The sequence below is a fragment of the Chenopodium album genome, chromosome 4, assembly GCF_948465745.1.
Source record: "Chenopodium album chromosome 4, dcCheAlbu1.1, whole genome shotgun sequence".
Classification (NCBI taxonomy): domain Eukaryota; kingdom Viridiplantae; phylum Streptophyta; class Magnoliopsida; order Caryophyllales; family Amaranthaceae; genus Chenopodium; species Chenopodium album.
The window spans coordinates 67116812-67188156 of record NC_137837.1 but is presented as its reverse complement, the minus strand read 5'-3'; the positions used below and the strand labels follow the sequence as shown (position 1 = coordinate 67188156).

At 34.6% G+C, this 71345-nt stretch overlaps 7 protein-coding genes across 9 annotated transcripts; 5 read left to right on the top strand and 2 right to left on the bottom strand.

Annotated features, from left to right (window-relative positions):
• Positions 1 to 5163: 5163 nt before the first annotated feature.
• LOC145628055 (uncharacterized) lies at positions 5164 to 6293 on the top strand. The gene is made up of 5 exons (XM_081680381.1): positions 5164 to 5178; positions 5377 to 5601; positions 5701 to 5913; positions 6032 to 6124; positions 6222 to 6293. The coding sequence occupies exons 1-5, from the start codon at positions 5164 to 5166 to the stop codon at positions 6291 to 6293; spliced, it is 618 nt and encodes a 205-aa protein (XP_081536507.1).
• A 14129-nt stretch (positions 6294 to 20422) lies between these two features.
• LOC145628054 (uncharacterized) lies at positions 20423 to 22399 on the top strand. The gene is made up of 5 exons (XM_081680380.1): positions 20423 to 20664; positions 20788 to 21079; positions 21166 to 21517; positions 21597 to 22021; positions 22160 to 22399. Exons 1-5 carry the CDS (start codon positions 20423 to 20425, stop codon positions 22397 to 22399), a joined length of 1551 nt encoding a protein of 516 aa, XP_081536506.1.
• Positions 22400 to 27902: 5503 nt separating this feature from the next.
• LOC145627124 (uncharacterized) lies at positions 27903 to 32838 on the top strand. Of its 3 annotated transcripts, none has more exons than XM_081679520.1 (7): positions 27903 to 28129; positions 28233 to 28315; positions 29280 to 29466; positions 31868 to 32051; positions 32151 to 32251; positions 32320 to 32390; positions 32475 to 32838. In XM_081679520.1, the coding sequence occupies exons 1-7, from the start codon at positions 28043 to 28045 to the stop codon at positions 32485 to 32487; spliced, it is 726 nt and encodes a 241-aa protein (XP_081535646.1). In that variant the 5' UTR covers positions 27903 to 28042; the 3' UTR covers positions 32488 to 32838. The 3 variants fall into 3 exon arrangements, with proteins under 3 accessions (XP_081535646.1, XP_081535647.1, XP_081535645.1); XM_081679521.1 differs by having other exon boundaries at positions 27904 to 28129; positions 32160 to 32251; XM_081679519.1 differs by having other exon boundaries at positions 27905 to 28129; positions 31868 to 32251.
• A 3163-nt stretch (positions 32839 to 36001) lies between these two features.
• LOC145628052 (uncharacterized) lies at positions 36002 to 36328 on the bottom strand. The gene has a single exon (XM_081680379.1). It carries the CDS (start codon positions 36326 to 36328, stop codon positions 36002 to 36004), a length of 327 nt encoding a protein of 108 aa, XP_081536505.1.
• A 1009-nt stretch (positions 36329 to 37337) lies between these two features.
• LOC145629218 (phosphoenolpyruvate carboxylase 2-like) lies at positions 37338 to 46016 on the top strand. The gene is made up of 11 exons (XM_081681763.1): positions 37338 to 37486; positions 37683 to 37890; positions 38453 to 38847; positions 39122 to 39206; positions 41187 to 41409; positions 41587 to 41690; positions 41800 to 41887; positions 42375 to 42529; positions 42618 to 43616; positions 43953 to 44339; positions 45242 to 46016. Exons 2-11 carry the CDS (start codon positions 37726 to 37728, stop codon positions 45539 to 45541), a joined length of 2901 nt encoding a protein of 966 aa, XP_081537889.1. The 5' UTR covers positions 37338 to 37486; positions 37683 to 37725; the 3' UTR covers positions 45542 to 46016.
• Positions 46017 to 51570: 5554 nt separating this feature from the next.
• LOC145629216 (alpha-1,2-mannosyltransferase ALG9-like) lies at positions 51571 to 62715 on the top strand. Its single transcript, XM_081681761.1, has 11 exons — positions 51571 to 51972; positions 53016 to 53100; positions 53195 to 53354; positions 54184 to 54401; positions 54543 to 54844; positions 57605 to 57719; positions 57815 to 57953; positions 58714 to 58910; positions 59353 to 59442; positions 59526 to 59709; positions 62216 to 62715. The coding sequence occupies exons 1-10, from the start codon at positions 51695 to 51697 to the stop codon at positions 59655 to 59657; spliced, it is 1716 nt and encodes a 571-aa protein (XP_081537887.1). The 5' UTR covers positions 51571 to 51694; the 3' UTR covers positions 59658 to 59709; positions 62216 to 62715.
• Positions 60803 to 62383, bottom strand: LOC145629217 (uncharacterized). The gene is made up of 2 exons (XM_081681762.1): positions 62242 to 62383; positions 60803 to 61722 (listed from the first exon to the last, which is right to left on the bottom strand). The coding sequence occupies exons 1-2, from the start codon at positions 62381 to 62383 to the stop codon at positions 60965 to 60967; spliced, it is 900 nt and encodes a 299-aa protein (XP_081537888.1). The 3' UTR covers positions 60803 to 60964.
• Positions 62716 to 71345: the final 8630 nt, after the last annotated feature.

Sequence of the window (71345 nt, the reverse complement as noted above, 5' to 3'; positions counted from 1 at the left end):
CATTGGTCACATTACTTGAGGCCTAGACCATTTGTACTACACTCCGATCATGAATCTCTCAAGTACATCAATGGTTCTCATAAACTCAATGCAAGGCATGCCAAATGGGTTGAATTCCTCCAATCATTCAATTTCTCTTCTAAGTACAAGGAAGGGAAGAGCAATGTTGTTGCTGATGCTCTTTCTAGGAGACATTGTATGATCACTATTCTTGATGCGAAGTTTTTAGGGTTTGAGTTGCTTAAAGAGTTGTATCACGATGATGAGGATTTTGGTGGGTTGATGAAGAAGTGTGACGAAGGGGTCGATGGCTCTTTCATGGTGCAAGAGGGTTTCCTTTTCAAGGGAAACAAGCTTTGTGTTCCGAAATGCTCTCATCGACGGTTGCTTGTTAAAGAAGCTCATCAAGGAGGGCTAGCCGGACACTTTGGGGTTGCGAAAACATATGACATTCTTCGAGAGCATTTTTGTTTGCCCAAGATGTTTGGTGATGTGCAAGATGTGATAGCTCGTTGTGGGGCTTGTCACGAGGCTAAGAGTCAATTCCGTGAAGGACTCTACTCTCCTCTTCCGGTCCCTAGTCACTCTTGGGATGATCTTAGCATGGATTTTGTGGTTTCTCTCCCTCGCACTCAAAGGCAAAATGATTCCGTGTTTGTTGTGGTTGATCGTTTTAGCAAGATGGCTCACTTCATTCCTTGCCATAAGACCGATGACGCTTCTCATGTGGCTACCTTGTTCTTTAGAGAAGTGGTGAAGCTTCATGGCATTCCAAAAAGTATTGTGTCGGACCGTGATCCTAAGTTCTTGAGCTACTTTTGGAAGAATTTGTGGAAGTTAGTGGGAACCAAGCTCTTGTTTAGTACCTCTAGTCACCCTCAAACCGATGGCCAAACCGAGGTGACTAATCGTACCATGTCCACCGTTCTCCGAGCTATCATTAGCAAACACATGAAAGATTGGGATCTTAAGCTACCTCAAGTTAAATTTGCTTACAACCGCTCTCATTGCATAGCTACCGGGAAAACACCATTTAAAGTAGTGTATGGTTTTAATCCCCGCCTACCACTTGACTTGTTGCCTAGTATCCCTCAAGAGGAGTTGAGCTTTGAGGCAAAAGATAGAGTTGAAACGATGAAAAGGCTTCATGAAGATGTCAAGAAGAGAATTGAGAAGACAAATGAGAGTTACAAGGCAAGGGCAAACAAATTCAAAAAGCCAAGGGAATTCAATGTAGGTGATCTTGTGTGGCTCCATCTTCGGAAGGAAAGATTCCCGGCTAAGAGAAAGAACAAGCTCATGCCAAGATCCGAAGGCCCCTTTGAAGTTGTGGAAAGAGTTGGACCTAATGCTTATAAGCTGAAACTACCGGGAGACTTTGGTGTTCATGCTACCTTTAATGTTGGTAATCTTGCTCCTTTTCTCTTTGAAGATAATATTGGTGATGATGATCCGGAATTGAGGGCAATTCCTTTTGAAGAGGAGGGGTTTGACGCGGGTGCATGGAACTTAGTGAAAGAAGTGGAAGACATGCCACGTGTCATGACACGAAGTAGGGCCAAGCTCCTTGGAGGTCACCTTTCGGGGCTAACCATCATCACACTTGAAGAAAAGAAGCTTATCAATATATGATGCAGCTACTTCATTCAGCCATATCTCCTTCGTTACAAGGAATTTTTAGGTGATTCAAGTTGGAGGTGAAAGTAGAGTTCAAGAGCTTTCCAACAACTGGTCACATGCCAAATTTGAGCGAGAAACAAAGAAGTTATGAACGTTTGAAGTTGAGCTGTCCAGGAGCAGGGCAGTTCGGCCGAACCTACACTGTGGTTCGCCCGAACTCCCAGGCAGTTTCAGAATTGATTTTTGCATCTTTGCAGGAGTGGCCGAATTCAAAAAGTTCGACCGAACCTACCCACAAGTTCGACCGAACTTACCCAAACTTACCCAGAGTTCGGCCGAACCTTTTCCCGTTTTTCTGCCAGTTTGTGCGAACTATTTAAGTTGTTTTAAGACGTTTTTGCATATTAATTTTTGTTGAACTTTGTAATCAAGAGACTTTCACTCTCTACCATAATATTTGTGATTATCTTGCTTTCTTTGTGATTGCATCCCTTGTAATCTTTGTGGTTACACCTTAATCTTAGCTTTACTTGGTGTTGGCTTTGATTAAGACCCCTATTTCATCTATCTTTGTGAATTTGAGATAGGTTATCTTGGTTTGTTGGTTTGAACTTGTTGTTACTTGATTTCTCCTCCCTTTTACTTGTCTTTCCTTGGATATTTCATATCAATTTCGATATTTCCCTTTGATCCCAAGGTTAAAAAGACTTTTTATGTCTTCTAAGACAGCAGAAGATATGATATGGCATGAGAAGGATCGCGATAAACAGGAAGGTATATTGAGGCATCCTGCAGATGCTTCAGCATGGAAAGATTTTGATGATAAATATCGTGATTTTTCTTCTGATCCCCGAAGTGTGAGACTAGGGCTTGCTAGTGATGGTTTTAATCCTTATTGCTTAATGAATACCACGCATAGTACATGGCCAGTGGTGTTAATGATTTATAATCTCCTACCATGGTTATGTATGAAACGTTCTTCATTTATTCTTTCCTCTATAGTTCCTGGAAAATCAAGTCCCGGAATTGACATTGATATCTATTTGGAACCTTTAGTGGATGAGTTGAAGTTATTATGGGAGGGAGTAGATGCATTTGATGCTTACAAAAAACAATATTTTAAACTGCGTGCTGCTCTAATGTGGACAATCAACGATTTTCCAGCTTATGCAATGTTATCAGGGTGGAGTACGAAAGGCTATCATGCATGCCCTTCTTGTGCCCATGAAAATCCTGCTGTAAAGTTGGCAGGTAAAATGTGTTACAAAGGGTTTCGAAAGTGGCTGCCCATTGATCACCCGTATCGATCGCAAGCCCATTTGTTTGATGGGACACAAGAGTATGGTCTTGCTCCAAGCCATCAATCAGGGACTGATGTTCAAACTCAACAAGAAGGGGTTTCATATACATATGGAACAGGGAAAAAACCTTCCAAAAAAAAGAGAGCAAGACAAGATGATGATGATGACGACGAAGAAAATGATGATTCTGATGTTTTGTGGACTAAAAAGAGCAAATTTTTTGATTTGTCTTATTGGGAGCATAATCCTCTTCGTCATAATTTAGATGTTATGCACATTGAAAAAAATGTGTGTGACAATTTCTTAGTCACTTTACTAGATGTAGATAAGAAATCCAGGGATAATGAAAAAGTTAGAAAGGCAATGAAAGAAAAAGGAATAAAGCCACATCTTTGGATTAATACTAGTCCAAACGGGCAATCAATTATGCCTCCTGCTTCATATTCTATGTCAAAAGAGGATAAACTACGATTCTTAAGGGTATTCCAGAAATTAAGAGTTCCGGATGGATATTGTTCTAACCTCTCAAGATGCGTGAATATGAAACAAAAAAAAATTTCAGAATCTTAAGAGCCATGACAACCATGTCATTATGAAAGACCTTTTGCCTGTAGCTCTACAAGCTTCAAGAACTACAGAAATTGTGGATTTGGTGTTAGAGTTGTCATCCTTTTTCAAAATCGTGTGCTCTACCACCCTTGATGTGAAAATGTTGGATGAGATACAAACCAAAATTGTTTTAACTCTTTGTAAGATGGAGATAGAGTTTGTATCGACATTTTTTACAATCATGGTTCATTTAGTCATTCATTTAGTGGAGGAAGCCAAACTTGGTGGACCAGTCCATTATAGGTGGATGTATCCTATAGAAAGGTTAGCATTTAAAATTAAATATTTAATCTATCGAATATTTTGATGTATTAAATATTTATATTTCTTTTCTTTAAGCTGTATTTGGTAGGTACTTGGCCCATTTAAAATCATTTGTGAGTAACAAAGTGCAACCAGAAGGGTCAATTGCAGAAGGATACCATTTAGAAGAGACGATTAACTTTTGTTCAAGATACTTAGAAGAAATTGAGACCTTATTTTCTAGGCTGAAGAGAAATGACAATCATATTCTGGATACAAGTGCTTATTTATTTAATTCTGGTGGTCGATTCATTGGGGCAAAGAAAATTGCTCGTTTAGATGCTAAAAGTCTAGATCAAGCACATCGCTACGTTTTACTTCATTCTGATGAGATGGCTGAATTTCGTGAGTAAGTATTAAGTTAAGTTTCTTAATATATTTTTCTGTCTTTTATTGTATGGTTGTTGTTTCTATAATTCAAGTGTTTTGATATTTTACAGTGAGTTCTTACGCCAGAAGCGACGTGAGAATCAATTTAGAGGAGTACGAAGTGACACAATAATAGAGTATGATTGGATTATAAAAGATTTCTCTGATTGGCTTAGAGCCCAGGTTGTTATATATAGACTTCTGTTAAAATGAGACATTATTCAATAATTTTTTTTGCTTACTTTATTAGTTATTTTGTCATTTCAGGTACATAACATAGATAGCAGTAATGAGCAAGGGAAGCTAAGGAAAGCTTTAACAAGTGGTTTATATGATCGTACTACAGAGTATAAAGGCTTTGTAATCAATGGCTACAAGTTTCTTACTGTAGACCATGAACGCTACCGCAGGACACAAAATTCAGGAGTTCTGGTTGAGGCAGATGGCCAGTTTTACTATGGAAAAGTCAGGAAAAATATATGAATTAAGTTATTATGGGACTTATAAGGTTGTGGTGTTTCGGTGTGATTGGGCAGACATTAGTAAGGGATTGAAGAAATATAAGAATGGGGGTATTTCTGTCAACTTTTCAAAGTTGATGCATAGTGGACGATTAATGAAAGATGATCCTTTTATTTTTTTTCATCTCAAGCGAAACAGGTTTTGTATGTTGAAGATGAGATAGAAAAAGGGTGGTTACATGTTATAGAATCTAAGCCTAGGGAGTTTTTTGAAATGGGTGATGAATAATTGATGTGTAACTTCTGTTTCCATTTTGAATGTTGGTATTACATGCATGAAATGAAATTTCAGATTTAATTTACCATTTTATTTTGAGTTTTGTTTATTATTAGACAAGTTTATTTGCTATGTGTAGCTTGAAACTTTTTTTTTCATGAAAATTAACAAGTTTATGTGTAGCAGCTGAATATGTTTCGTAGCAAAAGAATCAGGAGCAATTATGGTAATGATCAAGGTCAGAGAGTATATTTGGCTATTCTGAACTGTGGTGGTGTTTGTGTTGTATATTTGGCTGAAATATGAGTTAAGCTAACAACCATGGCATTAAGACCAACTTTATTATAGTAGTTTATAAATACTTTATTCAAACAACTTATTTATATATGTATTATTCTTATATGCTTGAGTTGTAAATTCTGAAGGAAATGTGCAGTTATGGAGTGGTTCTATACAGCCACATGATGTGTGGTTTCTTGAAAAAGGAGTCAGATTTGAAGTTACATTCAACGGATTTTGCCAACCAATTAGAAAGGGTGGATCAATTCTTGTGAAATTCATTTCAAGTATCGCAAAGAAAGATGATATTTGTCCTATAAGAGATGTAAATTGGCGAAATGTGAATAAAACAATACTAGGTGATATTGTTAATTTGATTCGTGTAAGTGGTTTTAATTATATTTTTCATTTAGTTGATTCCTTGACGTATACATATATTTTATAATATCATTATATCCAAAAAATATATGAATTTTTGTAGGAAAAATTCATCATTCCAGATGGTAAATTCTATGATGATGCAATGCTTAAGCACGTGGGTAAGCATCGTAGGTTGTGGAAGTTTGAGCTCAAAGCTAAATATTTCAATCCCACAGTACGAACCAGAACACAAATTGAAAATGATAGGCCAGAAGGAATTGTTCGTGAGAATTGGCTTCCGCTGGTCGAATATTGGTTTTCAAATAAGAGCAAGGTACTCTGTTATAATCTCTGTTTTACATTTTTCTTTCCGATTTAAAGTCATTTTGTTAATTTGATGGAATGGTTGTTGATTTAATGAAATGAACTTACTTTTTTTATGATAATGTTAGAATTATTCTGAAATCGGAAGAGAAGCACGTGCTTCTTTGGGACATCTACATACTAATGGTGCTACGAGCTTTGCTAATTCAAGAGACGAATTTGTATGACCGATGCATTTGCTGACACTATATTCATAAATATTTATCTGTTTTTGTGATTTTAAAATATATTAATTGAATGATGAATTCTCTTATGAAGGAGATTGAGCATGGAAGAGAGCCCGGTGATTATGAGTTTTATTATAAAACTCATCAACCAAAGAATGGATGATATCCTAACAACACAAATACTGGAGAATTCATTGTATTATTTCCTAACTTATTTCATATTTCATTTTAATTACCTGCCAACCTTGTAATTATACACTTTACATGTGTGTGACTATATACTTCCATGCAGGACATGGAAAAAAAAAAGGATTGATTCAAATGCTGCAAATTCATTAACTCCGAAGCCTCAAGAAGTGATAGAGAACGAAGTCTTCAATGATTTGATGTACGATAAGGATAAAAAAACCAAAGACCATTGGGTTATGGATTTGGGGTGAATCATAATGACGTATTTGGAGTTCATGCATTATTGCGAAAAAAAGGGGCACTTCTTATAATGGTAGCAATGACCAGATTATGAAAGCTGATTTTGCAAGGTATAAGAGGCATACCACAGACCTCTTATTGAGACTGACAACACAGATGACTAACGTGTTGGATGCAGTGCGAAGCGGTAATGTCTCTAATGAAATGTTAGATGCTACTTCAACAACATTACGCTCCATACATGCTCAGGTCAGCATCCCTTTTTGTAAAAATATGTGTAGACACCCATTTGTGTCTCCCCAAAACCAAACCCAGTGATAAGTACCTTTCACGTCGAATCATAATCGAATAAAGCGAAAGTGTGAAAAGTCTAGTGTTGCGGAAGTTTTAATTTCTTTTCTCTTCTCTCTGTTTTTGAAAACTTATTTTAAGAAAAGAGACAATCCAGTTTGGTTGGTCCATGATATGGGTCCAATAGTAGTGTAGTTGGATGGGGTTGCAAAGACCTTTCCAACGATATATTATAAGCCCAATTCCGATGAATATTGAGGAAGTTATTGCCAATTTACTAAACTGGGCCCGGTTTGAGCTTTATATACGGCCCGATGATCTTGGGGAGGGCCTAATATGATTTATCATTCCTAATGCAATTAGGAATGGTTTTAGTCTTCTAGATTCTTCTAGAAGGTTCTTTTCAGTCCTAATTCAATTAGCATTGATAAATTGACTTTTGTTGACTTTTCAGAGTTTTAATCAAAATCAAATAGCATTTTCGAGGAAATTATATGATTTTATCCCCCAGTACGGTAAACTTATCGGATTTTCGAAAACGCGTTAAATTTAAGCTTGGCGTCTGACCCCAGGCCTTGGCGCCTGGAACCAAGCCTTGCGCCTGGCGCTAGCCATTGGCGCTAGTGTTGGTGCCTGGCGCCAGCTAGCCAAGGTTGGCGCCAGCTCTGTTTTCTGAGCGTCAGACTCTGTTTTGTTTAATTTATCTTTTTGGCTGATTTCTCTATAAATATCGTATTAAAAACTCCGTTTTCATTCACCAATTGTTTTCATTCATCTATTCATTCATTCATCACCAATTCTCCTCATTTGCAAGTTTTCATCTACAATCATTAATTCTTTAGCATTCTTTAATTCATTCATCTCTCTCTTTCTTTTTCTCAAACTTTGCTTTTTCATACAAAATTCCGCATTCACAAGATCTAGAAACACCTAGCCATATTCGAAGTTGCCTTCGCCCTAGACGTGAAAGGTTTAATTTCTGAGGGTTTGGTCCCAAATCTCTCTTTCAATTATTTAATTTAATTGTTTGATTATTATTTTCCTTGAAGTTACTAACGTGTGTATTTTGTTATTAGAAAGAGGTACGAGGCATCAGAGTAAGTGCTTTAATGGTTTTTATTGATATTATGATGTAGAAATCATGTTTAAATTGTTATTATGATATTCCTAGTATCATGTCTAGGGTAATTTTAATATTGAATATGATTGTTACGATGCTTCCTACGTTCTTCCTAATATTTATGATTGTTAGTATCATGTTAGGGTTAAAGCTTTGATTTTTATTGCTTAGTGACATGCTAGGGTTTGTTATTAATCTTGTTAGTATCATGCCTAGGATCTTGCTATTATTATTATGCTTTAATATTAACATGAACATGATGATAATTATTACTTATGACGATTATTATTATGAATATTATTATTATGATTATTTTGATGATTATAATTTTATTATTGTTATAATTTTATTGTCGTGATTATTATGAATATTATGTTGCTTGATGCTATTTATTTTCATTGCTTGATCACACATTTTATGCATGTTTAAAGGGAATCTATACTTGTAATCACGCTTAATAAGATATTTAATAATCTTGTTAGGTTTAATATGATTATAATTCAAGTGATCGCCAATAATAGATTTGTTTGTGCATTTAAATTCAACCAACATAGATAAACAGGTTTAGGGTTAATCCTATTGATTGTATGTTAATCAAAAAGCGCACATGAATACGATCAGAATAAAGTAGAGGCCTATTATTAGGGCAGGTTCAATCTCTTTTAGGTTGGATTTTGTAGACACCCATTTGTGCCCCAAAACCAAACCCAATGATGAGTACCTTTCACGTCGAATCATAATCGAATGAAACGAAAGTGTGGAAAGGTCTAGTGTTGCGGAAAGTTTTATTTCTTTTCTTTTCTCTTCTCTCTGTTTTTGAAAACTTTATTTTAAGAAAACAGCCAATCCAGTTTGGTTGGTCCATGATATGGGTCCAATAGTGGTGTAGTTGGATGGGGTTTGCAAAGACTTTTCCAACGATATATTATAAGCCCAATTCCGATGAATATTGAGGAATTTATGGCCAATTTACTGAACTGGGTCCGGTTTGAGTTTTAAGTACGGCCAAATGATCTAGGGGAAGGCCTAATATGATTTATCATTCCTAATGTGATTAGGAATGGTTTTGGTCTTCTAGAACATTCTAGAAGGTCTTATCATTCTTAATTCAATTAGGATTCTTCAGAGTTTTAATTAGATCAAATAGCATTTTCGACTGAAATTATATTATTTTATCTTCCAGTACGGTAAGTTTATCAGTTTTTCGAAAACGCGTTGAAATCCAAATTGGCGTCCAACCCCAGGCCTTGGCGCCTGGCGCTAGCCATTGGTCCTGGCGCCAATGAGCCAGGGCTGGCGCCAAGGTGTTTTTGTGGTCTTCAGACTCTGTTTTGATAAATTATCTTTTTTGGATGATTTTCTCTATAAATATCGATCAAAACTCCGGTTTCAGGGAGGAAGATTCACGGATTGTCAATTATCATTCAATTTTCAATAACATTCATGCATTCTTTCTTCTTTGATTTTTAATACAAAATTCCGCATTCACAAGATCTAGAAACACCTAGCCATATTCGAAGTTGCCTTCGCCCTAGACGTGAAAGGTTTTAATTTCTGAGGGTTTGGTCCCAAATCTCTCTTTCAATTATTTAATTTAATTGCTTTGTTTATTATTTTCATTGAAGTTACTAACGTGTGTATTTTGTAATTAGAAAGAGGTACGAGGCATCCAAGTAAGTACTTTAATTGATTTTAATTTATTTATGATGTAGAAATCATGCTTAGATTGTTATTTTGATTCCTAGTATCATGTCTAGGGTATCTTTAATATCAAGTATGATTAAAAGTACGATGCTTCCTATTTTCTTCCTAATATTAATTCATGTTAGTATCATGTTAGGGCTAAAGATTTGATTTTTAATGCTTAGTGACATGCTAGGGTTTGTTATTAATCTTGTTAGTATCATGCCTAGGATCTTGCTATGCTTTAACATGATTATGATTATTATGATTATGACTGATATTATTATAATTATTATTCATGATATTGATTATTATTATGTTGCTTGATGCTTATTATTGTTATTGCTTGATCACCTTTATTGCATGTTTAAAGGGAATTGGTATTTGCAATCGCGCTTAATAAGATAATTAATAATCTTGTTAGGGTTAATTGTGATTATAATTCAAGTGATCGCCAATAATAGATTTATTTGTGCATTAATGTTCAACCAACATAGATTAAACAGGTTTAGGGTTAATCCTATTGATTGTATGTTAGTCAAAAAGCGCACATGAATACGAGCAGAATAAAGTAGAGGCCTATTATTAGGGCAGGTTCAATCTCTTTTAGGTTGGATTTGTACCTTCATCCCCGGACCCTTATTTGGTTCATGACCTTATGGAGTTGACGATCTCTTGGATCGTTAAGGGGTGTAACCTTCACCTCGTGAACGGTTTACAAGTTCCTTAAAAACTTGTTGGCGACTCTTTTGCTCTATCTTCTTCCCTTTTGGACGCCACCGTACTTTAGTGTATGATCACAGTGGGGTTCGAGCTAGTGGGATTTTTAAGGCTTGAAACTATTCCCCACAGATTTGTACCTTCATCCCCGAACCCTTATTTGGTTCATGACCTTATGGAGTTGACGATCTCTTGGATCGTTAAGGGGTGTAACCTTCACCTCGTGAACGGTTTACAAGTTCCTAAAAAACTTGTTGGCGACTCTTTTGCTCTATCTTCTTCCCTTTTGGACGCCACCGTACTTTAGTGTATGATCACAGTGGGGTTCGAGCTAGTGGGATTTTAAGGATTGAAATTATTCCCTACAATATGTAACATTTTTTTGTTTATAGATTATATATATACAGTGGTAAGGTGTACATGGATTAAAGTGCACCTTTAAAATAGTAAACTGTAGGTTTTTTTGTTATGGAATAGGAATCTCATATTTACTTTTTGTATTATATGGCTCATATAAATTGCACAACATAATAATTGACAGAATATGGAAGAATCAAATGCAGATTATGATGAAGATGAAGACGAGGATGAAGATGACTTGGATCTTTCTACTTGATTGGGCATGGAAAAATACCACATATATTTTGCTCATTGAATATGGGAAACAATACAACATACATTATGGAATAGGAATCCGTTTTTTTTGGTTGACCATTGTTACAAATGGAGATCGACAGTGAACTTAATTTCTTGTTTAGAATTTTAGCATTGTCGGCAATTATGATTATGTTATTTTGATGATGAATGAATTTTAAGTTTATGTATGGATTGTCGGAGATTGTGGTTTTGTTATTTATAGAATGAGATATGTAGTACTACTTTTCTTATTGTTTAACTGTTACTTATTTATTATATTATGTGAGTGCAAATAGAATTTATTTTTGACAACTAGTAGGATACATATGGTCCTATAGATTATTTCATATAAGGCGACGCTTGAAAGAGTTGAAATAGATATAAGATATGAGAAAATCTCGACACCTTGATGTGTCCATTAATTCCTGTAATAAATCACCAAAATTAATCTCGACGCTTTTTAGTGTCTAAATATTTCCCGCTTTTTTTAAAAAACAGGTATTTCCGACACTTTAGAATGTCAAAAATGTAATGCGGGAAAAAAAAATTATTCCTCTAAAAAATAATGACACTTTAAAGTGTCAGAATGTGAAGTATAGATGCTTTAAAACGTCGATATTAATGACACAACAAAGTGTCGGGAATTTCCGACATGCGAAATTCTGACACTTTACAAAGTGTCGGTAGTTACTTTACCGACGCTTTGAAGCGTTGAGAAAACACGGAAAATGTGTAGAAAAGGATAGGGTATTCTAGTAGTGATTGTTTTAATGAATTATGATGTGGTGAGTTAATTGTGTTATTGAAATATTAAGTAAGGATATTTTTGTAATTTTGTATAAAAACTTACTAAAATAGGAAAAAAATGAAAAGTTGCAACTAATGTGTAGCACCCCGAAATGGCAAAAGTTGCAACTAATATGTAACGGAGGTAGTAGAAATTGTGGCTGGCCACACAGTGTGGCCAGTCACATACAAAAATTTGTTTATTGCGGAGTATTCAACAATCTACTAAGCAAATTATTAATAAAAACATATTTGACAAATTTAATAAATGTGTATTGATCTGAGGTAATGTTCTCTTCATCTTAATTTCATCAATAATATTTTATCCTGTTGGTTATTATTTTTTTTTTTAACCATATCTTAAGAGTCTTGAGCTTGTCTTATCAATCCTTATTTTTATATTATTCTGAATTCGGATTTTATATTATACTATGTTATTTGTTTGGACCTTATGTAAAGTTGTTACCCCCTTTATATTTTATTAGTTCTCTATTTCTTCCTGACACACATGTCGATGCAAGTCTTTGCTCAATAATATATTTGATTATCAATAAGTATAAATTGTAACAATTGAAAATTAATAATCTACTCATTAAGATGATTCCAAGTTTCCAACAAGATCCACAAGACTCTATTTTAAATTTTATGTAAAAATCACAAATCTATACTAATATTTAGTAACAGGAAAATTTAAAGGCCATATAGAGTGCCACGTATGTTTTTTTTTTTTTGGGGGGGGGGGGGTAGTTTTTCTACTTCCGATAATGCTTTCATATCATTTAATTTCCCAAATGGCACTAACAATGCTTTCGATCGTTATTATTTCCCAAATGACACTATTCGTTCTCCTAAAGTTTCTCTATTTAATATTTACAAATAAATTAATTTTCAATTATTCAATGTCACTTGATCAATCATCTTTGTTTCTCTTACTTATAATCTCTATACATTTTTAAAGGTTAGTCACAAGTGTTCTTCCCCTTATATTAATTTCATATATTATGTCAATTTTTACAATGTTAATTTCTATAAACTTTTCCATTCCTTTATGTGTTTTGTAAATTCTAAATGATATGGGGTTGGTGGATGAGTCAATTTTTGTTTTTATGTAATAGTCTATTGAATATATTAATTTTGTAATTTTTGAGACAGCTTTCATGAATTTATCAAATAATTTTTTTTGACATACATTACCAAATAAATTACAAAGAAACATCTATAAAAAAAAATAAAAATAAAAAAAATTATAGAGCAACATACCTTTAATTTCATGAAATCTATCACAAAAGGGCAAAATTAATATTTTGTAAATTTAATTTTGATGAATTTATTGATTTTATTTATTTTTTGTTTAAATTATGTTGTAATTACCTAATGCATTTTGTGATGATATGTACACCTATTAATGCAAATAATAATTTATTAAATGTATGTTATGTTTTTCTTTTAAATAAATTTTTTGTTTTTGATGAATTAAATAATGTAAGTTTTGTTTGTATGAAAAAACATTTTACCAACAAATTTAACCCGCACATTGTACGAAATAAATACTAGTATTAATAAAAAAAACTGGTCAAATGAATAGTGTAAAAAGTGCAACTAGACTTCTTAGAATTTACTCCCTCTAGCCTTTGTTCCACTGTAAAGTGTTTCCATTTCTAATGGATTCTCCCAAAATTAAGTGCCTATTTTTTTATGGAATGTTTTTTCAAACCATTTTACCCTACATCCCAATTTAATTCTCCAACTAGTGAGTTTCTTGGGCGATACCCAAGTAATTAGTGGCCGATCTTCGCAAAATTTTCTTTTGGGAGCCAACTTAAATACAAGTATTCATTTCACGAAATCATAAAGTCTTGTTATTGAGCCCATAACATATGTGCAAAAAAAAAATACTTCGTATTAAAACTTTCACAACTAATCCTAATATATTGTTAATCCAAAGACTAAATTAGTGATAATTCTTTATTTTTATAGAGGACCTTAGTGAGAATTTAAGTTCCCACTGGAAATTGGAGGGTTATTTTTATTAAGGAAGATCAAGGCAGAGCATAGTTCTATTATAATGCGAACTCGAGTTTGCCATTGCAGAGGAAGAACAAAGGGGATATCTGTCAAGGTTGATATTTGATATTTTTCTTCTTACATGTTTCATTCATTCTCTATTTTTCTATTTCTAACCTGTTATATTCTATTGTTCATCACTGTTATAGCAAACTAATCAATTAGATTCTCATGTGGCCAGTGACATGCATGCTGCAGTGAACTTGGATGATGGATTATTGGATATGATTTTGTTGAAACGGCTATCACTTTGAGTCAGATTATCCCAAACAGAACCATATTCGGCTATCCCAATTGATCTCGACAATAGTTACATGATAATTAGCATTTAACACTATGAATTGTATTCTTTGGTGTCATTGATTTAAGGTTATTAACCTGACAGACAAGCTGCTTCGTCTGAAGTAGAAATTCATGGAGGAGGGTCAATCTGAATGACTAAACCACCCAACAGATTTATGCAGTGAGCGAGGATCACCTTGCCTAGCATGAACACGAATCTGGTCTGAGTGTGAGGATCACCTAGCATTAGTCTTTGGATGCACACACACAAGATGATCTGACCTTTTTCAAGAACAATGTTAGCCATCCTCCCCTTAGCGAGCTCTGTCTAGGCATGACTTCTCTATCTTGGTAATTAGTTAATAATATACTCAAGTTGGACGAATTATCTTTCGCCTTTGCTAAAACATTTACTTGATTGATCTCTTGATTTGAATGAGATATTAGTTTTTTATATTTAGCTACATTGGAACCTTAGGTGCATTGTTCTGAATATAGGTTCTGATTATCTGTTTTATCTCTGGTGGTCAATTAATATTATAGAGTTCTCATCTAAGTGACTATTAAGACTTAAGAATATGAGCATGTGATAGTGTGATACTACAAATTTCCTTTATCTTCTACCATTGAACGTGGTTTTTAGATTATCCCAAATAAGTGAAAATGATTTATTTCGTATATTTTCAGGTTTGGCTACTATTTGATCAGTTGAAATCAAATATTCTCCTGATAATCAGTCACTCATCTGTGCACTTTTTATATTTCCTCTTTAAAATTGTAAATATTTTGTTCAATTATAGTTGTATTGTATACAATCAGATCGAATACATGCTTTACATGCCATCAGCAATAAGGACGACTCTCCCTCTCTACTCCTTTGATCGACAATCCACTATTGCTCACCTTCATATTAACATGTTTTATTTGATTGTTTTTAATTTTATTTTAATGTTGTTACAATGTTCACTCAATTATAATAGTTGTACTTGCGATTATTGTTATTAAATTTTAAAAAAATTAATCATTGAGGAGGTTGAGGAATTTTGAAGCTTGGGTTGTAATGATCATTATTGGATTTGTTTGAAATTTTGATAATTAAGCTGTATTTTTGTTAACTCTTTTTCTTTTTTTTTTTTTTTTTTTTTTTTTTTTTGTAGTTTTCTTAAAATTAGGGTATTTGTAATGTGATTTTGTGAATAGAATGATGGATTTCATGGATTGGCCCTATAATGAATTATGGTTGACTATTAAAGTGTGACATCTACAAAGTTAGTGTTGACCATGTTTATAGTGATTATTCTTGCCTTTTCGTTCTTTTAGTAATGAAAGTATTATTTAATTTATTAAATTATTGTACTAAGTTTATTTGAATTAGTCTGCTCAACAATATGGAGGTATCGAATGTGCTTATTATGTAATGAGATATATGTAGATGGTATCTTTCCATAGCGATTTCAAGGGTAATTTGAAAGAGGTTATTGATGAATTTACCTCTTCTTTGCAAGATAAAGTGCTTTATACGATTTTTAGTTGATGTTTTATTTTTATAAAGTATAGTAAACACGTGTGTGTGTATATATATATATATATATATATATATATATATATATATATGCGGGTTTATTTGGCAAGACTTGCAACCTATAACTATGTAGAATTGGATGAGATTTGAGAACAGTGGGCTAAGTTTTTTAGACTTTATTTTTTGTTGAAAGACTACTTATTTTATTAATCGATGTTATGATCAATCGCATTATGCTTAATAAAACAATATAACACATTTTTATATATCTACTTTTATTTAGCCTATTGGTTATTGTTATTACATTTCTAAATTATAAATCAATGATTTTTTTTAATTCAAGTTTTAATTGTTTTTTTGGAATTATAGTTAATTTTGTTGTAGTGTATTTGTTGTGAATGAATTCAAGTTGTGAGGAATTATTTGGAGTGTTTGTATTGTATGTTGTGGGTGAATTAAAGTTACATGGAAGTATTCGGAGTACGTGTTTTGTTGTGGATAAATTTAAGTTACAAGTATGCATGGCAAATTAGATTTTTTATAAATTTGTATTTTAAGCAACTCATTTAATTAGAAATATAGGTAAAAGAATAAATTAAAATTGAAAAAAAAGGGAAATTCTCAACGGTAACCCCCAATTTATGCTACGAACCAATGGTAACCCCATTTTTTTTGGATTATACAAAATGACACTATTAATCTTTTCTCTCCTAATGATGACATCAATGATGGTTTTTTAACATATATTTAAACCATGGTTAAGGAAAACTGGAAATGACAAAATTGCCCCCTTTTATTTCACCCAACCAACCGAATTTAATTCCCTCCATTTATCTCTCTCTCTCCTTCTTTCTCCCTCTTCATTACTCTTCGTGTTCCGTCTTCTCAAAGCTTTCCCATCAAACTGTTCATCGAGACGCAAAACACAGAGAGCATTGAATTTGACCCCAATATTTCCATCATAAGGAGACTGTGATTGTCATTTTTCTTCTGGGTTGAAGTGAGGTGTTATTCAAAATAGTTGATTTCAAAACTTGCGACTAGGGTATTTAAGTTTGGGCTAAGAATCAAGGGTACCTAGTGAAAGATAGGATCTTTCTGCACCATCTTGATAAAAACAAGTTCAGGTATGCACCAAAACCCTAATTTATATATAAATTTTGAGTTTTGCATGTTATGCACTCTGTTTTGTCATGATCGTATGTATGCTTGTTTGATGGGGTTGTTTTGTTGCTTTGATTATTGATTATGTGTTATGAACTTTTTTGTCTGTGTTTGTGCTTGGAATATGTTATGGTGGTAGAATGAGTGTTGCGGTGGTATTGAAGTTTCAGTATAAGGGTGTAGATGTTGATGTTGTAGTTGATGATATTGACACAGTCAATCTAGTTGACCTAGTGATAGAGTATTGGGATAAGGCTGTTGAGAGTAAGAAACCTATTCCAAAACATGCTTCTTTTGCTTATATTCACAAAATGAAACATGTGTACTTGAATAATGATAGGGACTTGATGCAAATGTTTACTAATTTAAGTGGAAAAGGCCTTATATATATATGGGTGGGTGAGGCTAATTCACCAAATGAATTACTGAAGGTTGCTAGGACTTTGAGGGCAAGTAGGGTAGCTGCTGAGTTGAAGAATAGTGTGGGACAATTGGGTCAGACAGAATGTGATGTGATCCTGAAAAGGGAATCCCAAGGAGAAGTCTAAGGAACCTAGAGAGTATTTCAAGTAAACCTGAGATTGATAAAGTAGAACTTAAGAAGTTAACCCCTAGGAGAAACTGTAACACCCCGATTTACTAGCTATTAATAAACAATAAATAAAAGGAAAAATAGACAACCTTTAAATAAAAGTGCGGAAGCATACACCTAAATTGGAGGTATTATCGCCACACTCAACAACCTGTCAAGTGTTAAGACTTACAAAAATCCCAATAATTACAACCCAATAAACTAGGTGAGCTATTTATACAACTTTATAAACTTATGACATCACACTAATCGAAACACTTGAGCTCCTTTAGCTACAACCACTTGATCAACCTGCTTAGAAAATCTTGACTGCTCACCATTAAGGACAAATTCCAAAATAGATCGTCGCAGGGCCACCATAAGAAAAAGACATGGTCGCAAACACAAGTAGCAAAACAAAATAACACACACGTCAGCAAAAGCTGAGTAATCACCACATATTAGAATATAGAGTATAATATAATAATTAACATTACTAGATCAATTAAACAATGTAGTTCGAAACTAAATTACACATTGTACTCTGAAAATAACCTTTAACAACTCAACCTCGAATAATAATACGAACCTTTACTCATTATATCCCATAAGTGTGTCATGCTCATTGTTCTATACCTAGCCTTGGACATGGGTAATTCGAATAAAACCAACAAGTATAAAAACTTGAATACTCCCAATAACTAGAAAACACATTGAACCAGACCACATACGGGTCAATTCCCACTGTAGGGGACCATAAAAAAAACAAATAGTAAAGATTGTACCTCATTCTTAACTCATGATCATTATCTCATTACCAACATGACAAGTACTAAGGTATATAACGCCGAGCCTCAAACCAAGAATATAATAATAATCTCAACCTTTTGATCTCATACATCGATCAAGTAATCTTTCACATGATAATAAATTCTCAATATTGGCACATGTTCCCAAATAATATAATAATTCGAACTCGATTCAATAGTAGTATATCTCAACTCTTATAGGGCAATCATACTAGTTACCCAAATGTAATCAATTTTCAACCCAAAATAATACTCTGCATTAGTAACCCTAAAACCTCAATATAACAATACTCCCTAAAATAACAACATTAAAAACCCTAACACGAATAACACAATAATCAATTCGAAAATTAAATCATAAAATACAGTACAACAAAAGTAATACGACATTCAATACCAATCAAATCATATAATACCATATAATAATCAATTATATACATGTACAAGATTACAAATAATAAATCATACAATTCATATATAATAATAAGAAATATAATACAAACGACTCTAAAATAAGTTCCGTGTGATTACCTTTCGTAAATAAATAGATCTAATAGAAGGGGGAAATGCCGCAATTACATGCACATGAGTACTCCGCAATTGCTACTAATCACAATTACACACATCACTCAAAACTTTGGAATAAAAATAAAGTGGTTTTGACCGATTAATGATCATGAAGATAAATGCTTATTCTAATGCTAAGATTAATAGTAGGCTGCAACAATAAAGCCACGAACAAAGTGGAGTAAAGAGAAAGAAGAAAAAGATAGGCATAAAATTAAAACGGCTACAGAATATTTTTTGCATCAAAATTTTAATAGGGTTATAATAGGTTATATACCCTTAAAAATATAGAATCCTATTTCAATTAAAATAGGGTTTTAAACCTCTATCAAATGATATGATATAAAATAAAAGATATGAAATATTATCTGATCTTTATACTTTATAAGATACAAAATTCACGGGTATTACAATCTACCTTCCTTAAAACAAGCTTCGTCTCCGAAACCTAAATTAGAAAATTTTAGGGTATTACAGAAACACTTCATCCTATGTGGCAAAACCTGCTGTGGTAGTTCCAGATCCTATTCTTGAGGGACAGACTGAAGAAGATGAGGATGATGATGGGGAACCTGTTGATCAGCCTATAGTTGAAATATATAATGCAAATTGTAGTGATGATACCTGGGCTGATATGATAAGGGATTTGGAAGCAGAACAGGAATACTTGAGTAGGGGGAGAGGAAGAGGGAGGGGGGAGGTAGAAGGAGAGGTAGAGGTAGGGGTAGATCTAAGGAGGAAAAAGAACCTCTGAGACTGGTGGGAGGTAGGATATGGCATAGTGGACCTCCCAGAGACTTGAAGAAATGGTATAGGAAGCAGTAAGAGGGTGTAGTAGAGACTGAGGCTGAGAGGTTGGCTAGGGAGATGTATGAGAAGAGGGAAGAAGAAATAAGGAAAGAGTTTAATTTGCCACCTATAGAACAAGCCAAACCAGTGCAGGTACTCAGAAGATGTCCAAGAAAAAGGTTCCAAAGTGAGGCCCAGACATAAGCTAGGACAGATGTGATTGCAGCACCTGTGGCAGAAATTAATGTCATCACAGGGCAAGCTTCAGTACCTTCTGGGGATAGAGTGACATCTTCCAAATCATCCAAGACCTCTGTTACAATTGGTAAAAGGATTCCTAGTACTACAGCTAGGAGGAGGGGATTGATTATCAGAACAAGTTCAGATGAAGCAATTGAGCCATCAAACACACTTGATGTTAGCTTAGGTGAAGATGATTTCACTAAGAGTTTGATGAATGTGGACAGGGATGAAGTGGTTGAAGGGGATGTAGGGGATGATGGTGAGTATGATTCTGAGGAAGTTGAAGACCAAGATGATGAAGAAGATGGTGAAGACCAAGAAGATGACTTTGAACCAGTTAAGAATCAATTTGATCCTTGGGAGGGTCCTGTCAGGGAGAATGAAAAAGATGTTGAAGACTACTTTTGCCACATTGTACAGAAATGGGGAGTTGTACAATGATGAGGATTTTGGCAAAATTGTCATCAAACCATGACAATTATTTACAGATAAACAACATCTGAGAGATGTTGCAGAGATTACTGTATTCAAAGTGGGTTCTCTGTTGTGGTTCTTAAAGCATCTAATATGAGATACACTGTTAAGTGTTCCTCTAGCAACTGTGAATGGAGGTTGCATGAGGCTTCCTGATGGTGTCACATGGGCAATCAAGTCCATTCAAAACATGGAACACACATGTTCTGGTATAGAGGTGAAGAATCTTATGGTGTCTACCAAGTGGGCTGTAAGGGTGCTGCTTGAGGGTATCAGAGCCAACAATGATATCCCTGGAAAGGCATTGAACCAACTACTTTGGCAGAGATATGGAGTACATATGGCTGTAAGTTCTCTATACAGAATGAGGTCTAAGGCTTTAAGGTAGATAAATGGGGGTCATGACATATCATATGTCCAACTTCTTGATTATTGTGAAATGATAAGAAGTACTAACCCAGGTTCCTCTGCCTTTTGTGCTTGGACACCTCATAACCACATTGATAGGCCTCTGCAGTTCCTAAACATATTCATATCATTCAAGGGTTGTATAGATGGATTGTTAGCTGGATGTAGAAGCTTCATTGGGGTGGATGGGGCTCACTTAAAGGGGAATTATGGTTGTGTCCTGTTATCTGCAATTGCATTGGATGCAAACAATGAGCTATTCCCCTTTGCTTGGGTAATAGTATCAACTGAGGACACAGAGAATTGGAAGTTCTTTGTGTGGCATTTAAAAAACTTACTAAATGATAGTGGGAGAGGTGATGAGTGGTGCATTATCTCTGACAAACAGAAGGTATGATACATGTGCTATCTATTTTTCTTTCTTCAGTTAACTAACTTTTGAATTTTTTTTACTAACATTTGTCTATCTTTGCATAGGGGATTGAAGCTTCATTGATTGAGTTGTGGCCAAAGGCTGATAGAAGATATTGCTGTAAGCACCTATGCAAGAATTGGAAGAAGCCATTCCCAGGTACTTTGATGTTTAGTCTGTTTTGGTTGGCTGCTGGTGCTTATTCTGCTTTCACCTTCAAGAAGGCCATGGACCAACTACAGAAGGTGAATCCAGCAGCCTTGATATGGCTGTCTGAAGTTGGAGATCAATCAACATGGACCATTCACAAATTCAATGAGGCTATCAAGTGTGATGTAAACAAAAGCAACTTTGTGGAAAGCTTTAATTCCACATTGGGTATGGACAGAGCAAGACTTATTCTAACATGGCTAGAAGGTAACATTATCTATACTACACATGTGTTGTGACTATTTTATTCTGAGTTATCACTAAATTTTGTGGTTTTTATTGTTAGAAATTAGAAGGACAACAATGGTCAGGATGTGCACTAGGAAGCAAGCTTCTGAGAATTGGGTAGATGATGATATTTGCCCAAGAATAAAGGTCAGACTTAAAGTGATAACTCAAGAGTCCAGGGCCTGCAAGGCATACCCTAGTGCTGATGGGTATGAAGTCACTGATGGCAAATCTGTTCTACCTGTAAGTTTTGCAGAAAGAAGGTGCCTTTGTGGGAAATGGCAGATTTCTGGAATCCCTTGTAGGCATGCCATTAGAGCAATTTTGCATGCAAGGCTTGATCCAAAAGACTTTGTGCATGAATTATACTCAGTGAGAAGGTACAAAGCTGCATATGCTGGTGGAATCAAGTCCATCCCTGACAGTAATCAATGGACAGACTTTGACATGCCTAAAATTCAACCTCCTACCATGAAGAGAGGAGTAGGCAGGCCTTGTAGAGAGAGGAGAAGGGATTAAGAAGAAGAGAGGAAGGGCAAGAGAAGCAAAACCATTAAATGCAGCAACTGTGGAAGCTATGGCCATAACTTATTAACATGCAAAGGAGGCCCCACAGCATAGCAAGCTGCTGCTGCTGCTGCCTCTAAAAGGGGTAAGGGGAAGCAGGCTGGTGTTGCTTCTGGTTCTGCACAGGGTCAAGCCAAAGCACCCGTTAGTGCTCCAGCTTCTGCAAAGAGCAAAGGGAAAGGGCCATTTGCAAAAGACAAAGGAAAGCAAGTCATGTCTTACTCACAACCTGCACCAAAAATGAGGAAGCAAGGTGGAATTAGGTTCTACACTCATCCTGGCATGGACAGCTGATTTATGTGGCTAATTAACATAAGTATATAGCTCTGTCACCTGTTTTTTTGGGTAGTTTTATCAACTATTTGTGGACAGTTTGGGGGGAAACAGGACAAGTTAGTAAAATAGCAATAGAAGCTGATTTTTTTGGGTATTTGTGTTAGTTTGTTTTGGATATTTGGAGGGAACATGCCATCTTTTTATAGTACTTGTATGACACTAATTATCTTCTTAGATTGTGAACAATTGATTAAGTGTTAATCACCAACTATGCTTCTTTTGATAGTACTACCATGGCAATTATTGTGTACATATTGTTTCCTGCCATAACAAATCACAGTTCAATGATAAAGTAGAATAACAGAGCAAAAAACCAAAAGAAATTGGGAGAAATTAGATGTAAACAAAGTTCTGATTTTTATTGAATAAGGATGATTAGTACATCATTTAACTACCTACATTGTTAAGAAATAACTACAACCATCTCAATTTCCCCTAAATGAAACCCTAATTTCAGCTAATTTACCCCAAATGAACAATCTTGGGTTTACAAATTCAATCATTTAATTAAAGTAAAGAAAACCCAAATTAAAATCGTCCCAATTGCAATCTTCATCATCTTCTTGCCAAAGCCATCACCACGATCTTCATCAGTGACCCCATCAACCATCCTCACAATATTTTCCCCAGGAACCCACGCAAAAAAAGTGACACATGCTGCATTTGTTGTATGGCATGTCAGGATTAGAGCGTGTGTCAGAAAAACGCACATCTAAATATTGCTTAAATGAACACTCGCACTGGCGAAGCTTGATTGCTCGAGCTCTTCCCATGGTGACTGCGTAAAATAGAAGGAGGAAGAAGACAGCAATGGAGGAATTTGGGGAAATTAAAGAAGAAAGGGTTTTTAAATCCTGGTGTCTGACTTTTGGGGTGAAAAATTTAACCATGGTTAACTTAAATAATAATATATATGTTAAAAAACCATCATTGATGTCATCATTAGGAGAGAAAAGATTAATAGTGTCATTTTGTATAATCCAAAAAAAATGGGGTTACCATTGGTTCGTAACATAAATTGGGGGTTACCGTTGAGAATTTCCCAAAAAAAAATGTTTGGGAAAACTAATACAAAAACATATTAAAGAGATAATAAATAAAAAGAAATATATAGAGTAGTGTAGGGAATATATCAAACACCCAACTTTGAGTTCCACTGTGATCATGCACTTAAGCATGGTGGCGTCCAAAGGGAAGGAAGCTAGAGCAAAAGAGTCGCCAAGTTTTAGGAACTTGTAAGCCGTTCACGAGGTGAAGGTTACACCCCTTCACGATCACACAGATCGCTAACTCCATAGTGATCCTGACTCATGACTAGATAATCGGGGATGATGATACAAATCCAACATAAAAGAAATTGACCCTGCCCTAAATAGCCTCTACTTTGTTCTTCTCATATTCATGTGCGCTTTTCGATCAACATACAATCAATATATTAATCCTAAACCTGTTTAATCTATGTTGGTTGATTATTAATGCACAAAAATCTATTATTGGTGATAACTTGAATTAAAATCATATTAGTCTAATTCAAATGATTAAGTATCTTATTAAGCGTAATTTCAAGTACAAACTCCCTTTAAACTTGCAAGAGAGGGCGTGATCAAGCAATAACAATAATATAAAGCAACACAATAATGTTGACAATATTAACTACACATATCATCATCAAAACAATCTCATCAAATCATAATAATGTTAGCAAAATCCTGGCATGATACTAACAAGATTAATAACAAATCCTGGCATGTCACTAAATATAAAAAATCAAAACTTTAGCCCTAACATGATACTAGAAAGCAATAAAAGCGAGTAAATACAACTTGAAGGTACTAATGTTTACCAAAAGTTTCAAAGAAGGTACTCATGTTTCAAAGGTTTCATTTAGAGTACTTAACTTGCTACAACAGGTAAACTAGTTTTTTTTTTTTTAAAAAAAGGAAAAATAAATTTCTAACAAAATAAAGGAGGGTACTAATGTTTTGTGTAGTTTAATAAATTTGACAGTTAAAAAGTAGTCGTTAGAGCTCCCAAAAAATCTGGCTTCCATTTGTATTCTTCTCCATTGCCATTTTCAATATACAGAGCCTACAAATAATCGAAAAAAAGAAATTTTTAGAAGCAGCAAATAAAAAAAAATTCAGAAGCAGAAAATAATTTTTTTTATTGAAATTCTAACATGTCAAGGCAGATCTTTCCTGAATTGATTGATAACAAGAAGAAGAACTTCAGTAGATTCATTAAAAGTAGTAGAAACAACTAAATACCCAATTCTTTTGAGATTGAATTGAGGATAACTAATTACTTCTACTACATGAAAAGAGACCCAAGAAATTTCAAACCCATAAATTGAATGAAGATAAGTTAATTTGAGATGAAAGGGGTGTTGATGATTTCACGACGAATTTCATTTGTGAGTATGTTAATTTAATTTCGCGACGAATCTGGCTTCCATTCTGACAAAAGCCATTGAAGAAATTTCAAACCCATAAATCAAATCATTTGTGGGTCTGTTCAGTTAATTTCGCGACGAATTTCTTCAATGGCATTTGAGAGGAAAGTTGAAAGGGGTGTTGAAGATTCTTGGGAATGAAGTCGAATTCCTTTGATTAAATCATCTAATGAGCGTTGAAAGAATGAGTCTATTATTGATGAATTCGCCATTGATGAATTGGTTTGAGTTTTTTTTTTATTGATGATTTTGATTTGATGGGGTATTTTAGAATTATGTGGGTTGAAGGTTTTGTGAGAAGATTATAAGGTTTTTTTGGGTGGAAAAATGGAAGAAAAGGGGATTTGTAAGTGGTTTTGATAGTTTGAATTGAGGAAGAAGACGATGATTGTGAATTGTGGTGATATGAATTCAATCAGTGCAAAAAGCCAGAAAGGCAAAGTCTTGAGCTTCACGAAACATTAGTACCCTCCTTTATTTTGTCAAAAAATTATTTTTCCTTTTAAAAAAAAAACAAGTTTACATGATGTAGCAAGTTAAGTACTCTAAATGAAACCTTCGAAACATGAGTACCTTCAGTGAAACTTTTGGTAAACATTAGTACCTTCAAGTTGTATTAACTCCAATAAATGCATCCTAACATGACACTAGGAGTCAATAAAAGCAATCTAAGCATGATTTCTATCAAAAAATTAATTAAGAAAGATGCCTCATACTTATTTCTATCAAAACAAGACACACGTTAATTAGTAACTTCAATGAAAATATTAAACAATTAAATAATATTAATTGAAATATGGATTTGGGACCAAACCCTTAGAACTATCAACCTTTCACGTCTAGGTCTTAGGCAACTTTGAGCTTGGTTAGGGGCGTCTAAGAATCGTAAATGAGGAATGATGTATTTTGTAAAAAGGTGCGGAAAGGCTTAGAAAATCAAGAAAGAGAAAAAGAATAAGCTTTAGCTTAGAGAGAGATAGAAATGATGATTGTGGGTGATTTTTGATTATTAAAAACGGGGAAAATTGTCCCTATTATATAGAAAAACAACCGAAAACGATCAGAAAAGAGTCAGAATTTGACTCGGAGTAAAAAGTAGCTCTATCGCAACGGACAAGGTCATTGCGATGTGATAGTGTCATCGCACGGCGATAAGCCTATCACAGCGCGATGGACCTTATTGCGGCACAATAGATGTTATACGATAAAATTCATACGGAATTCGACTTCCAATCAAATTGGGTTAGCCAGAGTCCGTACTTATCTTTTATTAAATCAGATTTAATCCTTTTAAAACATTTGTTTTATCCGATGTAGAATTCTTTATCTTTTCAAAGTAAATAATAATTATAATTATTAATCCTAGTCCCTTTAGAACTCAAAATAACCTTCTAGATAATTAAGATAAATCCTAATGACTTTAGGAATAATTAATGGACCTTTCACATGATCATTGGGCTGCCCATAAAACTCAATTTAGGCCCAATTTAGTATTTTGGTCATAAATTCCTCGCTAAAACTCGAAATTGGGCTTATTAGGAATAATTAATGGACCTTTCACATGATCATTGGGCTGCCCATAAAACTCAATTTAGGCCCAATTCAGTATTTTGGTCATAAATTCCTCGTTAAAACTCGAAATTGGGCTTATAATACATCGTTGGAAAGCTCTTTTCAATCCCCATCCAACTACACAATTATTGGACCCATATCATGGACAAGAATTATGTCAATATTCCTTTTAGTACATGTATATTGGTTGATATTGATTATTCCTCCTAAAACATACTCGTACACGAAATAGGGGTGAAAGTTCGGTTTGCGATTTGGATTTTACACCCAATCGAATTAATTCAGTTTTGGATTTTTGAAACTGAATCCAAACCGAATTTGGATTCAGTCCAATCCAATCCAAACCGTATTAATTCGATTTTGGAAATTGAGTCCAAACCGAACCGAACTTTGTTAGAAAAATTCCAGCAAATTCAAAATGTAATCAGTTTATTTCAAGCAAAACAAGGAACAATCACCAAATGATAAAGAAAATGAACATAATTTGGAAAATTTAATCCAAATTCAAGCAAAATCAAAATATCATAAGCAAATTCATCCCCAACAAATTTTCTATATAATCTAACACCACCACCCCAAATTTTAAATTAAAAACAAACTAAATCGAAGTCGAAAGCGATTGCGATGGATCATTGGAGAAGACAAAGAGTGATAGCGGTGGAGAAAACTACCTAGCGCTGCTTAATAGTGACTGGTCGGTGGTCGGAAAAGTCTAAGAATGAACGCCGGTGGACATAAGGGGGGTAAGAAAAGGGAAAACTGAAAAGGGGAGAAGAAATTATTAGGGGCTTAGGGTTGCCGCAGCCCGCAAGTGAGTGTGAAAGAGTGATAAAGGGAAAAGGGATTAGGGTTTCTATTTAAGATGCTTATATATGAAAGGGAAATGGGCTTGGTAATTGAGCTTGTTAGAATTTTGTTTCAAATTTCGATTTTTGGTTTTATTGAAGTGTAAAATCAAAACCGATCCGCGATTCATATTTTTTAAAAATCTCAAACCAATCCAAATTGCATTGTATTATTTCAGTTCAGTTTAGTTGGGTTGCGGATTCTATCCGTATTACTTTCACCCCTAAGAGCAAGTTTAGCCTTAAGACTTAGATTGACATCATCAATTTGAATCTTAAGACATATGCTTAAGACTTTCCCATTTTTCTTCAAAAATCTCAAGCAAGTCTCAAGTTGAGTCTTAAAATTCCAAGACTCAACTTAAGACTTGAGATTGAGACCCACTTCACCCATCTCACTTTTATTTTTATTATCTTTTTATTTTTTATTTTTACACTTTTCTACATATAATATGCCAAATATTTAAATCTTAAGGGTAAAGTGATAAATTTGAAAAAGTTTTATTGAGTCTTAATAAGAATTTAATGACATGATTTTTAATGGGGCCACCAAAAATAATGTCACATCCAAGTGTCAGGGCTCTAACACGGAGTACTTGAAATTGCAATTTCCCTCGCAGTAATCGACAAAATTTCAACTTTTCTCGCGGCTTTTCAATTTGGTACTTGCTCATTGAAACTTACAAATACTTAAATCAAATTCTGATAAACAATCCTTTGTTAAGTGCTCAAATGGAGGTACCCTTGAGTCCAATTTTTCACAAAATTGCCGGTGAAGTTGTCGGTAAACCTAATCGCACCTTCACTCGTCCTACTGAGGTTAAACCCCTGTTTAATCCCCGTTATTTGAGCTATAATGTTCTGAAATTTGAATGTTTCTTGTATTGCTACTATCATTTTTTTTTTTTTTTTGGATTTGCAGATTTGTCTTGAGGAATGGTGGCTTTCGAAACTTGATGATGATAAGGGTTTAGCTGTCAGCGGTCGTCCTCTCGAAACTAGAAAGTAAGGTTTTTTTTTTTTTTTTTTTTTGGTTTGTTTGTTGTTATCGGTTTTTATTATACAATTGGGTGTTAGTTTGCATCGTCGAACATAATAATTTACACTCGGGTGTATAATAGACAACTTGAAGCCTGTGTTTAGAGGGAATATTAGTCTAGATTAGTTATATGTGACTTGATATCATTGTGAAATAGTTTAAACCCGAATTAATGTGGCATAGAAAATACCAAGTATATTTATGTTATTTGATTACTAGATGCCGAGCTCATTATATCTTTGGCATCTTTTTGAAACTGCTATTTTTAATGTTGGAATTGTTAGAACGTTATTTTTCTATAATGGAAGGATATTATAGTCGGAATAATCAACGATTCGATGCCAAGAAGTTTACACATTGAAATTTTGCGGTAGCGATTCTATTAGTGATTGATTGATTGAGTGACTATACAGAATAATCACTTTTGGTCCATGTAGCCGACCCTACTTATGGCTTAAGGCTTTGATTGATTGAAGGATATTATAGTGGAATTTTCGTCAGTTGTTCTTAATGGAAGCTTAGTTTGTGGTTTAATTTGCAATATGATGTAATTGATATTCACTGATTCTATTTACATTAGCTAGTGGGAAGGGAGTAGTGTGATAGTGCTTATTGGTAAGATTAGAAGGGCGGATGATGGGGTAGAGCTAGTGCAAATGTGCAATCTCGTCTTTATCGTGGTGGTTGTGTTGAAACTGTAAAACAGGATGTATTCAGTTATTTGGCTTAGGAAGATTCACATTGTTTTGCAATACAAGTGAATCGAAGAATGCACCAATTTTGTTTTGTTATTCAATCTCGTCTTTAATCATGCAAATTGACTCTAAGAAAGGGATTTAAGTGTACAATTGGAGACGTTGTGCTGTTGGATGAAGGGAGCAGTAATAGCATACCACCATTTTAACATTGCTGCAATTTGTTTGCTTGTAGATGTGATACTCCACAACGGAAGTTTCACTCTGCTCCTGCTAAAAGGAGAGCGTTGAGAGAATTTCACTCTTCAAAAATTGTAAAGAGGCATGGTTGTACTACACTTGAAACTTCTGATGGTTTTATTGTTTCTCTGTGTGGTTTTATAAACAAGTCTCGCACACAACAAAATGGCTTTTCCTCTGAGGTAAGTACATATGCTGGCTGCATATCATATAAAGTTTGTAAGCATTCTCATTAAGACTTTAGCTTTTTCTATGATCCACCTGTGATAGCTTTACTGGTTGGTGGCTAATAGACACCATTAAATCCTAAAACATTTCAGCATTGTATTGATCAGGTTTCGCTTTACAATATTTTCAGTTCCCTGGGTACCCAAGGACAAGGTTTTATGTTAATTTTTGGTGTTTGTGTGTGTGTTTGTAAATTGTGCTAAAAGAAGATAGATACGAAATATACTCCTTATTTCTCTCTTTTGGCATCTGGTATAGGATCCTAGTTGTTTACAGTTTAAGATTGTCCTTAGAGTTAATTGGCCTGGTTTCTAGTCTATGTGTGTGACTTTTTAAAATGTCATTTACTACTGTGACTGCTGACATCCTGAGATGTTAGCTTCAGATGTCAGTGGCACCCAATGGTGTAATTGATAGCAGCTTTTCAATATTTCTTGGACAAATGGAGATCATTTGTATACACCAATTTTATGCTATTAAATGATGTTTGAATCAATATTTTTCTTTTCTTTACCTAGACATGGAGAGGACTGGATTAAATCAATTTCACATACTATATTCCTTAGTTGAATTTCTGCAGTAGCGACCTTCTTTCTAATAGAAATTCTCGTCTCTTCACACCTTCTTGCCCAGTAAGATCTTACAGTAATCCCCCTCAGTTTATAATATGGCCATGAATGTGCTTGTCTATCACCTGGCATCTTGAGACTGACTTGTGAATACTGGTGCTCATAAGTCTGCTGATTACTTGATAGTGTAATACTCAACATGTTACATCTTACGTAACAACTCATGACATACCACCAAATGCTAGAAAGGTTGAACTCATCCCCTTACATTAGAGCTCCAGCATGTGAAAGGTGCTATGAGGATTCATTTGGTGTAGGAATAGGACTGGCAAATCTGAGGCTTAGTGAAAGTGAAATATTATAATCAATTAGAAATGAGATGCTAGAGAAGGAGGGATCTATAGTTGATTGAATTCCATGGGGCTCTTCTTTTTATCTTTTTGAAAGTCAGGTTTTCAGGTATTTCTCTTCTATTGTGTCTTACTCTATTAAATTGTAGTTCAATACTTGTACTCTTAAGTTCCCCACCCTTATCCTCTAGCAGTTGCTCTTCCTCTCAACTATTTAAAATATTTGACTACCTTTTCTTTTGTTGCATATTAACCTTCACCATTTATGTAATGTGTGTACTATAGCACGTCTCTAGTAGTCTAATCTATGTTAGTCAAACATTTCACATTTTATTTCACTTCAAGTACTCATGTCGGATCCTTGACACTCTAACATGGGCATGGAAACAAACTAATATCAAGGTAATGTTTGAAAACAAGTAGCCAAGTCAAACACTTAGGACACACACCCAAGTCCAAGTACTGATAGGCTGATTGCTATTATTTGGATTATGCCGACATCATTGTTTTTGGTAATAAGAGTATTGATTGTGTTGATGCTATAGCACTGTGATCATTGCAACTTAGTAAGCAAACATAAAAAGGGGAACTTCATAGCTTTTTCTTTTTCTTTTTTTTTTTTTTTTTTTTCCGCGTTTGATGTACTAGTACTATGTAAGATTGTAAGGGAAGCACAATTAATGCAATTATTTTCTTCTTTCCACTATCAAAATGGTGAGCTTATATCAGGTTTTCTTGGGAATTTGTTCATCCATTAGGAGCATTTGAGCATGTGATGACAATTGAAGCCTCCCTGTGTGGCTTGGTCTTTCTACTTGGGTCCCACAATTGGTCTCACTAAGAACCGTGTATATGTTCATTCCCAAACTTGTTCTGTATGATTTATTATATTCAAGGTTCAACCTGTACACTTTAGACTTCTGGTATCCCTCTGAGAGTTGAGTGAAGTGTTGTCTTATTTCAACCTATTATTTGGAATGTGAATGTGACCTTGAATTGTCCAGGTGAGCCCATTACTTGCTGTTTGGGAATTAAAGTATATAATAGCCCTTGATCTGAATTATGAAGTCAATGCCATCAGTAAATGCTGTACTTCCTGTTTCTCAACCTTTTGCTAACCTCAGCCTCTAAATGCATAATTTCATATTACTCCTTGCTGAAACATCACAGTAGTACTTACGCCCTAAATCTAAAGATACATCTGAAGGGCCCTCCCTGTTTGCCTCATAAATAGTACTGAAATCATAAGCAGATAGTCTCTCTTAACCTCTATAATGGTATGCAACTAATGCGAGTAATTAATAACTTAGATAACTTGAATACCTTTATTAGTTATTGCCCTAGGCATTGTCAATTTGTCATAATGTGAACTGTGAAGTATCTGTGATGCCTTCTGAATTTTGTAGATTTTATAGACTAACTTGGCTTCTGAGCAGGTTTGCAGGGATTTCAATTTTGGATTTCCTTATAATTGGGAGGATTATGCCGCATCTGTGGATAAAGATTTAAGTCAAATTAACCCTAAAGATGTTACCGAGTGCGTCCTGCCTGCTGCTTTAGAATCTTACAATGGTGCACAGCTGCATGATATGGTGTTGTCACTTTCTGATGCTGAAAGAGGTAAATTCAATAAGAAAGTGTATGACAACCTAATTGGATTGTTGGCTCCACAATCAATGGATGTAATAGAAGTTAAACCCTCAAAATCTACTACTCAAGCTGGTGCAGATGTATTCAACTCTGAATCTCAGAGGACAGAGGCTAGCAACAAGCGGGTAACCAGATCGCAGACTTCCTCGAAGCAGGAGTCCCATATAAAGGTCAGTATGGCTTGTTTTAAGTAATCTATTACTCAAGCTGATGCAGATGTATTAAACTTGAATCTCAGAGGACAGAGGCTAGCAGCAAGCGGGTAACCAGATCGCAGACTTCCTCGAAGCAGGAGTCCCATATAAAAAGGTCAGTATGGTTTGTTTTAAGTAATTTACCAAGTAGTTAAGATGAAGACTGATTAACTTATGTTAGTTTCAAATTTTCATGCAGAAGTCCAGAGTGAAGAAAATGTGAATGTTCTAATAATGTTGTCGCCTAAGCAGGGAGCAATGATGTAAACTCGAGGAAACCTTGCTAGCTTAGAACGCATTACTGTATATGAAACTCTTACACTGGTAGAAGTAGAACTGAGAACCTAAATATCCAATGCTAGGCTGCTAGCACTTGCAAAACTTATATTGACTTAACATCTTAAGTTCTAAAGCTAACCTTACTCAAATATGCTTGCTTAACGAAGGTTACATGAAAAAAAAAAAACGTGAAAGTTACATTTGTCTGTTGCATATGTTTTTAGCAAGTCTTGTTGATTTAAGGTGAATAAAAATGAAAAAAGTGGGGTTTAGGAAATGTTTGGTTTGGCTATTAAAAAATATCCAATTCAAAAGTCCGGTGATTTGATCCAAAATTCCGGTTATCGTATCTACTTTCTTACTGCGTATATTTTATATTGGAGATATTTGAAAATTTTTGGGTTATCGGATCGGACACGAATTGTAATTTTTCCGAAGAATTCTATGATCAGACCCGAAAACCTGGTGATTTGATTTGAAAACTTGATGGTTTGATCCGTAACTGAACAACCTTTGATTTGGCAAAGTAGCATTTTAAATGGTGATTAATGTTTGGAGTAGATAGTGATTATGAATCGTTTTGCAAAGTACCCAATTCAGGTAAAATAATAAATTTTAGATAACTACTTTAAAATAAATTTAATAAAGCTTAGATAATTACTTTAAAATCATTATCAATGGGACAATGGATAGTTGACAATTTCTTTTACATTTGAAAAATAAGATGAATGAGGATGCCGACGCGAAGTTGGCCCCATTACACCAGTTCGTTATTATAAGAGTGCGCAAAAGGATTGTTGTTGATATACGTAGTTGATGACACCAAATTCCATGCAATTTTAGCTCAAATTATGTATTCTTGATTAATTAATACCACTCCATTTTTCAAAGTTGAAAGTATCAAAATCAAGCATATTATAATACCATTATTTATACTAATAATACTACATTTAGTATAATACATGATGAGTGATAATGTGGCATGATTTAACCTTCCCAGCAAATGCATTGGCATGGGATTCACCGGATGATGTCTTTGCTCAACACAATGTCTCTTAGATTATGACTCTTTTCATTATTTTAATTAAAAATAAAAAAACTTAGATCTACTTAATTACATATTATTAATCATTGGACCGCCCATTCAGTTGATTCGTCATTATAATATGGTTGTACAATGGATTAATGAAGTATCACACTCAAATTTTTTTTTTAATAATCCATTATTAATAATAATAACAAAACAATGTCAAATTTCTTAAAACATGCTTTCTATTTCTAGTCCTTCACATGGCTATATGGAATGATATACCTCAAGTCCTCAACCACTTGCCATCTCCGATCGTTGTACCTAATAAATAAATTACAGTACATAATTGCAAAAAAACACAAAGAAAAAATAGCAAACTAAAGTGGGATGAGATTAAACTCTGTCTTTAGGATTATATATATGATTTTGAAAAAAAAAAAAAAAAAAAAACCTATGTTTTATATTTTATGAGAAAAGAAAATTAGAAATTGAACTGAACTTAACCAAAATTAAGCTGAAGTGAACAAGCCCTTGCCCCAAGATTCTATTCTCCTATTCATTAGAATGGAAGATATAGCAAAATGTACCATTCTCCATGGAGGGATGGACATATTTTGTGTGAAACGTTGAGTAAGATGGAGAAAAATAAAAAATGATGATAATAAACTTTGCCAATTAAATGTACAATATATAAATTGGCATGACATTTATTAATCTGAAAACTATTGACATTCAATTCTATCCCAAAATATGATTATAATTAAATAAAAAAAATGAGTAATTGGCAAAGCTAATCTATTTAATTAATCGTGCGTGTTTGATAAAAAAAAAATAAAAAAAAAATTAAGTAGCACAATCGTTAATAGTTAAGGTGGAGGCCAGATACGTAAAATAAATCTTATTTTTCTTTTTTAATTAATACAATTTTTTTGTTTGTTCAGTTGTGTAAAATGTTCGGTTTTATATCAAAGGATGTTCAATTAACATATGTATTAATAATGCTATACATTAGCATTTTTTTCATTGATTTATTTAATTGGTATTAAATCATATAGTTAAGTGAATTCCAAGATATCCACTGATGAGAATTAAACCAATTTCATTTTTACTCCGTATTTACATTTGAAATGATTTGTTATATAATATTAGATGTATAGTACAATCTTATTATAAATGTTCATTTTCATACATTACAATATTCAGAAATAAATGTTTAGTTTTTTTTTTCTAGTAAATGCACATTTGTGTTGCGCGACTCCAGCCAGAGCTATCCGGGCGTGACCCAAGCTAAAAATTTGCGAGTCTATATACCGTTAGGGCTGACAATCCCTAACTCGATCCGATAACCCGACCGAACCCGACCCGAAGTTATTGAGAGAAACCCAAACCTATCCTGACCCGAACCTGTACAAACCAAATTCGACTCGATTTGACCAAAATTTCATATTTCGTAATAATATTAAGTTTTACTCTATTTTTTATTGTTTCTAAACATAACCCGAAATCGACCCCGAAATCTGACCGAACCTGACTTGCTGACCCGAATTGCCACTATCGAAGCCCAATATTATAGGCCCAAAACATTTTAAAAACACATCCATCATTTTCTTTCCTTGTGGGAGAATTTCCTTACTCTTAAATTCATACTATTGAAGACTACGTATAACAGTTCACTTGGAGGTGCCACCTTCTTATCACCATGTCATTTCCAATAGGGTTGAACATGGATAGGATATCCGATATATGAAAACTGTAAAATCTGATATCCATTATGCATTATCCAATTAAAAAAGTTTTAGATTTTTTTTATATCCGTTAATTTCGAATTAGATTTCCGAAGTTATATAATTATCTTTAATTTTGATTCTTTTGATACATTTTTTTCAAAAAAGTTGTAAAACACCCAACCTCTTGATATTTGTTATTTGATATATGAAAGAAAATTGATATCCTATATATCCAATATCCAAAATTATCAAATCGGATATCCTAAATTATCGTATCAGAAGTAGATCGAATCTTCGGATAGTTTTTCTTAACCCTAATTTCCATCACCGTGCCCTATAGTTATCCAAAATATTTTAAGCTCCTCATCCAAAACTAATATTTAAATTCAAATAAGGCTACATTTAGGGCATGTTCACTGCAACTTAATTTCACTTCACTTCACTTCAGTTCCTAATTTCCTTCTCTTATAAAATATTCATTTCATCTCAGTTCAGAAAATGTTAACAGATCCTTAGTTTAATAAGTATCATTATTTATTTTAGATCAAATTAGAAAAATTTAGTTCAATTCAGATTAGTTAGAATAAGTTTAACTCTTTATCATTTTGAGTGTGGTCTTTTATCATCAAACACTTTTTAAGAAAACAATTATCAAAATTACATATTTGAAAAAACACATTAATATACAACCTACTGAGCCCTTGTAGCCTTGTTGTCTTGGAAGATGTTCTTGAGTTTATCCCATACCTGTTGTGCAGTGTCCCCTTTGCACAGGATGGTTTCAAGAAGATCAGATGAAATAGTCCCGTATATCCATTGTTTTACGATCGCGTCAAGCCGTGTCCACAAACTTTCAGAGATATCAGTAGGTTTTGTGGTCTTTATATCGATGTGATCGTCCCAATTTGAGTATCGAACTGATTCCCGATCAAGAACTAATGGAATGCAGTTCTTAATATTAGTGACGGAAAGTGCAGGGTGAAACTCAATGGATGGAGGTGGAGTATCCTTCGTCATGATGTAGCAGACGATGTAGGTGATTAATCAAATATGAGCAATTTGCCTAAAAGTAATTGATAAAGTAAAGAAGAAATTGCAGCAAGAAATCAAACTTGGTAGTGGCAAATCGAAAAAATTGTGATTAAAGCACTTAGAAACATAGAAAAAGGGACTGGAAAAAAAAAATAAAATAAAATTTGCCGAAGGTAGATCTAAACCTAGAGCTGTGATATCATGTTAGATTTCGGTTTTACAATCCTACGCCTAATCACGTTAGGAAACCTAGTACGATAAGGATACAAAATATACATAAAACCTATTCTAATCTGCGACAAATATTATCATAAATATAATATCTATCACTTAGGGAGACATTAATATTCAACTTTAATAAGAACACATGTGATTTTTTTTTTTGCATTGTGAATTAGCGTCTATACAAGATCTTATCTTAGATAAATATACTTAACATATCCTAACTAGAATCAAACTCACCCTAAAATAATTATATTAAGGTCAACTTTTGTTGAATTCGGATGAAATAAATCAGTTCAGATCTGATTAATTGAGATTTCAGATAATTTCAACTAAGTTAAAATCAGGTATGTCGAACTTTATTACTTGTACTCCTAACTATTATATCGATGCAGGTACACTCCAAATTTAAGATATAACAACCATTAATCCAATTATTATAGAAACCACAAAATCTTTCATGGGAAGAATCTCAAAAGAAAAGTGCATCAAAGCACCAATCACAACTCACATTAACTCTAATCATACATCTAGAACCCAACATAACATTATTCCTTGCCAAAAAATTACTATCCACACATCAATAATACACATCAATAATTTGAGAACCCAAAAAGCATCGTTGAAAAGCATATTCTCAATTGTATTTATTCGAAAGCAGCCTCCTTTCTTAATCACATATCTTTTCCAAAAGATTCATCAATTTTTTCAAAAAAATACACCAATTTTCTTTTTGTTTTTTTTTAATTAATAAAAAATAAGAGTAAAACATCTTACTTGTATTTTTGACTTGAAAATACTTTTATATAGTTTTATGTATCTCCTTCACTCTATATAAAGCCACTCTGCTACTTCTCTGCATTAGACATTTAACTTCTTCTATCTATTCTCTCTCTAATCTCACTTCACCAAAATTTTCGGGTACCCTTTTGCTTTACCTTTCTTATAGATTAAATTTATGCAATTATTATGTCATTTTTTCTGATTTTTTGGGTCTAAATTATCATAATTTTTCTGGGTTTCCTGTCAATTTGCTTGATTTTTTGGGTCTAAAAAGTCATAATTTTTCTGGGTTTTTTTTTGTTTGATTTAATCTGATTTTGGTTTGATTTAATAGGTTGAATCTTTGAGGAAAAGAGGGATTGGATTTAAATTGTAAAATGGCGCGGAACATTGAAAAAATGGCGTCGATTGACGCCCAACTCAGGCTTTTGGTACCTAAAAAAGTGTCTGATGATGATAAGTTGATCGAGTATGATGCCCTTTTGTTGGATCGGTTTCTTGATATTCTTCAGGATTTACATGGGGAAGATATCCGTGAAACTGTAAGTTTTTTTTGGGTTAATTTTGTTAATTTTTTCCATATTTTTTGATGTATAATTTGGTTATGCTTTTAATTTTGCTGTTATTATATTTAATTGATAATACCATATGATTTATATGATTAGAATTCACGTTAATTTGAAGATCCATTGAATTTCTGTTAATATATAGTGTTTGATCTTACAATAAAAATACCAATATGATATTTTCATGCATAATTAAAATGTTAATGTAATGGGTTTACAGGAAGCATGATGGTTTTAATTAAAGGTAAGATCTTGGTCGTTTTTAATGTCATGATGCTTCAAAATGGAGAATAAAGGTTGTTGTTTAAGGATGATATTGTATATTATTGTGATTGATTTAAGGTTGACTTTATTAGCTAAGTTTTCATTGATTGCGTGATCGAATAGTAGTTGTTTGATTTTCTTGTGCTAGTGATTTAAGTAGTTATGTTGATGATTATGTTGCTGTCCTTTTATTGTTAAAGTGATTGTCTTGTCTTGTGAAAGTGATTTATGTGCATCCTGAGCTTATAGGATTATTGGTTGGTTAAAATTGTAGGTTCAAGAGTGTTATGAGCTTTCAGCTGAGTATGAAGGGAAGAGGGATCCTAAGAAGCTTGAAGAGCTCGGAAATGTGCTCACAAGCTTGGATCCCGGTGACTCCATTGTCGTTGCGAAATCTTTCTCTCACATGCTTAACTTGGCTAACTTGGCTGAGGAGGTTCAGATTGCTTACCGTCGTAGAATCAAGAAGCTGAAGAAGGGAGATTTCGTCGATGAGAATTCAGCAACTACTGAATCTGATATTGAGGAGACATTTAAGAGGCTTGTGGGGGAGCTTGGAAAATCCCCCCAAGAAGTTTTTGATGCTCTCAAGAATCAAACTGTGGATCTTGTCTTAACTGCTCACCCCACTCAATCTGTCCGTCGATCCTTGCTTCAGAAGCATGGCAGGTTTGTATCTTGTGAAATGTGAATTTGATCTCTACTTGTTGTGCAATAGTTTACCAGGATATTTGATATAATCCATTAAATTTATTGCAAACATTGCCGAAATATGACTCTATATACTTAATTGAATATGCACAAGATAATCTTGTTTCAATAAGGAATAATTACTTGTGTCCAACTCATTGTTTTAAACTTCCTTTTACATTTTTCTAATCATTATGTGGTAATCTTTTAGCGTTGGTTGATCATTTGTTCTGTATTTGGTTTTATCTTTTAGGATAAGGAATTGCTTAGCCCAGCTATATGCTAAGGATATCACTCCTGATGACAAGCAAGAGCTTGATGAAGCTCTACAGAGAGAGGTAATTACATATTATTATTGCTTGAAAGTGGAAACTCCATCATGTATATGTATTCATGATCATGCAATAGTGTGGCTTATTTCATGGAAGTGGAATCTGAAAAAGGGTGGATGGTGGGAGTAATTAATTAGTCACTAGAAGGAATCTTAATTAAATATTGAGTAAGAAGTACGGAGAAGAGATTTGGGAAAGATAGTGGTCCGCTCATAAGATATTTTACTCCCTCCTTTTGGAAATAATTGCCACATTGTCCTAACCCATCGTAATTAAGGATTTATAGTGATTTTACCTTAACTACGTAGTATCTTTTTTTATTATTATTAATTTTTTTAAAAATATTTTCTTTTTATAGTTGCATCTCTCCTATCCTTGATTCTGCATTCCATACAAAGATATCATGGGAAATTCAATCATGATATACTCTTATTACGTAGGACTCATGACTGTCTTTCGGGATGTATGATGTATTGGGTTTTGATTTATTTTCCCGTGAAAGTGGGTATGTTGTAAATTTTTAAAGCATGTTAGGTTCAGTCTACATGTCAGCATATTAGGTACCAGTCTACATGTCACCATGTTAGGTTTAATCTACATAGCAGCATCCTCTTAAAAAAAAATGTCATGCGACCATGTGATGACTTTAGTTTACATGTCCCTTTCATGACTAGGGTGATTGCTAATTATTTGGGACAGAAGGAAAGCCTGATTCTGATGGAATATACCACAATTCTACAAATGAATATTTTTGCTACATTATTAAGTCAACTCTAGTATTATACAATTGTGCATTGTTGTCCGTCCAGCTTGCAGAGACTGAAAACATTTAAAACAATTAAAAGTTCTTTATATGATGACTTGAAGTTGTCATAATCTGACTATGTCATGGTTACCGTATTTGTCTTTAGAGGCGGCAATTGTTCAAATATGATAAGTCTATATATATCTTTTTTTCTTTTCTTTGGAAATGTTACTGATGTGCACAGAATACCTTTACCAATCTCATATGTATGGATAAAATTACTCCATGGATAGCTAAAAATACTCTTTTGGGTTTTGACAAATTTTTATTAATCCATCTGGTAAACACTCTGCATTTTGCAAGTTAATATGTGTTATTTCTAAGAACCAAGCTGATCAATCCTTAGCAAATATCCACTCACAAAATCAGAAGGGAGCATTAGAGAGAGATAAATAAAAAAATTTAGAAGAGGTAATTGGACAAGCAGAGGATATTAATGTGTTGGTGTAAATCAAGGCGAAATGCATCAATTACAGCCTAGATATTTACTTAAGTAGATGGCATTTTTTCAATAAGAGCTTACTGATTATTGATTACTTTTATCAATGAGCCTTCTTATTCCATTCATTCCATTCTTTTATTATACTCAAGGCTGTAACTAACTCAATTACCACTATTACCCTTCTGCCAAAATTGTAACTTCCTTGCCCTTATCCTTCTAGAATAAGTTAGCATAACAGCTGGCTTAAAATATCTGCTGTTACGGGTGTTGTTATTACTGTGGTTTCTATTCATGCTTTCTTCTTGCTTCACTCTCTCTCTCCTTATTCAAAGTTTAAAGTGGTCCTTCCTCAGTGTTATGAGGTCTCATATCTCTGTGCTGAACCTTAATCTTAATCATTCTGTGCTGAATTAAATCATGTCTCTTTACATGGTCAACCAATTTCCCATCATTATTCTAAGTTATAGCCTTATAGGTGCTACTCTCTCAACATTTGATGATTCCTATATTCTTTAACTGTTTTTATTATTCAACTAATTCTGCACTAAATTTTCTTTCGTAATCTCCCTGGATTGATCATACATTGTTTAAATGTGGAAGACTCATCCTTGGGTGACCATAATATTATGCTGTATCTAAATAGTGGTTTTAGTATTTGAGTTTTGGGAGTGATACCTTACATTAAGCTACATCTTATTTGTAGAGTGTAATATATTTTATCTTGTATAATATTATGCAGATTCAAGCAGCTTTTCGTACTGATGAAATTCGAAGGACACAGCCCACACCCCAGGATGAGATGAGGGCTGGAATGAGCTACTTCCATGAAACAATCTGGAAGGGTGTTCCCAAGTTTTTGCGTCGTATTGATACTGCTTTGAAGAATATGGGAATTAATGAACGTGTTCCCTACAACGCTCCACTTATTCAATTTTCCTCTTGGATGGGTGGTGATCGTGATGGTATGTTCTCTTAATTAATCTGCTATATACTTCATATATGTTCGATTTTATGGTTAGGAATAAGTGGGATTAGTTTGTTCATGCAATAAGTTTGCTTTTCTACCAATCAAATGATGGGTTATGGTACTTATAGAAATAGAACGTATCTTTACTTCATTTTGCTTCTTATTAACACAGGTAATCCAAGAGTGACACCTGAGGTCACAAGGGATGTATGCTTGTTAGCTAGAATGATGGCAGCTAACCTGTATTTCTCTCAGATAGAGGATCTCATGTTTGAGGTGAACGTTTAAGATTTCCGTTATTTAAATTTCTTTAGTCTTATTCCTCTTTTGTTGGGTGATTTTATTCTGTATGTGTCTACTGATATTGCTATTCTCTACTTGGCAGATATCTATGTTTCGTTGCAGTGATGAACTTCGTATCCGTGCTGATGAGCTCCATACCTCCTCCAGAAAGGATGCCAAACATTACATAGGTATATCCCTTAATCATGTCAGGTTGTGTTGCAGTTACCACTGTTCATCAGATATTCTGTAGTAGTTGTGCGTAACTCCTTCTGTTCAACATTTGTTCTTTTATGTTTCTTATTTCAAATTCAAACTCCTCCAATAAAAATAGTCATCATGTAGTTTGCCAAATTTTTTTTATTCATATTTTCCTCGTGACTGCAACATGTTAATTTATTTCCCTGTTGGATTCTAACATGCCTTTAATAGATTATCCAAGCTATCCGAAAAGTAGCTTTTGATTAAGAAATAAATTTTGAGCAAGATGTACACAAAATATAAAGAAAGAAAATTACTTTGGGTAAACTATTGAGGGCCTCATAAATTTGTTTCCTTATCTATAATTATGTTACTGATCCTTATTTAATATTTGTATGTAGTATGCTTCCTTGCGTATATCTTTCTTGGAATGATATTACATGAAGCACTCATGTAGAAAATTGATTTTTCTTGCAGAATTTTGGAAATACATTCCACCAAATGAGCCATATCGTGTAATTCTTGGTGATGTGAGAGATAAATTATATAATACACGTGAGCGTTCTCGCCAGCTGCTATCCCATGGAGTCTCTGATATTCCAGAAGATTCAACCTACACCAACTTGGAGGAGGTACATGCCCGCAACTAAATCTGTAACATCAGTATCTTTAGTCTTTACCTTGATCTGTGCGCTGACTTAATCTCTTTTGAGCATGCAGTTTTTGGAGCCTCTAGAGCTTTGCTACCGGTCCCTCTGTGCCTGTGGTGACCGGCCAATTGCAGATGGAACCCTCCTTGATTTCTTAAGACAAGTTTTCACATTTGGTCTCTCGCTTGTAAGACTTGATATTCGACAAGAGTCAGACCGTCACACTGATGTCATGGATGCCATTACCAAACACTTGGAAATTGGGTCCTACAAGGAGTGGTCTGAGGAACAGCGTCAAGAATGGCTCTTGTCAGAATTAAGTGGAAAACGCCCATTGTTTGGTCCTGATCTCCCAAAAACTGAAGAAATTGCTGATGTTTTGGACACTTTCCATGTCATTGCAGAGCTTCCCTCAGACTGTTTTGGAGCTTACATTATTTCAATGGCTACATCTCCTTCTGACGTGCTTGCAGTTGAACTTCTCCAACGTGAATGCCATGTGAAAAAGCCACTGAGGGTTGTGCCTTTGTTTGAAAAACTTGCAGATCTTGAGGCAGCTCCAGCTGCAGTTGCTCGGCTATTCTCTATTGATTGGTACAAAAACCGAATTAATGGGAAGCAAGAAGTTATGATTGGATATTCAGATTCAGGGAAGGATGCTGGGCGTCTGTCAGCTGCATGGGCTTTGTACAAAGCCCAAGAGGAGCTTGTCCAAGTTGCTAAGGAATTTGGTGTAAAGCTCACCATGTTTCATGGTCGTGGTGGCACTGTAGGAAGAGGAGGTGGACCTACCCATCTTGCTATTTTGTCTCAACCTCCAGAGACAGTTAATGGGTCACTTCGTGTTACAGTACAAGGTGAAGTTATTGAGCAATCATTTGGGGAGGAGCACTTATGCTTTAGAACTCTTCAGCGTTTCACTGCTGCTACACTTGAGCACGGTATGCACCCTCCAATCCCCCCAAAACCTGAGTGGCGTGCCCTTTTGGATGATATGGCTGTTGTTGCCACTGAAAAATACCGCTCAATTGTTTTCAAGGAACCACGATTTGTGGAGTATTTCCGCCTGGTGAGTTTCCTGTGGCCCCTTTCCCACCTTCTGTTGCAATATGCTATGACTATTCCTAAATTTATTTATCCTTCAATAATTTTAATGTTCTTTGCCAATAATCTAATTAGCAAGATATATTCTTTCAAAAGTACCTTCTAAAGATATAAAGTTTTTCTTCAACATGTAATTATCTATCTTTGGCAAACTTAAAATTTTGCTGACTTTGTTCTGAAAGGGCAAGTAGGATAAATTTTTGGGAAACAGAGAATGCTGGTATATGAGGCATCTATAACAGACCTGGTAGTTGGTTTGTACTTTTTACATCCACCACTAATTCTGACATTTAAATCACAGGCCACGCCAGAGACAGCATTGGGCAGTATGAACATTGGAAGTCGTCCTTCAAAAAGAAAGCCAAGTGGGGGTATTGAATCTCTCCGTGCCATCCCTTGGATCTTTGCATGGACTCAGACAAAGTTCCATCTCCCAGTGTGGCTTGGATTTGGAGCAGCATTCAAGCATGCAATTGAGAAGGACGCAAATAATCTCTCCATGCTTGGGAAGATGTACAATGAGTGGCCTTTCTTTAGGGTTACTATTGATTTAGTTGAGATGGTGTTCGCTAAGGGAGATCCGGGTATTGCTGCTTTATATGATAAGTTACTTGTTACTGAAGAGTTGTTGCCTTTTGGAGAGCGGTTGAGGGAAGACTATGAAGAAACAAAGAAACTTCTGCTCCAGGTAAACATACTGAATTTATTAAAATACACCCCCCCCCCTCCCCCCAAAACCAAAAATTGCAGTCCATATCTTATTTATACTAATTTTGTGATCATGGAAAAGAATTACTTCCCCTTTATCATAATGTTTGCGCTCTTTTTACTTATACGTTATGGCCTGTGTGAGTACTGGTATGCTAAAGTCCATGGTATATTGGTATTACAATTTTATCTCCATGTACGTGTATTATTGAATTTCCATGTCTGCTCAATACCTCATCTAACATGGCTATGAAATGCGTAGCTGAGAACTGAGTTGATTACCATGGATATTTACAGAATGTTTGTCTTGTAAAATCATTTATTGCTCCGTAAATTAACTTACTATGCATTATGAGTTTAAGACAGTAATTTCCAAGTATGTAAACATGCTGAGACAGATGGACAGTACATTGTGATTAAATTTCCAAGATATTCTTGTCTGTTGCATGGTGATATGAGAGATTATTGGGAATTGGAGATTACACCATTTTTATAAAAAGGATTTTTTGGCAAGTTCATATTAGATCCTAAGTTTTGATGTGAAAGAGACAACATGTAGTTGTGTATACATCTTTTACTGCAAATTTTAGGAAGTCAGTTTTTACGGTTATAGCAGTCATAATGACCCTACTTCTCAATAAATTTTAAGCCGTATCACTGTGAATGTCTATTTTATTTAATTTTTTTGTGTATAGAGGTCTTTTGTAAAATTCAGATGTTCTCGTGAAAAAACTAACTTCTTTCTTCCTTATACTTGTCGTACCCAAGAATGACTAAATTGAAATACTTCTTGACATAATTTTTTGCATGTTTCCCTTCGATTTATTGTTCAATATTGAGGCAGCAACCAGTGACTTAACCGAACTTCCTGTTTTATGATAGGTTGCTGGACACAGAGAAATTCTTGAGGGTGATCCCCATTTGAGGCAAAGACTTCGTCTTCGTGATCCTTACATCACAACCTTGAACGCATGTCAAGCCTACACCCTAAAACGCATTCGTGACCCCAACTACCATGTCCAGTTGAGGCCCCATCTCTCAAAGGAATACATGGAGTCTAACAACAAACCTGCTGCTGAGCTTGTCAAGCTAAACCCTTCAAGCGAATATGCTCCAGGTCTTGAAGATACCCTCATCCTCACCATGAAGGGTATTGCAGCTGGAATGCAGAACACCGGTTAATCCAAATGGCTCTTCTTTCCCCTTGATGCCTGTCTTCCGATCTTGGCCCGCTCATTATTTATGCTGGAGCTTGACCGTCACTGTGTCGCGAAGGAAATTTAAGTCCAAGCTGTCTAAATAATTTCAAACTAAGTCTTACTGTTGTATTAATAGTAATTTATTATACTGCATGCTTTGCAGTGATGAATTACTAATTCCAAAACAATGGGATCAACAGTAATTTAATAAAATTGCATAATGTTTTCTTCTTATAATTAATGGCTGTAATGTATTTTTCGGTTTTATTTACCTCCGAAGGGTCATTGACATTGTACTGTTTAAGTTAGACAGATTCCTGATGTATTTTACTATGAATAATGAGGCAAACGCTTAATTCCTCACTTTCTTAGAGGAATATAGCAATTGATTTGAGCACTCCCCAGGATGACTAGTTTGACTACATTTTATGTATAATTATGTTTATTATGGTTTTCAATGCTATTATCATATACTCTTTTCGTTTTATAATGTTAGTCTTATATACTATTTTGAGCGTTTTAAAAATATCTATCCATATTAAATATGTTCTATTTTTAACTTAATTTTTTTGGAATTAATTGGTTGTGGATTGATGATATGACTCTAAGTAAGGAAATCTCTACCTCAGATAAACTAATTATGAATTACTTTATACTTAAATGTTAAATTCTAAATTTTCTTCATTTCTTATTTATGTGATTGATTCCATATGGGATTAACAATATGAAACGGATGGAGTAACAATTTTCAAAGTTTTGCGTTGTTAAATCGGCTACTCCAATATGAATTGTGAAAGTTCAGTTGTAACTATTTGTTTATAATATTTTTATACTCGTAGTAAACTTTGCATATGACTTAATTTTCAACTTACTTTTGCATATGACTTACTTTATCCAAAAATAAAAAATAAAAAATAAAAAATAAAAAATAAAAAACCTTACACTACCTCCATTGACTTTTATTATTTGTAAGATTTAAAAAATTCCTTTGTTATAATTAAAAAGTACGACTATTTCACCAAATGTCATTGAGCACTTTAAAATTTCACCAAATGCGGACTTTTCAGAATTCATCAAATGCCACCGAATTTTTAAAAAATTCACCGAGTGCCATTAATGACTAACGGCAGTTAACTCCGTTAGTCATTAAGGCTAATTATGCCACGTGGCATATTCTAATTGGTTCATTTTATTATTATTATTATTATTTATCAAAAAAAAAAAAAAAACTGAACCCCAGCCACTCTTCCCACCGCACCACCGCCCCTACGCCAGCCCAACCCCTTGCCCCCACCCCCACCGGCGACCAACATCCTCTTCGGTGTCGGCGGCCACCGTCCCCCCTGACCCTATGTCATCGCCACCCTCTCTTTCCCAGAATCACCTTCCCCCCATGCTAAAACCCCTCCCTCCACTTTAAAAACACCTCTCTCCCCTCCCACCGGCGCCCATCCCCTATCTCCTGCGCCAGCGAAGCTAATTCGCCCATCCCTCTACCATCTCCATCCCCCCCCCCCCCAAACCACCATCCTCGACACTTTAAAACCCCAAAATTGAAATCTCCAAAATCGAAACCCAAAATTTTGATTTTAAGGTTTTCGATTTTGGGGTTTAAGCGAGGTGGTTCAGGGGTGGAGATGAGAGGGAAAGGGGCGGTTTGGGTTCGTCGGAGCGCGGAGGAATTATTGGACGCCAACAGTGGGGAGTGAAGGGGGTTACAGATTTAGGGAAATCGATATTGGGGTTTAAGGTGTCAAAACCCTAGATTTTGATTTTTGGGGATTTTAATGTGGTGGTTAAAAGGGTGGAGCTCGAAGGGGATGAACTGATTTGGGTTCTCCGGCGTGGGGAGGGGGGCTTTGGTCGTCGGCGGTGGGGAGGGGAAGGATTTTCGAGGGATAAAGAGAGTTTGCGAACCGTGGGATGGGTGGCTAGGTCGCCGCGCGGTTGTTCAAGGCTGGGTCGCCGTCGTGGTGGGGACTGGCTAGAGGCGGGGATATGGTGGTGGCAATGACAGACGGTGGTCGGGGCTGGCATGGTGGGTGGTTTTATTTTTTTCTAAAAAGTTTTTTATTAAGTAATTAATTTACTAATTTAATAAGCAACCAATTATAAGCCACCACGTGGCATAATTAGCCTTAGTGACTAACAGAGTTAACTGCCGTTAGTCATTAATGACACTCGGTGAATTTTTTTTAAAACTCGGTGGCATTTGGTGAATTATGAAAAGTCCAATGGCATTTGGTGAATTTTTAAATTGCTCAGTGACATTTGGTGAAATAGCCGAAAAATCGAAGGTAATACTACTAAAACTAGTTATGGACTTATGGGTAAAGCTGAATTTTTAAAAGTTATGGTGGAAATTTTATACAATACTTCATATTTGTATAAATATGTTTGGGATGACAAACAGGTTAGATAAATTATACGAAGTAATAAGGGCCTGTTTTCTTACGTTGAAGTTCAGTTCAGTTCAGTTCAGTCCAGTTCAGTTTAGCTCAGTTCAGTTCAATTCAATTCAGCTCAATTCAGTTCAGTTCAGTTCAGTTCAGTTCAGCTCCTAATTTCCTTCTCTTATAAAATATTCAGTTCAGTTCAGTTCAGCTCAGCTGAGTTCAGTCAATGGGAACATGCCCTAAGTTATAGCACTAATAATTCCTTATGTAGTGATGGACTTTTTGTCCACAAATCAATAATAGCACTAGTCGTTCCTTTCCAAAAAAAAAAAAAAGGCAAGAGTAATTGAACACAATTACTCTGTTTTATTGGAGATGCTATGATGCTTTTTTCATCAACAATTAAAAAATAGAATATGACATAAGGAGCATTATTTTTGCAAATTATTATTAAATTAACATTGTAATTAAAAAAAAATTACAATTCAATAATTAAGTTGATTAAAACGTGCATTGCATGGAATTTAAGCTAATCTTTCTTAAAAACAAAAGGAAAATTTGAAGTTTAACACCAACAAAAAAAAAAAAAAAAAAAAAAAAAAAAAAAGGTTTTTAACACTACCAAAAAAAAAAAAAAAAAAAAAAAAAAAAACTTTAACACCACAAATTTTTTTTTAAAATGGCTTTTACCACCACTTAGCGGTTGCCGTTCAAAAATCCGTTAAGTGGGGTCTATTGTGCCACGTATCGCTAAATAATTAGTTTTTTTTAAAAAAGAAAAATTAAAAATTAAAAAAAAAAAAACCCTAAACTAAGCCGGCCACCCCATCCCCACCACCGGCGGCTCGCCACTGCCCACATTCCCACCCAACCGCCAATTCTGCCCCTTACCCCTGACAAGAACTCCCCAACGGCCGCTAAAAACGAGCAGGTGTTTTTCAAACCACCCGACACCGACCACTAATACGGCTGATAATGGTCGAAAATGACCGATTTAAGGCCTGAGTGGTCGAAATCGATCCTTAGTGGCCATAAACTGGTCGTATTTGACTCTTAACGACCGTTTATAGTGGAATTTCTAAGGGGTGTTTGGCCGTCGTGGTTGGGTTGCCGTTTTAGGGAGGGGGATAAAGTGAGGGTGGAGAATCCGATGGCCGGGAACGACGGTGTTATGATGGGTTAGTGGCGATGACTTGCTGCCGACGATGGCTGAGTGGGTGGCTGGGTTAGTTTTAGGGTTTTGTTTTAATTTTTTTTATTATTTGGATCAATTATATGTTGATACGTAGGCATTGTGGGCAAAGGTGTTCAAAAATTGTTCTGGATTGAAAAAATGGACTGGATCAACCCTAGACCAAATTAATCAGTTAGGTCTCCGGGTTGAGAATTTTATTTCCTCGATCTTCGGTCCGATTTGGTCAAATACCCTATAAAAATCGATCTTTGATTGGTCCGATTTTTTACTTAAAATTATACATAAACCTCTAATAAAGATTAATTTTTTTTTTGACAAGTAATACAGATTAAAATTATCCTTAACAAGCATGAAAAAACTTTAGTCGTATGAGCTTTTTTGTACTTAACATACAAATAATAAAAAAAAGGGTTAAAATATTGTTTTTCCTTTTTTTTTTCCTAGTTTTCCATAAATTATTGAAATTTAGAATTTTTTATTAAAATTCTAAAATTGGTCCAAATCGGTTTGATCGTAATTTTAGACTGATTATTTGAGTCCGGTCCGGGTTCGATCCTAGCTTAATCGGTCCGGTGTTCGGTTCTTGAAATTCAAATTTTCGGTCTTTGGTCCGGTCCAGGTTGGTCTGGTCGTGGACCAATGAACAATTACAAATTCTTACATAGACCCTGGTCCACCTATCCTATGTGGACCAGGCATTAAACACACTCTTCTCTTAATTAAACACAATTTCGCCTTGTTCTTCAAATCTCGTCATCTTAACTTTTTTTTTTCCCTTCTTAATTTATAAGATCCCTCTTCCTTATTTAATCTGATTTTTAACTTCTTTTTCGATCATAATTTAGATCCATAACATTGTCTACATCAAAGAAATCATCAACATTATCTCTTCTTTTTCTTTTTTTCTCCTTAATTTCACTCTTCTGAACTTCCTCTCTGTTAAACATTTTCTTGCTTCTTTTGAACCTTCTTCTTTTGAGATTCTTTCTTAGCCTTCTTTTGAGCTTCCTTTTTAGCTTGATTCTCAGTCTCCTTTTGAGTTTCCTTTTTAGCTTGATTCTCAGCCTCCTTTTGAACTTGATTATCAGATTCTTCGATTGGTGTTGGGTGGTGGATTTGGGTTGAACTTCAGATTGGTTGCTGTAATAAAACAACGCTTCTTGGATTAAAAAATAACAATATCAAAATTTGAACAGGAATCACAAACAATTATATGAACTAAAACCATAAAACATTTGAACAGTTTTAACAAATTATATGAACTAAAACCACAAAATATTTGAACATTAATCACAAATTATATGAACTAGAACCACAATATATTTGAACAGTAATCACGAATTATATGAACTAAAAACACAAAATATTTGAACTTATAAAATAAATGCTTCTTAGTTTAAAAAATAACAATATCAATTTTTGAACAGTATTCACAAAATATATGAACTAAAACCACAAAATATTTGAACAGTAATTACAGATTATATGAACTAAAACCACAAATCATTTGAACAACAATCACGAATTATATGAACTAAAAACACAAAATATTTGAGCCTATGATTTACCTGGTTTCTCCATTTTCTGAATGTTACTTGTCTATCTCTTTTAAAATATTTGGATCAACAATTTGACTTGTTATATCCAATTTCTTCTTCCTTTTGTTTCGGATTTGAGAAATTGTCATGTTCAAATAACTTAGGGTTACAATTCGTCATTTAATTTCAAAATTCAACAATTATATAGGGTTTTAATTTACTTACAATTTATCTTCATCACTATTAGAAGAATTTGGGTCCCTAAAAAGTGAAAATTGTTCAGAAATTATACATAATTTACAAAAACTACGAATGAAATTTTAACAAATTATAACAACTACGAACGAATAATTGCAAATTCAAAGAAATTTAAAGAAAATATAGGTTCAGAAATGTTATTTACCTTTCTGCATTGGTTTCTTGCTTTTCATCCATGGCTATGTTCGAATTTGCAGAGGAGAGAGAAACGAGAATTTTTCAGCCTTTGAAAGAGTGAATGTTCATATTTAATGTTATGCTAGTTTTGTTGGAGTGGAAAGAAAGAAACGAGAATTTGGGCCGCGTTATATGTAGTGTGTTTGTGCTGGTGGATTGTATTTGGGCTGTGGTCCACCTATTTTAGATGGACCAACGTCTACCATAGACCTATTGATGAACAATCCTAATTATGGGTCTCACTAACGGATTTTATCCATGATTTAGTTAAGTGACGGTAAAAGCCGAACTTTTTAAATATTTTGTTGTTGTTTTTTCTTTTAATAAAATACCATTTTTGTGTTTTTTTTTGTTGTTAAAATTCAAAATAATTTTCTTTAATTTGAATTTTGAAACACTATGATATAGTTTAAATACGTGTATATATATTTTTTTAAAAAAGTTAGGGATGTGATTTACTAAATTACCCATAATATCCTCAAGCATCTTTACTTTCCATCGGAGAAGTAAACCAGAAGCAAAAACCTCAGGCAACAACAACACTCCCACACTAACAAACCAACCCCACAAAAATGGCGACGACAACACGGCAGCGGCGCACTAATCCGTCAGATCAACCAGCAGCACCATCATCAACATACTCCAAGCTCAACAAGCCATCCAAACACGGCGGCGAAGGCGGCGGAGACGACGGTGGTTTAGGGTGGGGATTACCATTGTTTGCCCTTGGAATGCTGCGATATTTGAGCGCAACTTCCAACATCATTCATGATTGCGATGAAGTCTTCAATTACTGGGAACCTTTGCATTTTCTTCTTTATAAGTCTGGCTTTCAGACTTGGGAGTACAGGTTTATACTCCATTTTTTTTCCCTCTCTTTTCTTTAATTTTGGTTTTATTTTGTTTCATTTTTGTCAATTTTAATGGGATTGTAGATAGATATGCACATGTTTATATGTATTACCTCCGTTACATATTATTTGCAACGATTTGACATAAAATAGAGAGGGAAAATGTAATCGTTGCAAATAGAATGGAGGTAGTATTTGTTTCTTTATTTCTATGTTTGATGTTGTTTGTGGCACAATGTTCTATCATTATTGTTGGTATTCCAATATTTCGGGAAATGATTTTAGCACACCAAAATTGATTTTGGTACACCTTTTATGTGAGAGCACAGTTTTCTATGCTTTCTCACATAAAGGTGTGCCAAAATCAATTAATGGTGTGCTAAAATCAATTTTCCAATATTTCGTGTCGAATATTCTATCATTATCAGCCCATATTTTGCGCGCGGGTTTGAAATCTAGTATCTTGATGAGTATATGATTGAATTATTGTAGCTATTGGTATTGTGACGGAGGTGAGTGATCGGGTTTTAAGGGATGCAATTAGGGACATTGTTTCTGTATTTATGCAATTGAATTTTGACATGGGCGTTTTGTTATACAATGTAATACGCCTATATGAGTATTTTTGTAACATAATTTAGTTGGGGGAACTGGGGAAGGGGGGTTCATTTAGTGAATGGGTAGAGTCTAAGATTTATTTACCAGCTAAAAATCTTGGTTATGAATTGATGTTCATTCTTTGTGCTTCACGGTAGTTTTATGTTAGAAGCATGAACTTGTAGTTTCATTTGGCGTTGCTATATATAGTCGCACATTCAATGTAATGTTACATTTCTAAATTTAAATTGCATGGATTTGATGACCGGACTTTGAAAGGCGATTAAATGTCAATGGTGATATGATTTAGTTTAACAATCTATCTGAGATGATTGTATGGAGTAGATGGGTTACTCCATTTCTCAAGTTGGGAAACATTAAACATATTCTGATAGTGAATAAGCTTTTGCTCTCCAACTGATTCCGATTCTCTTGCAATTTGTAGTGCTGAATATGCTCTGAGATCATATCTGTACATCGTATTCCATGCTATTGCAGGCGGACCAATTTCCTTTTTATTTGAAGACAAGGTAAGTTTTGTACTAACTTTGCTGTTTGTAGGCGTTTTAAGTCTTAATGTAAGCCTCAGAATCTTGTAAATGTGTCAAATTTTCTACCTTTCAGGTCAGAGTATTTTATGCTGTGAGGCTCTTTCTAGGGCTTATCTCTGTTGTTACAGATGCATTTCTTGTTGTAGCTCTCTCGAGAAAGTACGGGAAACGTCTTGCCTCTTACACCCTTGCGATGCTTTGCTTAACAAGTGGATGCTTCTTTGCTAGCACAAGTATGTTTGCTCTCAATATATTTTTTTCCTGGATGCTGTTATGTCCTTTTCTGCTTCTTTTGTTTATCTCTTTTGTCTTTATCTGCTTCTTGATCATCCTACATACTTGCATCAACTTTGAGAAAATAAAATATGAATAACTCTCTCTCCTCTCTCCTTTCTCTAAAACCCTAGCCTCCATTGTTGAATTTTGAGAAGGCTTTCATCGATTTTTATTGGTGGAAAGCCCCAATGTTTATTTCTTGTGTGTGTGTGTGAGTGTTTTTCTTTCATTTGCTTTTGTTTGTTTTTAGGTTTCTAATAACTCCTCTTCTAAGAGGAACTTTTCTCTCTCTAAAGACATGATTTTTGTTCATTACACCTTATCTCTTTTGAAAAACATAGTTTTTCTTTTCCTCTTTTGAAGGAGGATTTGCTTATTTGTTTTAATGGATTGTTGGGAAATTGTTTCCTTGGTGAAGAATTACCGCTTGATTGCATTTGTCAATTTCTTGAATACAATAAAATGAATCAAATAAAAGCTATCTTCATAGCTACAATAAATCGTTAGATTGTCTCTCCAAAGAGGCGGTATATTCCAACAATGTGAGCTAGTAATGTTCCAAAGTGCAACATATATTCGATGATCGTAGTTTATATGAAGAAATTCTTTATTTGATTCAATATGCTATGTATTTGTTAAATTTGAATATTTTTTATAGATGTCGTATGACTTTTATTTATGAATTGATTTTACTATTGAAAAAAAGAACTAAGAGAAAATGATGCGTCTGTTAGTCTTTTTGTTCTTTACAGTGTCTGATTTATAATATGGATACTACAATTTCAGGTTTCTTGCCAAGCTCATTCTCGATGTATGCTGTGTCCCTTGCATCTGCATTGGCTCTTTTGGAAAAACCAGCAATGGCAGTTTCTGTCGCAGCTAGTGGGGTTATTATTGGGTGGCCCTTCTCAGTGTTAGCTTTTCTGCCTGTTACATTGTTCTCTTTGCGTAAGAGCTTGAAACAAGCATTTATTTCAGGAACAATCATTTCTGTTGCTCTTCTGGTAAGTTCAACTTTATTTATATATTTATTTTTATATATGTTAAGCTATCTCGGAGCAATATTGAGTTCATGTGTGATTCTCAATGCAAGGGATTTTGTACTAAATATGCTAATTACATTTACCAATGTGTACTTGTCCTAGGTTCTCTCAGCTGTTGTTGATCACTACTATTACAAAAAATGGACATCATCTGTGCTGAATCTGCTGCTGTATAATGTGTTGGGAGGTGGTGAAAGCCACTTGTATGGAACTGAAGGACCATTGTTTTATCTAAGGAATGGATTCAATAATTTTAATTTTTGCTTTGTCATTGCTTTGCTGTTTCCTGTGACGTTGCTTGTGCGTGCTGTGCGGAAGAAGTATGTTCCAGAGTTGTTAGTTATCATCTCACCTGTTTATATTTGGCTTGGATTTATGTCCCTGCAGCCACACAAGGAAGAAAGGTTTGATAACTAATCCCTCTCTCCACACTTTTTTTCCCTCAAATCTTGGTTTTGGTGTAGATTTATGTGTTTAAATTTGGTAATTTTTTTAATTTTTTTTTTTATTTTCTTTCCTTTTTGATATACTTAAAATCTTTGATTTCTCTCCCTTATTTTATAATATGTACTACTATATAATTTAATTGTTAATTGTTAAGTGAGATTTTGGATGAGTTGGACTGTTGAAATCAATGTTCAATGTGGTAACTGAATGGGTGGCTCATGATAGGCTGCGAGGAGCCAAGGACATATTGTTTAGACATTTTGGACACTTCATAGTCGCTTCTTGTGAAGTCATTGAGTGAGAATGGTAGTCAATAGTGTAAGTGTAGTGGGGTATAATGAGATGATATGCCAAATGATCTATTTCCCCTTCTTACTTTTATGTTCAAGATGAACATACCTGACAGCTGACCTTGAGGATATATCAGGAAACTAAGGGTCTGTTTGGCCAAGCATCCATAAAACAATTTCTGTTTCCCAGAAGTAATTTTCCAGAAACTGTTCTTAGAGAAACACTTTGAAGAAACATATTTGTTTGGCCACAAAATTTTATAAGTGCTTTTGAGAAATGGAAACAATTTTACATTGTTGTTGAAAATTAACATAGTACAGCCATGCAAATGAAGATTAATGTGTATTTGATAAAAGAATATTAATGTTTATTTGATGAATGAAGATTAGTTTTACAAATGAAAATTAATTTAATTGATAAATGAAATAAATGAGTATGAGTACTGTATGAGTACATGTTATTCATTTTTTTAAAATGAAAATAGACCCATCATCTTTCTCATATTTCTCTACCTTCCCTGCTAGTGTTGCTGCAAATTTTAGCCATTATTTTAGATCAAACCACCACGGCACCACTACTAATGGATCCCTAATGTTATTCTTGGTCTGTCACTTGCTCAAGATCAACCAAGTGACCCGTAAAATACCATCCTAAAAATGTGTAAACTTTCATCGGATACATCAACCCTCCCACCCGTTCCTCTACAAGTGCACCAATTTCGCCACCACGATCTCTACTAGGCTAGCGACAGTAAAACTTCGGGGTTTTAATTGCAAATATAGAGCATGGTCTTTTGGAGTTGTGGTCAAATCTACAGAGATAAAGATAGAGGAGATAGAGTGGACAAAGGGCTTGATTTTATGAGAGGATATTTGGTCATTTTAACTTCTTCTGAGGGCATATTTGTCCACATAAATTTTCATTTAATGGACTAAACTCCTCCCCGAGAAAGTGAACCAATAAGCTACAAATTGTAGCTTCTACATCTACAATGTATTTTATTCCGCAGCGGGCTTCTCAAGAAGCTGAAATTACTTTTATTAATCATACTCTTTGGCCAAGTTTCTCCTTTTACCACTTAGAAGCACTTTGAGAAGCCCGGCCAACAGGCACTAATTTCCTTTGACTAGTGCCTAAGTTATCTCTTTGCTCCAAGTGATAATGTGTGTTTTGTATGCTAGATAATGCCCTGTGATCATGAAAAATGATACTTCACCATGTCAAAGATGAAGTAGATCATGTTAGTGATGTGCAAATGTGCAATCAATCTGGATGGACCTTGTTTATCTGAATTGCTTTTCATGCCTATTGATGACCTCTACACCGCTTCAACTCATTACTCAGGCAACAGGCCTGGTTGGCTGATGTGGGGAATTGCATTGAATACATGTCATGTGATGCCGATTAATGTTATGCAATTTCTTGGGGATTTTTTTCACTACTATTTTGAGATTTTGATCATTCTACCAAACTGGTTATTTGCTATATAGGTGATCCCTACTTTAGCCCATGATTTATTGATACAAACCAATGATTAGTTTGATTTTTGCTACTTGTTTACATCTTCTGTAGCTGGGTTACTGTAGGTTCGAAGTCTTGTCATAGTTGTTGAACTAATACTTGATACTTACTGAAGCATGTCATTGTAACATCACATTAATTGTCAGGTGATTGGACTTAATTGTCAACTGTATAATGTATGTCAAGTATCAACACTCAACATTGGATTTGATATTCCTGATCATACAAGAACTTCTATTCTAAATTTTGTGAAATTTTATTAGAATTTACTGTTTTTTTGGAGTTGGAATGTGGGAGCTTTCAAAAATTCTAAAGAAAAAATTTGGCAAGGGTCAGAAACTCAGAGGCAAAGTATGGGAGGGAGAGGATAGAGATTCTTTAATAAGACAAAGGGAGTGACTTCTCTTTACACAAGTGGTTACAAAAATGCAGTATATTTTCTTATAAACTGACATGCTTGTTCATCTGGTGCCTGGTGGAATGCATTATTATGCTATATGCAGATTGGATTCCCTTGATACAACTTCCTTTATTTTATTTTTTAATTTTCTTTTCCTGGTCTGCCAAAGTAATTACGTTTACAATTATCTGCGACTTTGATGATTAATCACAATGACCATGAAATTGTAGTGATTATCAAAAGCAATGTGACACCAGCTGTTTAGCAGTACCATAAGTAGTTCCATGGATAGCAGTTGTCTGTCCCATGTTGCTTGTTTAAGTGTTAATTCAGAACTTAGAATAGAGAGATTTTGGAAGTTGTTCTGGTCTATCGATGTTAGTCAATTATTATGTTTATCACTCATGTAAAAATGTTTTGTTTGGTTAAGTGGACTGCAAATTTCTGTTATTGTCTGTCCTTGTTCTTTCTTGCAATACTTACTTTGTTGTTTGTGTTTCTGCAGGTTTCTTTATCCGATATATCCACTAATATGTGTGGCTGCATCAGCTTTTATTGAAAGTATGCCTGATTTTTTCCGTGATAAGTACAACCCTAATGATAGTTCTGCGCTTGTTATGGTGAGTGTTTGGAAATTCCTCATAAATCTTTGTTGCTGTTTTTGTAAATGTTGTGATGGTCTCTAATACATAAATTGTTGTGTTTTGTTAAACAGATTGCAAAATTTGTCAGGCCACTGATCCTCGGCTTTATACTGTGTGTCTCCCATTCACGTACTTTCTCTTTGATCCATGGGTACTCAGCTCCTCTTGAGATCTATAAGCATTTGCAGTACCATGAGGATGCTGGATATGGTAAGCTTTGGATTATGGTTTATGGCCTATTGGCCTTTATGCGTCGCCAATATGCACACTTCTAATTTGTCTTGCAGTAATGATTTCTCCATTGACTTAAAGCATACTATCTCCATCCTAAAGTGTTGCTCATGTTGACTTTTCACGAATTTAAGAACACAAAAACTGACTGGCAATTGGTCAATGGCATGTTAGTGTAGCAGGCATAGAGAGTTTTGATTGTAAAATATGCATTAATTATTTTAAGAGGGCCATAATATGGTTCAGAGGGGGTGTATGACTGCTGCAAGTAACTAATTTCTGTTTATCTGATGAAACGTGATCTTACCATTATGGCATAGCAGCTGATCTTCAGCAACTCAGTAATTATGCAGGATGAAATATTATTGTTTTGAAGTTGTTGAGAAAGTTGCAGTTCCTTGGTTTTGTATTCTCTCACTTATTCTTTGAAGACTGAGAAGATGCTAGTAAATCTCTTCGTTTGTCTTAATTCCCCTGTGGACAACACTTCCTTTCTTCCATTAATGACTTGGATATAAGTCTTAGTCGTAATGATTTCTAACTTCTATTAATGTAATAATTGGGGAATAGTAACCTTCAGATTAAAGGACATTTCTATAAACAATTTTATTTTATTTTAATTTTTTTTTTTCCTGAGGAATGTCCTAGTTCTCACATTTTTATTGTTTAGTGGGTCCTTAACCTTACTGTTTTTTGAATTTCAGTATTTACTATGCTTTGTTTTTCATTGTGATTGCAGGTTCTACCCTCTGTGTTGGAAGTGAATGGCACAGATTCCCTTCTTCGTTTTTTATTCCTGACTATGTGGCTCAAGTGCGCTGGATTGATGATGGATTCCGGGGTCTTCTTCCTTTCCCATTTAATTCAACACTTGGTGGAACTTCAGCAGCACCTTCTTATTTTAATAACAAGAACAAAGCATCTGACAAACAATATGTAATGAATTTCAAACTCAGCCCCTGCCTTGTCAGTTCTTGTTTATTGTGATGATCATAGCCTTTTCTACTCTTAATCTACAAAATTAGTTTTTTTCATTTAAATCATGGGCATGCTTGAAATGGAGGGAATAAATATGAAGTATAAAATAAGAGTTGGTAGATGGGATGGAGGTAGTAGTGGTAGAAAGGAGTGATTGAGGAATTATTTCCTCTTTTTGGGGGTCATATATTACTTTAGAGGTGGGGTGGGAAATATTAATATTCAATGGAGGGATAGTAGCTCCCCTACCCCTTCCTCCTCTCTCAATTATCACTACCTCCATCATTCTATTTCTTCTATTTTACTTTAATTGCACCGTAATTCATTACTTCCAATCCAAGGGTCCCCTGAGAGTGATTGTAAATTGCGTGTCTGAATTGCTGTTGCCATTTATGTGCAGCTCCAGGATCTTGAAATCTGTACCTTGCTTGTTGAACTTCACTTGAAACGTCCCTTTGCATATCGTGGTAGTGACTTGTCAACATGGGAGGTAGTATTTCTAGTATTTTGTTCCTCTTTAATTTTTTATTTTATTTTTATTTGCTTATGTTGAAGTGTTGAACAAATAAACAGGTTGTTGCGGCATTGCCTTACTTGGATAGAGAGCTCTCGCCATCCTTGCATCGTTCATTCTTCATCCCATACTTTTGGCAGGAAAGAAATGTTTTCGGCTTGTATAAACTTCTTAGAAGAATCCCAAAATGAGCTCCACCGCAGGAAGTGTCTGATCTGTTCTAACTTCTAACCCAAAGCACAGGTACTTTTAATTAATCCTATACATGATTTAGTCTGAATGAGGAACTTTATCATCATACGAAGTATAATTCAGGTAGAGAGCCTTATGCTTATCCACATCATTCTGTTCTAACTTGCATTTTACATGAAAGCTTTTAACTTATATCCACTACACTTAGTTCATTTGTTGATTAGGCAACTAGCCATTATCTTTAGTATGATAGCGGTATTGGGATAATGTCAGGCTTTGTCTGGGCAGTGTGCTATAGGATTCTCTTTTACATACTGAACTCCTTCTCTGTGCATTTAATCTTGCACTCAGGCTTCGACTTGCATTTTGATAAAATAACTAGGTGGTGCAAAACAACTAGGTGGTGCAAAAGTGGTTTAAAATGAAAATAAAATTAAAGGGGATAGATAAAAGGGAAAAAAAACTTTGGCGAACCAAAATGGTTATATTATAGATATTATTTTGGATAGATACATAATCAATAAATTGCAAATCTTGTTGAACATTTCATGGCATGTTATTAAGAAAGTATTCCCTTAGTTTTATTTATATTTATTTATTTTGTAAAAATTATTTGTTCTACTTTAATTTCTTGCCTTTACTTTGATTATTTTTATTGTTGCGATACATAAGGAACGGAGGAAGTATTCTAATAAAATAACTAAAAACAAAAAAAAGTTATGTGTATTGATACATATCTAATGACGTTAGACATAATAGTATTTATTTTTATACTCCTCCCGTCCCCTTTTAGTTGTCATATCTAGGGAATGAAAATTAATGAGGGAATTATTGTGATGCTTCTCACCTTTTAGTTTTAGATTACTTTGATCATAAAAATTGAGTTTAATGGCACTTTTAATGCTTTTGTTGTTTATGATTGGAAACCTGACAACTATTTTAGTACATCCCAAATTGAAAAATTGACAACTAAAATGGATGGGGTATAATAGTAGAAAAATATGATCAATGTGAAACATGTGGATAGAGTATCTGTTTAAGTGAAACAATTGAAAAATTAGAGGGAATATAATAATAATACACCTTTTTTTTGGAGGGTTTGTGGGGGTAAGTGGGAGTAATATATTATTAATACACCATTTTACATCAGAGATTCCCCCCCCCCCCCCCCCAAGCTGAACATACATACAACTAAAATGACTTGGATACAACATCGACAGATATACAGATGCTGCAGGACATCAGTCATTCTTTATATGCATATTATAGGTTATAATCAACTTTATCAAGCTTTACAGCACAACTATTACCACACTTTTTTTGAACCCATTAGCCCTAAAATGTCCTCCCACATCCCTCCACTATTCACATATTCCAGCCCAATAACATTCGGACTGCATGCAGCAACAGTCCAGTATCCGGCTCGAATTTCCTCCTGCAACTGCTCCTTTTCCCATCCACAATACCCATCAAAGAACTTAATGTCATCCAACCCAATCACGTTCCTCTTTACCATCTCAGCAGCACATCCCACACTCTCCTTGGTCCCGTAATACAAACCTTTCATCACCTCATCAAACACCCCACTCTTACTGACACCATCATCCCCCTCTTTTGGGCTTTTAACAAGGAACAGTCCCTCTTCTAAGGGACCTCCAAAATACAAGGGTCGGCCTAGAAATGTGCCTGATGAATCTAACACTGTCGATTTAGTTTCCTTGATGGACATTAGTGATGGGCGGTTTAGTATGATTCCAGTTGGGCCTATAGGCCCTGTCGCTAGCATGAGGACCACAGTCCTCTCAAAGATGTGTACCCCGTCGAGCTTCTCTGTTGCTATGAGTAGGCAACCTTTTTCAGGCTCGTGAATTGCATGGGCCCAATTATCGCCTATTATCTGCTTCTGTGGATCAACATCAGCTGATGCTGGTGGTGGTGTTGTGGGATTTTCAGGGATAGAGATTTTCTCTGCTGCAACAAGTTTTGCTCTGAATGATCTCCAATCTCCACTGAGTGTGGGATTAATTTCCTCATCTCTGGATGACGAGGATCCCATTTGGCAACCTACGTAAGATGGTAGAAAATTTTTCCAAGTTTAGTTGATGATTTCTGTTTTGAATTGATGGTCCAAGTACTGATCAATGTTTTATTAGGTCCAGTTGATGATTAGGGTAGGGAATTTAGGCAAGGGGATAGCTTAGGTATGTTTTCTAGCTGAGATAAGGCTGTCCACTTTTCTGTAATAGTTCATGACAGGATGAACTCATGTATTAATGTTATAATCGGCAGTAAGTAGAATTTCAATCTTGAACTTCCTCTATTACATAATACCCTATTTAATCAATTTTTTTATTTTTTCAAGTTGTTTATCAATTACTAGATTAATGCAGTATCACTTTTCAATTTAAAGTACTAATGCAATATCACTTGTCACCTTTAAATGCTAGCAAATAATTCTTCATACGTGTGCATAACCTTAAACAATGATTAATCGATTATTATCAAGAGTTTCTGACACTGCTTCTGTAAATGCTAATTTGGTAAAAATTTGTTTCAGATATGATGAGTCAAGGAGAAACTTACATGTTATGGAAGACGAAGTGACATGCTTATAGCTGTGGAGCAGAGAACTCTTCTTGGGAAGGACATGGAGCTTAGATTTCGCCAATGGAATAAGTTCGGTAGTCTTGGTAATGCAGTTTGAGCTGAGGAAACAAGCTTCCATCTTTCTCTCTTTTTGCTTGCAAATGGATAATTTTGCTTAGATGTGTATGTTTTTGGCTCGCTCTTAGATTAGATGGAAGAATATGAAGTGGTACTACTATGTACATGAACTCCCAAATTTTATTGGAAAAACAGGCAATATCCACCACACAATAGTTAGTTAGTGTGTTAAGTTGGATAGGGTGGCTTTTGCACTTTTTGTACTCTGCTGGCCCAGTGTATATGGTGTGATGTGGCGAAAAACTATAGGTTAAAAATGTTCATGTTCATCTACCAATCTTAAGCATTGTATTCATATATTCATATTTATTTAGCAAACTTAGCATTATTAAATATTTTATTTTATGTTATAAATTTTGGTAGATTGTCGTGTAAACTGTCATAGTATCTCCTGAGGTGGCATAAAACTAATTTCATGGTGATGTTCAGCTTCTTTTGCGGTTAAGGGGCTATGAAGAAATGCAGGTTAAATGCTTTGGGAAGTTTGTTTGGTTTTGCAATATAAAATGCATGACCTCAAAATTTGATGGTTTTGTTGCAAATGTCTGCGTTGGAAGTTAAAATGTCGTGTAAACTGTCATAGTGCTTCTATGTAATTGATATATGTGGAAAATCATTTCCCTTACAAGTCACCACTCATTTGGCAGATAATAATAAATGACAGCAATGGTAATGTGGTAACGAGTTTATATAGAGTTATAGTAAAGTTAATGATTCAACAATTGCATGCATTTTGATTCCCTTCAATACTATGACTATAAATGATAGGCATCATTTGAGAGTAAGTTGCTCCATAATCAATGACATGAGATTTTTATCACAAAATTTTACTCAAGAATGGCATAAAAATCATTTACACTCCCTCCTTTCATTATAATTTTTTGCTTTGTTTGACCATTTTTTAAAACGCATTATTTCTATATTTTTATCTAGCTTCAGGGAGAATTTTACATAATGATGTAGTGGGTGTAGCTATGCCGCGTTTCATCCCACCTTAGTTCTTTTTTTTTTTTTACTTGTTTGTTTTTTGTGTTTTTTCTCTCGGGGTCTAGCCCCTCATTTGCACCAAAAAAAAAAAAAAAAAAAAAAATCTACTTGTTGGGACGCTACACTATACGTATGGGCAAATGATGAGCAATGCCTACTCACTTCAGTGCTCAAAACATTTTATAAATTTCATCATTTGTATTAGGGGAGATTCTTCTTTGGAGCTCATAGAGGCTCGACTCCTATAATTGTTATAAGACTTACTAAATATGTGTAATAACTAATAAATATATTGCTTTAGATAAGATATTATATCAAACTAGTGTGTGGCCCGGGCGATGCCTCGGGTTGCTGATTTGTACTTGTTTAATTTGCTAATCAAATTCAATTGTTTAGATGGAAAAACTTGGTTGTTTTGAGTTTAAGTGTTGCTATAAACATGTTTCAGTTGTCAAACTCAATCATTACATAATGGAAACAAATAGTATAATAAGACACAAATTAACTTATCTAAGTTAACTATAATTTTGTTGGATAAAAAAACACAATTAATAAATGGCTTAAGTATTTTTTAGATGCAAAACTAATACATGTGAAAGTGACTTATCATGTTTATAATGACATGTGGCGCGTATTGTTGACATGTCGAATTTGAAAAAGGTGACACGCGGATCATATTCTGTTTTAGAAACGCTTTTTAATGTATAAGATACATGTCAAACATAAATACTATTAATACTTAATTAAATAATTAATATTTAAATTTATCTTTATGGATGCCTCAAAATTCTATACTCGAATATAACAATACAAATTTGTTTCAAAAACTCACACTACAAATTCAAAATTTTATTTCAAAATAATACACCTTTTAAATTATACAGAATACTCCGTATTATTTTGGTACATATATTGTAATATGTTACTTTTATCTCTAGCTCATATGAGTTTGTATAAACTAAATTTGTAAATCGAACTCGCAAATTTTTTTCCTCATGTTAATTAATTTAAATATCTATCTTTTAATTGCATGTAAGAAGCATACAAGAGTTATGTGCGGATGATTGACCCTATTACTTTATTCTCATATTCGCTCAGATCATTGTTATTTGTCAATAGCCAGATATCTACGATTTTAATTAGAGGTTAAAGTTCAAAACTTGGCCCCTCATACCTTTTAGTTTATGACTTAGTGATGTGTCTATTTTATATAGTATTTTACCCCCGTCCCTTGGTTGTAATTAGTAGTGTTTTTGGCTATTTAGAGCCACTTTTATTACTAATTGGTGTTTTCTAGTGTTTTCGTAGATTTGGTTGACTTTTGCAGGGATTTGCACTTTTGGAGCATTTTCCCGAGATATTATGGAGCAATCACGAGCATTGGAGAAGCACGACCATTTTCTATAGCCCAAGGCCGGTTAGAGCCATCGAACCGGTGATTAAGGGCTCGGTATATGTGATACCGGGGCTTTTGGACCGAGTATTCAAGACCCGAAGAGGAAACCCAGATTGGCTCGAAGAATTGGAGCCCAATCGTAGTCCAAATAGTGGCCCAAGAGAGCCGCCCGGCCAAAAGGGCTGGCGCCCGGAGGCGCGCCCGGCCGGGCGAGGGAAGGCGCCCGAAGACGCGCTCGACCGGGCGCGAGAAACGTACCTGATGGAAAAAGGCTCGCCCGATCGGGCGGTGCCTCGCCCGATCGGGCGCGTGTTATTGTTAGGAGTTAATTATTCACGTTTAAGTTTGTTTTAGTTTAGGATTCTTACGGAGTATAAATACTTTCCCGTAAAACGAGTTTAGTACCTTTCTTTTACCTTCTTTTTACTCTTTCTTAATTATTTCTTAGATTTTCCCTCTCTACTTAGCTTTTAGATTAGTTTTCTCTCTCTTATACTTTGTTCTTAATCTATTCTTAATTCCACATTTATTTGGTAACGATTTCTCTTCTCTTAATCTTAGTTGTTTATTTTATTCCTTTGATCATGACTTGTTTTATTGCTTTGATTAGTTTAGTTTTTATTATGTGTGAGTAGTTTTATTTCTAGGGTTTGTGGGGATCCATAAATAATATGAAGGGGTAATTTATGGTTATTAATATTGTCAATGCTAGATTAATTTCCTATTGATTGATTTAATGCTCTGTGACTAGATTTGTGCAGATCTTTTATGAATGAGTTTAACAATATTGATTCGAGATTCGACAGATGAGAATTGATGTTTAGGTCTAGTTTCAATAGGCAGGTTAATTTATAAATGGTTAAGTCAAGATTCGAAAGATGAGATTTAATACCGGTAAATTAATTGTGTGATTGTAATACGTAGCGAAAGCCCTTTATGATTTGATTAATGTATGCATTGATGATTGATTATTATGTTTTACCCTGGAATATTATTTATTGGTGAACTTATGCCCTAGATCCTTTTATTCATTGTTTTCTCTTTATTCTTAATCTTCGTAGTTTAGTTCCTTTTGATTATAACATATTGGTTACTTCATAATCTAGATTATATTAGTTAATTAGGAATAGAAAGACTCGTTTCTCTGTGGATTCGACCCTACTTCCCTATCTACATTAGTTAGAGGATTTAAGAATTACTTTTGATTAGGGGATACGACTTTACCCTGGCACTCAGCACACTGTTCCTTCTTACTTTATACCATTATACATGATGTGAATAAAAAAATGTTATGATATAATACAAAAATCTTGGGATCTAGTCAAGAAAATTGTTGCACAACTTTATAGTCTTAAGAATCTCAAAACAATTTTTAACACTTGCGGGTAAATCATAAATTGAGTAATTATTTTATTCAAATTTTATAATTTTTTTATTCTTATAAAATGAGGAAGCCCTAGTTTATCTCCTTGATAAACAAAATTCGTTTATCAAATGACAAAATTGTTAATAAATCAATAATTTTGCCTAGTCATCATAACATATTTGTAAATAAATAAACTATTATGGGGTCCATTTTCTAGTCCTCATGGCATGATTGTAAATAAATCAATCATTGTGAGGTCCACTTTCATAAAAAGTTGTTGATTTATTTACAGTTTTGTCATTTGATAAACATATTTTGTTTATCAAGGAGATAAATATATACGAAGTACAATTTTTGTATAGTTCTTTGTTAACCTTCAACGAGCTAACATCGAGTCTAGCCAATATGTATAAGTTTGTGGCTCAACATAATAGGCAATTCAACACTCTTATAATTGAATTTTGTATGGAGATAGCTCAACATAACAAACGTTTGGTTTTTGCAATTCTTGTATTTCAAGGAGATTTGTGACTTAAAACAGACGATGCATTGAAACGTGTATGTGTGCGTGGTCTAAAACCAAACGCAACCATATCATGGAATTAACCGATGTAGGCGTCGTTCGAAGTGCGTCTACGTTAAAGCATGTTGTGAATATGCTTGCACTACAAAATTAAGTCGATATAGCATCAACGAAAATTTGTTGCTATTCACCAAAAATTCGATGCCAACTCTATTTAGCAACGGGTTGGAAACGAAAATTTGTTGTTACTAAAAGGCTTGTTGCCATGGGATTTTGGCTACCAGTTTCAAAGCAATTTTGTTGCAATATTGCATCCATTTAAATATAGTTTCCATGATGGTTGCTTTTTTGGTGAATTCGTTGCCAACTTTGGCAACAGATTACCACTGGCCGTTGCTAAAATTAGCAACAAATTATTAATGCTAGTTCCTAAAATAGCAACAAATTATTAATGTTGGTTCATAAAAATAGCTACAAATTATTAAAGTTGGTTCATAAAAATAACAACAAATCATAAATATTGGTTGCAATCAACACAACGAGACAAACCCAATCCCTATTAGCAATTCGGTTCAACCCGATCACAGCCTTTGCCTATCTGAAATCTCACTCGGGTCAGGTCAACTCGGCTTGACTTTGCATGTAACGCTCTTGAATCCCCGATCTCAAGAATCGCATTTGGTAAGAGTCGAACTTGTGGCCTCAAAGTCGCATAGTGAATTTCTTACCAACTATACCAAGTACTATTTGTTTACTTCTATGCATATAATTTATAATAAGTGAACGAAATACTAGAGACGACATTTAAAAATTTGTCTCTAAAATAGGGACAAAATAAAAAATCTCGTCTCTAAATTAGAGACGAAATTGAAATGCGTCTCTATTTAATGTCATTATAGCAGCAAGTAATAAGAAGAGTGTCTTCAAATAATTTTATACATAATAGCAAAAATGATCTACATATAAATTAACAACAAAATGTAACACAACTTGTTTCCAATGGCAACAAATAAAAAAATATATATGTTCTCATCTAGCTACAATAGTTTAAACGACTTTTTTCTAATGGCAACAATTCAAAAATTAATTGCCTTTGTTTGTTTCTAAATCAGTACAAATAAAATATTTGTTGCCATAATTTGTTACTATATGGCAACAAAAGAAAAAAATATGATGTCATCTAGTAACAACTAGTAAGACAATTTGTTTTAAACAACAACAAATCAAAAACATGTAACCATTTATTATTAAAACTTAAAGCATAAAGTGTCGCTTTTAATTATACAATGAAAAACATTATATTCGTTGCTATTTAGCAATGTTTTAAAAATCTGTTGCCAAAATTAGTTGCTAAAAAGATTTTATTTTTATAGTGTTGGAACTTATAGGAAGCGGGAATTGACATAATACGATTAGGGACAAAGAAAGTAGGGAGCCGCCAACAAGTTTTTAAGAAACTTGTAAACCGTTTACGGATCATTTAAGGTAACCACTAATAAAAGGGCAACGATAGGCAACACCGATTGACTCGTGAAGGTTACACCCCATTCATTATCCATGAGATTACTACCTCCATATGGCTCGGAACCACAAAAGGAGGATCGGGGATGATGGTACGAAGTGAGTCATGCATGGAGTCACGTTCGCCCGTATTGGCCTCTACTCGATTCTTATAATGAAAAGTGATTACTGCGATCTCAAAGGCATGCAAACAAAAATTCAATTTGCTCCAAACTATTACTATGCTAAATTGGTTGAATATTAATGCAATACATAATTCTAAAATATCGTGATCACTTGATTAAACAACAAGGTTAAAAAGGAACCTAAACCGGTCGTCCAAATTATCTTATTAGTCGTGATTTTCAATTAAATATTCCCTTTAAACATGCAATATGGTGATCATAAAAAATATAATAGAATTAACATTAATATTGGAAGAAATTCAACAATAAATCCAACAATATAAAATCGTTAAAAAAATAATAGTAATTAAAGGAACATGATTTCTTACTTTGATTTTGCTTGCTTGCAACTATAAAACAATAAACGAGTTAGTAACTTCAAGGAAATAAATAAAATGATAATTAAAATTAAATTATATAGAGTTGATTTGGGGCCAAACCCTCAAATAGTTCTACCTTTCACACCTTGTGTAAGGACAAAACCTCGGGTAAAGTACAGACTCCTTGGAGTGCTTAAAGGAAGTATTTTGAAAGAATAAGGTAGGCTAGTGTTTAGGCTAGAGCATAGAAGAGAGAAGACATGATTAATTGATGCCTCGAACAACAGAAATGAGGGGGTATTTATACGGAAAATGAGCAGAGGGAACACACGGAACCCTAAAAAGATAAAAAACCCTATAAAACACAGCCGCGACACGGCAAAGCATGCCGCGGCACGACAAAGTATGTCGTGACACGGTACACTTTAGTGTGACGTGGGGAAACCTGGAGTGACGTGGGAAAGAATTAACCTACGGAAGATAAAAGCGCGTGAAGGGTTTACGCAGAGAAAACACGAAACAGCCCCATGTCACAGAATGGGCACCGTGACACGGGAAATCATACCGTGACGCAGTGCAAAATCCCGTGGCGCGACAACTGTTTCCGTGACACGATGGATTTTACTTCCATTTTTGCGTCCAGATTCACTTTTACCCTAATTACGCTCAGCATTTTTAAGTGCCGTTTCATAATTTCGGCCGTTTCAGTTTATCATTTATTAATTGGGCTAAAATAATAAATAATATGAAATGAATAAAAAAGGTTTGGGCGAAAATAAAAATTGGACTATGCTTTGACTAAACATTAGGACTTATTTTACGATCCGAGTTTGATTGAATATGAATTTTAAGCACTCCCTGGATTAAATACTCAACCCGACCAATAATGGCGGTGAAGGGTTGTTCATCATCGGGTTTGGTTTTGGGGAGACATTTTTAGGTGTCTACATCCGGTAATAACTAAGTTTAATTTTAGAACTGATCAAACATAAATTATGCTTAATTAATGCACTACATTTTCTTAAAACAATATTGCTTGTTTATTTAACTATTAGCTTTGTTCCAAGTTAGAAGTTAGTCATGCGTCAAGATTATAAAAACGATACGATATTTTCCCTAGAACTGAACCCTACAACATAAAAATCATATCAATTATTGTATTCAAACTTACAATGTTAGAGAGAGAGAGAAGCTTTAGCTTAGAGAAATTTGATGATTGTAGATTGTAGATGCATTAAAACGGAGTTTTTAAGAGGCTATTTATAGAGAAAATCAGCCAAAAAGATAGAAAATCGAACCAGAGTGCTGACGCGCAAAAACAAGGTTAGCGCCAGACGCTGACATTAGCGCTAAGCGCCAGGCTTAGCGCCAGGTGCTAATGGCTGGCGTTTGGCGCTAATTAAATTTCTGACGCATTTTCTTAAATCAGATAGAAATTAACCGTACAGGAGGATAAAATCGTATTTTCCTCAAAAACATTCTTTTATTCTGATTAAAACTCTAAAAAGTCAACAAAAGTCAATTAATCAGTGCTAATTGAATTAGGAATGAAAAGAACCTTCTAGAAGAATCTAGAAAACTAAAACCATTCCTAATTGCATTAGGAATGATAAATCCATATAAGGTCCTCCTCTAGATCATTGGGCCGCATATAAGGCTCAAACCGGGTCCAGTTTAGTAATTTGGCCATAACTTCCTCAATATTCATCGGAATTGGGCTTGTAATATATCATTGGAAAGCTCTTTTCAAGCCCCATCCAACTACACTACTATTGGAACCATATCATGGACCAACCAAACTGGATTGACTGTTTTCTTAAAATAGGTTTTTGAAAAACAGAGAGAAGAGAAAAGAAATTAAAACTATCCGCAACACTAGACTTTCCACACTTTCACTTTATTCGATTATGATTCGACGTGAAAGATACTCATCACCGGGTTTTCTTTTGGGGAGATACAAATGGGTGTCTACAGAAGCCCCAACTTGACTGAGTTTGGAGAAACGTCAGTTTCGAAAACAAAAGTTAAAGTATCGATAGGGATGGAGAATGATTCAGAACGTTCTGTGATTCTAAATCATTCTTATAACGCCGATACCTGCAAACTAGCATTAGTTAAACAGATAAAAGAGTTAAGAAACGCGTATCTTGCACCGTCGAGCACACGTCTCTGAAAGTAACCAATTTGCTGCTGTATTTTTTGTACTTTTGTAATCTTTTACGACCTCCTACAAGATAGAGAATTCCGCCTGAAGACTGCCACGCTTGTAACCGCCTCCAATTCCGCTATGATAGACTTCTGCAAGCTAGAGAACCCCATCGAAGATTGCTTCGCTTTAAACGACCTCCAGTTGTTTGTGACAACTCTCCGCAAGCTAGGGAACGCTGCCTGAGATATCCTCGCTTGAAGCTATCCTCATCTGTTGCGATAATATTCCAAAGGAAATTACCGAAGACCTACGCTTGTCGATCTTTAAAAGTTCGCTTGAACTTTGTTTCCGCTATGCCTGTATGTCGGCGCTTTTGCTGTTTTTAAACCTGTACGTCGGTGCCTTTCGCTGAATGAATAAGTATGTCGGTGCCTTTTGCGATGAGCCAATGCTTAGGCGCTTTAAGCTAAGTGAGACGATCTTTCGTCAGGTCGATCACTTTACGTAATCGTAATCAAGCCGATTACTAAAATTGTG

Coding starts and splice junctions, on each gene's coding strand:
- LOC145628055 (XM_081680381.1), top strand. Junction 5,914..6,031: donor GGTTTTCAAATAAGAGCAAG/GTACTCTGTTAT, acceptor TGATAATGTTAG/AATTATTCTGAAATCGGAAG. Junction 6,125..6,221: donor CTAATTCAAGAGACGAATTT/GTATGACCGATG, acceptor TCTCTTATGAAG/GAGATTGAGCATGGAAGAGA.
- LOC145628054 (XM_081680380.1), top strand. CDS start 20,423: ATGAGGCTTCCTGATGGTGTCACATGGGCAATCAAGTCCATTCAAAAC. Junction 21,080..21,165: donor TTATCTCTGACAAACAGAAG/GTATGATACATG, acceptor ATCTTTGCATAG/GGGATTGAAGCTTCATTGAT. Junction 21,518..21,596: donor TATTCTAACATGGCTAGAAG/GTAACATTATCT, acceptor TTTTATTGTTAG/AAATTAGAAGGACAACAATG.
- LOC145627124 (XM_081679519.1), top strand. CDS start 28,043: ATGGAGGTACCCTTGAGTCCAATTTTTCACAAAATTGCCGGTGAAGTT. Junction 28,316..29,279: donor CGTCCTCTCGAAACTAGAAA/GTAAGGTTTTTT, acceptor GTTTGCTTGTAG/ATGTGATACTCCACAACGGA. Junction 29,467..31,867: donor AAAATGGCTTTTCCTCTGAG/GTAAGTACATAT, acceptor GCTTCTGAGCAG/GTTTGCAGGGATTTCAATTT.
- LOC145628052 (XM_081680379.1), bottom strand. CDS start 36,328: ATGACGAAGGATACTCCACCTCCATCCATTGAGTTTCACCCTGCACTT.
- LOC145629218 (XM_081681763.1), top strand. CDS start 37,726: ATGGCGCGGAACATTGAAAAAATGGCGTCGATTGACGCCCAACTCAGG. Junction 37,891..38,452: donor GGGAAGATATCCGTGAAACT/GTAAGTTTTTTT, acceptor TTAAAATTGTAG/GTTCAAGAGTGTTATGAGCT. Junction 41,410..41,586: donor GATGGGTGGTGATCGTGATG/GTATGTTCTCTT, acceptor TTATTAACACAG/GTAATCCAAGAGTGACACCT.
- LOC145629216 (XM_081681761.1), top strand. CDS start 51,695: ATGGCGACGACAACACGGCAGCGGCGCACTAATCCGTCAGATCAACCA. Junction 57,954..58,713: donor CCATGAGGATGCTGGATATG/GTAAGCTTTGGA, acceptor TTGTGATTGCAG/GTTCTACCCTCTGTGTTGGA. Junction 58,911..59,352: donor AAGCATCTGACAAACAATAT/GTAATGAATTTC, acceptor ATTTATGTGCAG/CTCCAGGATCTTGAAATCTG.
- LOC145629217 (XM_081681762.1), bottom strand. CDS start 62,383: ATGGAAGCTTGTTTCCTCAGCTCAAACTGCATTACCAAGACTACCGAA. Junction 61,723..62,241: donor CACTTCGTCTTCCATAACAT/GTAAGTTTCTCC, acceptor CATCTTACGTAG/GTTGCCAAATGGGATCCTCG.